Consider the following 63,626-nt stretch of genomic DNA (forward strand, 5'->3'; position numbering starts at 1 on the left):
GGCATACCTCTTGCACAGCGAGAGGTGGCCGGCGAGGAATACTTGCTGGCTTAAGTCGTTCCATGCTCAAGGCATTCATCAGAGCAACACCATGCGGGAAAAGAGGGGGGAACATTGCAGGACAAATTTCTATGCTGGAACAGGATTGTCTGCGAGACAGCTCTCCGCAGCGCTAGTATTTGGCCACGCTGAAATCAGCGCCACGGGAAACCAATCTGACAAGCGGAGTGCAACGAGCGCGGCGATATGGGGCCACTTGGCAGGTGGCCGAAGAAAGACGGCTGCCCCGCGAATGGGGTGCCGGAAGGCAAGTTTCAGCAGGGCGTTCCGGGCGAGCTTAATGTGTAGCCGCAGTTGTTCTAGGCGAGATTGTAGCCGAGAAGCTTTCCGTCTCCATTCACGAGACAAGAAAAGCAGAACGCAATGGTCTAGAGGGTTGAGAAGAAAAGTGCTCGTAGCGAGCTCGTTGCGGCAGAAGCGAAAGCCAGGAGCAGCGTGCTCGCTGCGAGAAGTAGACGGCGCTTCGCCTCCTTGGGAAGGAAATGGCGTCTGGGCACGAACGGCAGCCAGCGAAGCTTCAGAACAGCAGGCTGTTCTGCTCAGCGTACGAGCCTGAAGTGAGTGGCAAGGGCTAAGGGGACAGTTCCAAGGCATCTAGCTTTCCTGCTAGCAATGCCATTTCTACCCTGCTGTGGATAACATTGTCCTATGCCCTTATGCTCCGAGAGGCAGAGAGCACCTCGGCAGACGCAGTGCAGAGGGAAAGGACACAGTATCCGAGGGAGCGTGACGCCGCTTAGGCGGGCAAAGCAGAAAGGTGCCGCCCGGCACTGGCTTTGACTCCCTGAGCTTCCTTGCTAGGACAGCAGCTGCCGAAAGCTGGCAACTAGGCTGCCAGAGTGCAGAATGTCAGCGGTCTGGCACGCCTGCTTGCCGAAAGCCAGGATCAGCGAGACAGCGTGCTAGGCTCTGTTTCACAGCACCTTGGAGAACACGCCCTTGAAGAATGCCGTCTCTGTTCCGCAAAAGCTCTGCCACAGTGAAGGTGGAAGAAGCAGCCTGTGGCCACGGGCAGAGCTGGTCAACAGCTGCGCCTAACTTGCCCAAGCTGCGAGAGCATTCTCAGCCGAGTTCTGCTTTGACAGAGCTAGTGCTGAACTTTTGCAGTCCCGGAGGCTGCTGAAACCAAGGCTGTGTTCTGCCTCTTCATTCTTGCCTTCCTGTGCTCCAGCGAGAAGTGAAGCTCTGGCACGGCATTCAGCTTTGCCGCCTCTCTGCACGGAAAGCACTAGACAGAACTAGTGTGCTTCGTGCATGCTCTCTCCTCGCTTTTATGGTCACTGCTCTGCTTTTTGCTTGGCAGCGTTCAAAGGGTCCACGGCATACCTCTTGCACAGCGAGAGGTGGCCGGCGAGGAATACTTGCTGGCTTAAGTCGTTCCATGCTCAAGGCATTCATCAGAGCAACACAATGCGGGAAAAGAGGGGGGAACATTGCAGGACAAATTTCTATGCTGGAACAGGATTGTCTGCGAGACAGCTCTCCGCAGCGCTAGTATTTGGCCACGCTGAAATCAGCGCCACGGGAAGCCAATCTGACAAGCGGAGTGCAACGAGCGCGGCGATATGGGGCCACTTGGCAGGTGGCCGAAGAAAGACGGCTGCCCCGCGAATGGGGTGCCAGAAGGCAAGTTTCAGCAGGGCGTTCCGGGCGAGCTTAATGTGTAGCCGCAGTTGTTCTAGGCGAGATTGTAGCCGAGAAGCTTTCCGTCTCCATTCACGAGACAAGAAAAGCAGAACGCAATGGTTGCGGCAGAAGCGAAAGCCAGGAGCAGCGTGCTCGCTGCGAGCAGTAGACGGCGCTTCGCCTCCTTGGGAAGGAAATGGCGTCTGGGCACGAACGGCAGCCAGCGAAGCTTCAGAACAGCAGGCTGTTCTGCTCAGCGTACGAGCCTGAAGTGAGTGGCAAGGGCTAAGGGGACAGTTCCAAGGCATCTAGCTTTCCTGCTAGCAATGCCGTTTCTACCCTGCTGTGGAAAACATTGTCCTTTGCCCTTATGCTCCGAGAGACAGAGAGCACCTCGGCAGACGCAGTGCAGAGGGAAAGGACAGTATCCGAGGGAGCGTGGCGCCGCTTAGGCGGGCAAAGCAGAAAGGTGCCGCCCGGCACTGGCTTTGACTCCCTGAGCTTCCTTGCTAGGACAGCAGCTGCCGAAAGCTGGCAACTAGGCTGCCAGAGTGCAGAATGTCAGCGGTCTGGCACGCCTGCTTGCCGAAAGCCAGGATCAGCGAGACAGCGTGCTAGGCTCTGTTTCACAGCACCTTGGAGAACACGCCCTTGAAGAATGCCCTCTCTGTTCCGCAAAAGCTCTGCCACAGTGAAGGTGGAAGAAGCAGCCTGTGGCCACGGGCAGAGCTGGTCAACAGCTGCGCCTAACTTTCCCAAGCTGCGAGAGCATTCTCAGCCGAGTTCTGCTTTGACAGAGCTATTGCTGAACTTTTGCAATCCCGGAGGCTGCTGAAACCAAGGCTGTGTTCTGCCTCTTCATTCTTGCCTTCCTGTGCTCCAGCGAGAAGTGAAGCTCTGGCACGGCATTCAGCTTTGCCGCCTCTCTGCACGGAAAGCACTAGACAGAACTAGTGTGCTTCGTGCATGCTCTCTCCTCGCTTTTATGGTCACTGCTCTGCTTTTTGCTTGGCAGCGTTCAAAGGGTCCACGGCATACCTCTTGCACAGCGAGAGGTGGCCGGCGAGGAATACTTGCTGGCTTAAGTCGTTCCATGCTCAAGGCATTCATCAGAGCAACACAATGCGGGAAAAGAGGGGGGAACATTGCAGGACAAATTTCTATGCTGGAACAGGATTGTCTGCGAGACAGCTCTCCGCAGCGCTAGTATTTGGCCACGCTGAAATCAGCGCCACGGGAAGCCAATCTGACAAGCAGAGTGCAACGAGCGCGGCGATATGGGGCCACTTGGCAGGTGGCCGAAGAAAGACGGCTGCCCCGCGAATGGGGTGCCGGAAGGCAAGTTTCAGCAGGGCGTTCCGGGCGAGCTTAATGTGTAGCCGCAGTTGTTCTAGGCGAGATTGTAGCCGAGAAGCTTTCCGTCTCCATTCACGAGACAAGAAAAGCAGAACGCAATGGTTGCGGCAGAAGCGAAAGCCAGGAGCAGCGTGCTCGCTGCGAGCAGTAGACGGCGCTTCGCCTCCTTGGGAAGGAAATGGCGTCTGGGCACGAACGGCAGCCAGCGAAGCTTCAGAACAGCAGGCTGTTCTGCTCAGCGTACGAGCCTGAAGTGAGTGGCAAGGGCTAAGGGGACAGTTCCAAGGCATCTAGCTTTCCTGCTAGCAATGCCGTTTCTACCCTGCTGTGGAAAACATTGTCCTTTGCCCTTATGCTCCGAGAGACAGAGAGCACCTCGGCAGACGCAGTGCAGAGGGAAAGGACAGTATCCGAGGGAGCGTGGCGCCGCTTAGGCGGGCAAAGCAGAAAGGTGCCGCCCGGCACTGGCTTTGACTCCCTGAGCTTCCTTGCTAGGACAGCAGCTGCCGAAAGCTGGCAACTAGGCTGCCAGAGTGCAGAATGTCAGCGGTCTGGCACGCCTGCTTGCCGAAAGCCAGGATCAGCGAGACAGCGTGCTAGGCTCTGTTTCACAGCACCTTGGAGAACACGCCCTTGAAGAATGCCCTCTCTGTTCCGCAAAAGCTCTGCCACAGTGAAGGTGGAAGAAGCAGCCTGTGGCCACGGGCAGAGCTGGTCAACAGCTGCGCCTAACTTTCCCAAGCTGCGAGAGCATTCTCAGCCGAGTTCTGCTTTGACAGAGCTATTGCTGAACTTTTGCAATCCCGGAGGCTGCTGAAACCAAGGCTGTGTTCTGCCTCTTCATTCTTGCCTTCCTGTGCTCCAGCGAGAAGTGAAGCTCTGGCACGGCATTCAGCTTTGCCGCCTCTCTGCACGGAAAGCACTAGACAGAACTAGTGTGCTTCGTGCATGCTCTCTCCTCGCTTTTATGGTCACTGCTCTGCTTTTTGCTTGGCAGCGTTCAAAGGGTCCACGGCATACCTCTTGCACAGCGAGAGGTGGCCGGCGAGGAATACTTGCTGGCTTAAGTCGTTCCATGCTCAAGGCATTCATCAGAGCAACACAATGCGGGAAAAGAGGGGGGAACATTGCAGGACAAATTTCTATGCTGGAACAGGATTGTCTGCGAGACAGCTCTCCGCAGCGCTAGTATTTGGCCACGCTGAAATCAGCGCCACGGGAAGCCAATCTGACAAGCGGAGAGCTACGAGCGCGGCGATATGGGGCCACTTGGCAGGTGGCCGAAGAAAGACGGCTGCCCCGCGAATGGGGTGCCAGAAGGCAAGTTTCAGCAGGGCGTTGCGGGCGAGCTTAATGTGTAGCCGCAGTTGTTCTAGGCGAGATTGTAGCCGAGAAGCTTTCCGTCTCCATTCACGAGACAAGAAAAGCAGAACGCAATGGTTGCGGCAGAAGCGAAAGCCAGGAGCAGCGTGCTCGCTGCGAGCAGTAGACGGCGCTTCGCCTCCTTGGGAAGGAAATGGCGTCTGGGCACGAACGGCAGCCAGCGAAGCTTCAGAACAGCAGGCTGTTCTGCTCAGCGTACGAGCCTGAAGTGAGTGGCAAGGGCTAAGGGGAGAGTTCCAAGGCATCTAGCTTTCCTGCTAGCAATGCCGTTTCTACCCTGCTGTGGAAAACATTGTCCTTTGCCCTTCTGCTCCGAGAGGCACAGAGCACCTCGGCAGACGCAGTGCAGAGGGAAAGGACACAGTATCCGAGGGAGCGTGACGCCGCTTAGGCGGGCAAAGCAGAAAGGTGCCGCCCGGCACTGGCTTTGACTCCCTGAGCTTCCTTGCTAGGACAGCAGCTGCCGAAAGCTGGCAACTAGGCTGCCAGAGTGCAGAATGTCAGCGGTCTGGCACGCCTGCTTGCCGAAAGCCAGGATCAGCGAGACAGCGTGCTAGGCTCTGTTTCACAGCACCTTGGAGAACACGCCCTTGAAGAATGCCGTCTCTGCTCCGCAAAAGCTCTGCCACAGTGAAGGTGGAAGAAGCAGCCTGTGGCCACGGGCAGAGCTGGTCAACAGCTGCGCCTAACTTTCCCAAGCTGCGAGAGCATTCTCAGCCGAGTTCTGCTTTGACAGAGCTATTGCTGAACTTTTGCAGTGCCGGAGGCTGCTGAAACCAAGGCTGTGTTCTGCCTCTTCATTCTTGCCTTCCTGTGCTCCAGCGAGAAGTGAAGCTCTGGCACGGCATTCAGCTTTGCCGCCTCTCTGCACGGAAAGCACTAGACAGAACTAGTGTGCTTCGTGCATGCTCTCTCCTCGCTTTTATGGTCACTGCTCTGCTTTTTGCTTGGCAGCGTTCAAAGGGTCCACGGCATACCTCTTGCACAGCGAGAGGTGGCCGGCGAGGAATACTTGCTGGCTTAAGTCGTTCCATGCTCAAGGCATTCATCAGAGCAACACAATGCGGGAAAAGAGGGGGGAACATTGCAGGACAAATTTCTATGCTGGAACAGGATTGTCTGCGAGACAGCTCTCCGCAGCGCTAGTATTTGGCCACGCTGAAATCAGCGCCACGGGAAACCAATCTGACAAGCGGAGTGCAACGAGCGCGGCGATATGGGGCCACATGGCAGGTGGCCAAAGAAAGACGGCTGCCCCGCGAATGTGGTGCCAGAAGGCAAGTTTCAGCAGGGCGTTCCGGGCGAGCTTAATGTGTAGCCGCAGTTGTTCTAGGCGAGATTGTAGCCGAGAAGCTTTCCGTCTCCATTCACGAGACAAGAAAAGCAGAACGCAATGGTCTAGAGGGTTGAGAAGAAAAGTGCTCGTAGCGAGCTCGTTGCGGCAGAAGCGAAAGCCAGGAGCAGCGTGCTCGGTGCGAGAAGTAGACGGCGCTTCGCCTCCTTGGGAAGGAAATGGCGTCTGGGCACGAACGGCAGCCAGCGAAGCTTCAGAACAGCAGGCTGTTCTGCTCAGCGTACGAGCCTGAAGTGAGTGGCAAGGGCTAAGGGGACAGTTCCAAGGCATCTAGCTTTCCTGTTAGCAATGCCATTTCTACCCTGCTGTGGATAACATTGTCCTATGCCCTTATGCTCCGAGAGACAGAGAGCACCTCGGCAGACGCAGTGCAGAGGGAAAGGACACAGTATCCGAGGGAGCGTGACGCCGCTTAGGCGGGCAAAGCAGAAAGGTGCCGCCCGGCACTGGCTTTGACTCCCTGAGCTTCCTTGCTAGGACAGCAGCTGCCGAAAGCTGGCAACTAGGCTGCCAGAGTGCAGAATGTCAGCGGTCTGGCACGCCTGCTTGCCGAAAGCCAGGATCAGCGAGACAGCGTGCTAGGCTCTGTTTCACAGCACCTTGGAGAACACGCCCTTGAAGAATGCCGTCTCTGCTCCGCAAAAGCTCTGCCACAGTGAAGGTGGAAGAAGCAGCCTGTGGCCACGGGCAGAGCTGGTCAACAGCTGCGCCTAACTTTCCCAAGCTGCGAGAGCATTCTCAGCCGAGTTCTGCTTTGACAGAGCTATTGCTGAACTTTTGCAGTCCCGGAGGCTGCTGAAACCAAGGCTGTGTTCTGCCTCTTCATTCTTGCCTTCCTGTGCTCCAGCGAGAAGTGAAGCTCTGGCACGGCACTCAGCTTTGCCGCCTCTCTGCACGGAAAGCACTAGACAGAACTAGTGTGCTTCGTGCATGCTCTCTCCTCGCTTTTATGGTCACTGCTCTGCTTTTTGCTTGGCAGCGTTCCAAGGGTCCACGGCATACCTCTTGCACAGCGAGAGGTGGCCGGCGAGGAATACTTGCTGGCTTAAGTCGTTCCATGCTCAAGGCATTCATCAGAGCAACACAATGCGGGAAAAGAGGTGGGAACATTGCAGGACAAATTTCTATGCTGGAACAGGATTGTCTGCGAGACAGCTCTCCGCAGCGCTAGTATTTGGCCAGGCTGAAATCAGCGCCACGGGAAACCAATCTGACAAGCGGAGTGCAACGAGCGCGGCGATATGGGGCCACTTGGCAGGTGGCCGAAGAAAGACGGCTGCCCCACGAATGTGGTGCCAGAAGGCAAGTTTCAGCAGGGCGTTCCGGGCGAGCTTAATGTGTAGCCGCACTTGTTCTAGGCGAGATTGTAGCCGAGAAGCTTTCCGTCTCCATTCACGAGACAAGAAAAGCAGAACGCAATGGTTGCGGCAGAAGCGAAAGCCAGGAGCATCGTGCTCGCTGCGAGCAGTAGACGGCGCTTCGCCTCCTTGGGAAGGAAATGGCGTCTGGGCACGAACGGCAGCCAGCGAAGCTTCAGAACAGCAGGCTGTTCTGCTCAGCGTACGAGCCTGAAGTGAGTGGCAAGGGCTAAGGGGACAGTTCCAAGGCATCTAGCTTTCCTGCTAGCAATGCCGTTTCTACCCTGCTGTGGAAAACATTGTCCTTTGCCCTTATGCTCCGAGAGACAGAGAGCACCTCGGCAGACGCAGTGCAGAGGGAAAGGACAGTATCCGAGGGAGCGTGGCGCCGCTTAGGCGGGCAAAGCAGAAAGGTGCCGCCCGGCACTGGCTTTGACTCCCTGAGCTTCCTTGCTAGGACAGCAGCTGCCGAAAGCTGGCAACTAGGCTGCCAGAGTGCAGAATGTCAGCGGTCTGGCACGCCTGCTTGCCGAAAGCCAGGATCAACGAGACAGCGTGCTAGGCTCTGTTTCACAGCACCTTGGAGAACACGCCCTTGAAGAATGCCCTCTCTGTTCCGCAAAAGCTCTGCCACAGTGAAGGTGGAAGAAGCAGCCTGTGGCCACGGGCAGAGCTGGTCAACAGCTGCGCCTAACTTTCCCAAGCTGCGAGAGCATTCTCAGCCGAGTTCTGCTTTGACAGAGCTATTGCTGAACTTTTGCGGTCCCGGAGGCTGCTGAAACCAAGGCTGTGTTCTGCCTCTTCATTCTTGCCTTCCTGTGCTCCAGCGAGAAGTGAAGCTCTGGCACGGCATTCAGCTTTGCCGCCTCTCTGCACGGAAAGCACTAGACAGAACTAGTGTGCTTCGTGCATGCTCTCTCCTCGCTTTTATGGTCACTGCTCTGCTTTTTGCTTGGCAGCGTTCAAAGGGTCCACGGCATACCTCTTGCACAGCGAGAGGTGGCCGGCGAGGAATACTTGCTGGCTTAAGTCGTTCCATGCTCAAGGCATTCATCAGAGCAACACAATGCGGGAAAAGAGGGGGGAACATTGCAGGACAAATTTCTATGCTGGAACAGGATTGTCTGCGAGACAGCTCTCCGCAGCGCTAGTATTTGGCCACGCTGAAATCAGCGCCACGGGAAGCCAATCTGACAAGCGGAGTGCAACGAGCGCGGCGATATGGGGCCACTTGGCAGGTGGCCGAAGAAAGACGGCTGCCCCGCGAATGGGGTGCCAGAAGGCAAGTTTCAGCAGGGCGTTGCGGGCGAGCTTAATGTGTAGCACAGTTGTTCTAGGCGAGATTGTAGCCGAGAAGCTTTCCGTCTCCATTCACGAGACAAGAAAAGCAGAACGCAATGGTCTAGAGGGTTGAGAAGAAAAGTGCTCGTAGCGAGCTCGTTGCGGCAGAAGCGAAAGCCAGGAGCAGCGTGCTCGGTGCGAGAAGTAGACGGCGCTTCGCCTCCTTGGGAAGGAAATGGCGTCTGGGCACGAACGGCAGCCAGCGAAGCTTCAGAACAGCAGGCTGTTCTGCTCAGCGTACGAGCCTGAAGTGAGTGGCAAGGGCTAAGGGGAGAGTTCCAAGGCATCTAGCTTTCCTGCTAGCAATGCCGTTTCTACCCTGCTGTGGAAAACATTGTCCTTTGCCCTTCTGCTCCGAGAGGCACAGAGCACCTCGGCAGACGCAGTGCAGAGGGAAAGGACACAGTATCCGAGGGAGCGTGACGCCGCTTAGGCGGGCAAAGCAGAAAGGTGCCGCCCGGCACTGGCTTTGACTCCCTGAGCTTCCTTGCTAGGACAGCAGCTGCCGAAAGCTGGCAACTAGGCTGCCAGAGTGCAGAATGTCAGCGGTCTGGCACGCCTGCTTGCCGAAAGCCAGGATCAGCGAGACAGCGTGCTAGGCTCTGTTTCACAGCACCTTGGAGAACACGCCCTTGAAGAATGCCGTCTCTGCTCCGCAAAAGCTCTGCCACAGTGAAGGTGGAAGAAGCAGCCTGTGGCCACGGGCAGAGCTGGTCAACAGCTGCGCCTAACTTTCCCAAGCTGCGAGAGCATTCTCAGCCGAGTTCTGCTTTGACAGAGCTATTGCTGAACTTTTGCAGTCCCGGAGGCTGCTGAAACCAAGGCTGTGTTCTGCCTCTTCATTCTTGCCTTCCTGTGCTCCAGCGAGAAGTGAAGCTCTGGCACGGCATTCAGCTTTGCCGCCTCTCTGCACGGAAAGCACTAGACAGAACTAGTGTGCTTCGTGCATGCTCTCTCCTCGCTTTTATGGTCACTGCTCTGCTTTTTGCTTGGCAGCGTTCCAAGGGTCCACGGCATACCTCTTGCACAGCGAGAGGTGGCCGGCGAGGAATACTTGCTGGCTTAAGTCGTTCCATGCTCAAGGCATTCATCAGAGCAACACAATGCGGGAAAAGAGGGGGGAACATTGCAGGACAAATTTCTATGCTGGAACAGGATTGTCTGCGAGACAGCTCTCCGCAGCGCTAGTATTTGGCCACGCTGAAATCAGCGCCACGGGAAACCAATCTGACAAGCGGAGTGCAACGAGCGCGGCGATATGGGGCCACATGGCAGGTGGCCAAAGAAAGACGGCTGCCCCGCGAATGTGGTGCCAGAAGGCAAGTTTCAGCAGGGCGTTCCGGGCGAGCTTAATGTGTAGCCGCAGTTGTTCTAGGCGAGATTGTAGCCGAGAAGCTTTCCGTCTCCATTCACGAGACAAGAAAAGCAGAACGCAATGGTCTAGAGGGTTGAGAAGAAAAGTGCTCGTAGCGAGCTCGTTGCGGCAGAAGCGAAAGCCAGGAGCAGCGTGCTCGGTGCGAGAAGTAGACGGCGCTTCGCCTCCTTGGGAAGGAAATGGCGTCTGGGCACGAACGGCAGCCAGCGAAGCTTCAGAACAGCAGGCTGTTCTGCTCAGCGTACGAGCCTGAAGTGAGTGGCAAGGGCTAAGGGGACAGTTCCAAGGCATCTAGCTTTCCTGCTAGCAATGCCATTTCTACCCTGCTGTGGATAACATTGTCCTATGCCCTTATGCTCCGAGAGACAGAGAGCACCTCGGCAGACGCAGTGCAGAGGGAAAGGACACAGTATCCGAGGGAGCGTGACGCCGCTTAGGCGGGCAAAGCAGAAAGGTGCCGCCCGGCACTGGCTTTGACTCCCTGAGCTTCCTTGCTAGGACAGCAGCTGCCGAAAGCTGGCAACTAGGCTGCCAGAGTGCAGAATGTCAGCGGTCTGGCACGCCTGCTTGCCGAAAGCCAGGATCAGCGAGACAGCGTGCTAGGCTCTGTTTCACAGCACCTTGGAGAACACGCCCTTGAAGAATGCCGTCTCTGCTCCGCAAAAGCTCTGCCACAGTGAAGGTGGAAGAAGCAGCCTGTGGCCACGGGCAGAGCTGGTCAACAGCTGCGCCTAACTTTCCCAAGCTGCGAGAGCATTCTCAGCCGAGTTCTGCTTTGACAGAGCTATTGCTGAACTTTTGCAGTCCCGGAGGCTGCTGAAACCAAGGCTGTGTTCTGCCTCTTCATTCTTGCCTTCCTGTGCTCCAGCGAGAAGTGAAGCTCTGGCACGGCACTCAGCTTTGCCGCCTCTCTGCACGGAAAGCACTAGACAGAACTAGTGTGCTTCGTGCATGCTCTCTCCTCGCTTTTATGGTCACTGCTCTGCTTTTTGCTTGGCAGCGTTCCAAGGGTCCACGGCATACCTCTTGCACAGCGAGAGGTGGCCGGCGAGGAATACTTGCTGGCTTAAGTCGTTCCATGCTCAAGGCATTCATCAGAGCAACACAATGCGGGAAAAGAGGTGGGAACATTGCAGGACAAATTTCTATGCTGGAACAGGATTGTCTGCGAGACAGCTCTCCGCAGCGCTAGTATTTGGCCAGGCTGAAATCAGCGCCACGGGAAACCAATCTGACAAGCGGAGTGCAACGAGCGCGGCGATATGGGGCCACTTGGCAGGTGGCCGAAGAAAGACGGCTGCCCCACGAATGTGGTGCCAGAAGGCAAGTTTCAGCAGGGCGTTCCGGGCGAGCTTAATGTGTAGCCGCACTTGTTCTAGGCGAGATTGTAGCCGAGAAGCTTTCCGTCTCCATTCACGAGACAAGAAAAGCAGAACGCAATGGTTGCGGCAGAAGCGAAAGCCAGGAGCATCGTGCTCGCTGCGAGCAGTAGACGGCGCTTCGCCTCCTTGGGAAGGAAATGGCGTCTGGGCACGAACGGCAGCCAGCGAAGCTTCAGAACAGCAGGCTGTTCTGCTCAGCGTACGAGCCTGAAGTGAGTGGCAAGGGCTAAGGGGACAGTTCCAAGGCATCTAGCTTTCCTGCTAGCAATGCCGTTTCTACCCTGCTGTGGAAAACATTGTCCTTTGCCCTTCTGCTCCGAGAGACAGAGAGCACCTCGGCAGACGCAGTGCAGAGGGAAAGGACACAGTATCCGAGGGAGCGTGGCGCCGCTTAGGCGGGCAAAGCAGAAAGGTGCCGCCCGGCACTGGCTTTGACTCCCTGAGCTTCCTTGCTAGGACAGCAGCTGCCGAAAGCTGGCAACTAGGCTGCCAGAGTGCAGAATGTCAGCGGTCTGGCACGCCTGCTTGCCGAAAGCCAGGATCAGCGAGACAGCGTGCTAGGCTCTGTTTCACAGCACCTTGGAGAACACGCCCTTGAAGAATGCCCTCTCTGTTCCGCAAAAGCTCTGCCACAGTGAAGGTGGAAGAAGCAGCCTGTGGCCACGGGCAGAGCTGGTCAACAGCTGCGCCTAACTTTCCCAAGCTGCGAGAGCATTCTCAGCCGAGTTCTGCTTTGACAGAGCTATTGCTGAACTTTTGCAATCCCGGAGGCTGCTGAAACCAAGGCTGTGTTCTGCCTCTTCATTCTTGCCTTCCTGTGCTCCAGCGAGAAGTGAAGCTCTGGCACGGCATTCAGCTTTGCCGCCTCTCTGCACGGAAAGCACTAGACAGAACTAGTGTGCTTCGTGCATGCTCTCTCCTCGCTTTTATGGTCACTGCTCTGCTTTTTGCTTGGCAGCGTTCAAAGGGTCCACGGCATACCTCTTGCACAGCGAGAGGTGGCCGGCGAGGAATACTTGCTGGCTTAAGTCGTTCCATGCTCAAGGCATTCATCAGAGCAACACAATGCGGGAAAAGAGGGGGGAACATTGCAGGACAAATTTCTATGCTGGAACAGGATTGTCTGCGAGACAGCTCTCCGCAGCGCTAGTATTTGGCCACGCTGAAATCAGCGCCACGGGAAGCCAATCTGACAAGCAGAGTGCAACGAGCGCGGCGATATGGGGCCACTTGGCAGGTGGCCGAAGAAAGACGGCTGCCCCGCGAATGGGGTGCCGGAAGGCAAGTTTCAGCAGGGCGTTCCGGGCGAGCTTAATGTGTAGCCGCAGTTGTTCTAGGCGAGATTGTAGCCGAGAAGCTTTCCGTCTCCATTCACGAGACAAGAAAAGCAGAACGCAATGGTTGCGGCAGAAGCGAAAGCCAGGAGCAGCGTGCTCGCTGCGAGCAGTAGACGGCGCTTCGCCTCCTTGGGAAGGAAATGGCGTCTGGGCACGAACGGCAGCCAGCGAAGCTTCAGAACAGCAGGCTGTTCTGCTCAGCGTACGAGCCTGAAGTGAGTGGCAAGGGCTAAGGGGACAGTTCCAAGGCATCTAGCTTTCCTGCTAGCAATGCCGTTTCTACCCTGCTGTGGAAAACATTGTCCTTTGCCCTTATGCTCCGAGAGACAGAGAGCACCTCGGCAGACGCAGTGCAGAGGGAAAGGACAGTATCCGAGGGAGCGTGGCGCCGCTTAGGCGGGCAAAGCAGAAAGGTGCCGCCCGGCACTGGCTTTGACTCCCTGAGCTTCCTTGCTAGGACAGCAGCTGCCGAAAGCTGGCAACTAGGCTGCCAGAGTGCAGAATGTCAGCGGTCTGGCACGCCTGCTTGCCGAAAGCCAGGATCAGCGAGACAGCGTGCTAGGCTCTGTTTCACAGCACCTTGGAGAACACGCCCTTGAAGAATGCCCTCTCTGTTCCGCAAAAGCTCTGCCACAGTGAAGGTGGAAGAAGCAGCCTGTGGCCACGGGCAGAGCTGGTCAACAGCTGCGCCTAACTTTCCCAAGCTGCGAGAGCATTCTCAGCCGAGTTCTGCTTTGACAGAGCTATTGCTGAACTTTTGCAATCCCGGAGGCTGCTGAAACCAAGGCTGTGTTCTGCCTCTTCATTCTTGCCTTCCTGTGCTCCAGCGAGAAGTGAAGCTCTGGCACGGCATTCAGCTTTGCCGCCTCTCTGCACGGAAAGCACTAGACAGAACTAGTGTGCTTCGTGCATGCTCTCTCCTCGCTTTTATGGTCACTGCTCTGCTTTTTGCTTGGCAGCGTTCAAAGGGTCCACGGCATACCTCTTGCACAGCGAGAGGTGGCCGGCGAGGAATACTTGCTGGCTTAAGTCGTTCCATGCTCAAGGCATTCATCAGAGCAACACAATGCGGGAAAAGAGGGGGGAACATTGCAGGACAAATTTCTATGCTGGAACAGGATTGTCTGCGAGACAGCTCTCCGCAGCGCTAGTATTTGGCCACGCTGAAATCAGCGCCACGGGAAGCCAATCTGACAAGCGGAGAGCTACGAGCGCGGCGATATGGGGCCACTTGGCAGGTGGCCGAAGAAAGACGGCTGCCCCGCGAATGGGGTGCCAGAAGGCAAGTTTCAGCAGGGCGTTGCGGGCGAGCTTAATGTGTAGCCGCAGTTGTTCTAGGCGAGATTGTAGCCGAGAAGCTTTCCGTCTCCATTCACGAGACAAGAAAAGCAGAACGCAATGGTTGCGGCAGAAGCGAAAGCCAGGAGCAGCGTGCTCGCTGCGAGCAGTAGACGGCGCTTCGCCTCCTTGGGAAGGAAATGGCGTCTGGGCACGAACGGCAGCCAGCGAAGCTTCAGAACAGCAGGCTGTTCTGCTCAGCGTACGAGCCTGAAGTGAGTGGCAAGGGCTAAGGGGAGAGTTCCAAGGCATCTAGCTTTCCTGCTAGCAATGCCGTTTCTACCCTGCTGTGGAAAACATTGTCCTTTGCCCTTCTGCTCCGAGAGGCACAGAGCACCTCGGCAGACGCAGTGCAGAGGGAAAGGACACAGTATCCGAGGGAGCGTGACGCCGCTTAGGCGGGCAAAGCAGAAAGGTGCCGCCCGGCACTGGCTTTGACTCCCTGAGCTTCCTTGCTAGGACAGCAGCTGCCGAAAGCTGGCAACTAGGCTGCCAGAGTGCAGAATGTCAGCGGTCTGGCACGCCTGCTTGCCGAAAGCCAGGATCAGCGAGACAGCGTGCTAGGCTCTGTTTCACAGCACCTTGGAGAACACGCCCTTGAAGAATGCCGTCTCTGCTCCGCAAAAGCTCTGCCACAGTGAAGGTGGAAGAAGCAGCCTGTGGCCACGGGCAGAGCTGGTCAACAGCTGCGCCTAACTTTCCCAAGCTGCGAGAGCATTCTCAGCCGAGTTCTGCTTTGACAGAGCTATTGCTGAACTTTTGCAGTGCCGGAGGCTGCTGAAACCAAGGCTGTGTTCTGCCTCTTCATTCTTGCCTTCCTGTGCTCCAGCGAGAAGTGAAGCTCTGGCACGGCATTCAGCTTTGCCGCCTCTCTGCACGGAAAGCACTAGACAGAACTAGTGTGCTTCGTGCATGCTCTCTCCTCGCTTTTATGGTCACTGCTCTGCTTTTTGCTTGGCAGCGTTCAAAGGGTCCACGGCATACCTCTTGCACAGCGAGAGGTGGCCGGCGAGGAATACTTGCTGGCTTAAGTCGTTCCATGCTCAAGGCATTCATCAGAGCAACACAATGCGGGAAAAGAGGGGGGAACATTGCAGGACAAATTTCTATGCTGGAACAGGATTGTCTGCGAGACAGCTCTCCGCAGCGCTAGTATTTGGCCACGCTGAAATCAGCGCCACGGGAAACCAATCTGACAAGCGGAGTGCAACGAGCGCGGCGATATGGGGCCACATGGCAGGTGGCCAAAGAAAGACGGCTGCCCCGCGAATGTGGTGCCAGAAGGCAAGTTTCAGCAGGGCGTTCCGGGCGAGCTTAATGTGTAGCCGCAGTTGTTCTAGGCGAGATTGTAGCCGAGAAGCTTTCCGTCTCCATTCACGAGACAAGAAAAGCAGAACGCAATGGTCTAGAGGGTTGAGAAGAAAAGTGCTCGTAGCGAGCTCGTTGCGGCAGAAGCGAAAGCCAGGAGCAGCGTGCTCGGTGCGAGAAGTAGACGGCGCTTCGCCTCCTTGGGAAGGAAATGGCGTCTGGGCACGAACGGCAGCCAGCGAAGCTTCAGAACAGCAGGCTGTTCTGCTCAGCGTACGAGCCTGAAGTGAGTGGCAAGGGCTAAGGGGACAGTTCCAAGGCATCTAGCTTTCCTGCTAGCAATGCCATTTCTACCCTGCTGTGGATAACATTGTCCTATGCCCTTATGCTCCGAGAGACAGAGAGCACCTCGGCAGACGCAGTGCAGAGGGAAAGGACACAGTATCCGAGGGAGCGTGACGCCGCTTAGGCGGGCAAAGCAGAAAGGTGCCGCCCGGCACTGGCTTTGACTCCCTGAGCTTCCTTGCTAGGACAGCAGCTGCCGAAAGCTGGCAACTAGGCTGCCAGAGTGCAGAATGTCAGCGGTCTGGCACGCCTGCTTGCCGAAAGCCAGGATCAGCGAGACAGCGTGCTAGGCTCTGTTTCACAGCACCTTGGAGAACACGCCCTTGAAGAATGCCGTCTCTGCTCCGCAAAAGCTCTGCCACAGTGAAGGTGGAAGAAGCAGCCTGTGGCCACGGGCAGAGCTGGTCAACAGCTGCGCCTAACTTTCCCAAGCTGCGAGAGCATTCTCAGCCGAGTTCTGCTTTGACAGAGCTATTGCTGAACTTTTGCAGTCCCGGAGGCTGCTGAAACCAAGGCTGTGTTCTGCCTCTTCATTCTTGCCTTCCTGTGCTCCAGCGAGAAGTGAAGCTCTGGCACGGCACTCAGCTTTGCCGCCTCTCTGCACGGAAAGCACTAGACAGAACTAGTGTGCTTCGTGCATGCTCTCTCCTCGCTTTTATGGTCACTGCTCTGCTTTTTGCTTGGCAGCGTTCCAAGGGTCCACGGCATACCTCTTGCACAGCGAGAGGTGGCCGGCGAGGAATACTTGCTGGCTTAAGTCGTTCCATGCTCAAGGCATTCATCAGAGCAACACAATGCGGGAAAAGAGGTGGGAACATTGCAGGACAAATTTCTATGCTGGAACAGGATTGTCTGCGAGACAGCTCTCCGCAGCGCTAGTATTTGGCCAGGCTGAAATCAGCGCCACGGGAAACCAATCTGACAAGCGGAGTGCAACGAGCGCGGCGATATGGGGCCACTTGGCAGGTGGCCGAAGAAAGACGGCTGCCCCACGAATGTGGTGCCAGAAGGCAAGTTTCAGCAGGGCGTTCCGGGCGAGCTTAATGTGTAGCCGCACTTGTTCTAGGCGAGATTGTAGCCGAGAAGCTTTCCGTCTCCATTCACGAGACAAGAAAAGCAGAACGCAATGGTTGCGGCAGAAGCGAAAGCCAGGAGCATCGTGCTCGCTGCGAGCAGTAGACGGCGCTTCGCCTCCTTGGGAAGGAAATGGCGTCTGGGCACGAACGGCAGCCAGCGAAGCTTCAGAACAGCAGGCTGTTCTGCTCAGCGTACGAGCCTGAAGTGAGTGGCAAGGGCTAAGGGGACAGTTCCAAGGCATCTAGCTTTCCTGCTAGCAATGCCGTTTCTACCCTGCTGTGGAAAACATTGTCCTTTGCCCTTATGCTCCGAGAGACAGAGAGCACCTCGGCAGACGCAGTGCAGAGGGAAAGGACAGTATCCGAGGGAGCGTGGCGCCGCTTAGGCGGGCAAAGCAGAAAGGTGCCGCCCGGCACTGGCTTTGACTCCCTGAGCTTCCTTGCTAGGACAGCAGCTGCCGAAAGCTGGCAACTAGGCTGCCAGAGTGCAGAATGTCAGCGGTCTGGCACGCCTGCTTGCCGAAAGCCAGGATCAACGAGACAGCGTGCTAGGCTCTGTTTCACAGCACCTTGGAGAACACGCCCTTGAAGAATGCCCTCTCTGTTCCGCAAAAGCTCTGCCACAGTGAAGGTGGAAGAAGCAGCCTGTGGCCACGGGCAGAGCTGGTCAACAGCTGCGCCTAACTTTCCCAAGCTGCGAGAGCATTCTCAGCCGAGTTCTGCTTTGACAGAGCTATTGCTGAACTTTTGCGGTCCCGGAGGCTGCTGAAACCAAGGCTGTGTTCTGCCTCTTCATTCTTGCCTTCCTGTGCTCCAGCGAGAAGTGAAGCTCTGGCACGGCATTCAGCTTTGCCGCCTCTCTGCACGGAAAGCACTAGACAGAACTAGTGTGCTTCGTGCATGCTCTCTCCTCGCTTTTATGGTCACTGCTCTGCTTTTTGCTTGGCAGCGTTCAAAGGGTCCACGGCATACCTCTTGCACAGCGAGAGGTGGCCGGCGAGGAATACTTGCTGGCTTAAGTCGTTCCATGCTCAAGGCATTCATCAGAGCAACACAATGCGGGAAAAGAGGGGGGAACATTGCAGGACAAATTTCTATGCTGGAACAGGATTGTCTGCGAGACAGCTCTCCGCAGCGCTAGTATTTGGCCACGCTGAAATCAGCGCCACGGGAAGCCAATCTGACAAGCGGAGTGCAACGAGCGCGGCGATATGGGGCCACTTGGCAGGTGGCCGAAGAAAGACGGCTGCCCCGCGAATGGGGTGCCAGAAGGCAAGTTTCAGCAGGGCGTTGCGGGCGAGCTTAATGTGTAGCACAGTTGTTCTAGGCGAGATTGTAGCCGAGAAGCTTTCCGTCTCCATTCACGAGACAAGAAAAGCAGAACGCAATGGTCTAGAGGGTTGAGAAGAAAAGTGCTCGTAGCGAGCTCGTTGCGGCAGAAGCGAAAGCCAGGAGCAGCGTGCTCGCTGCGAGAAGTAGACGGCGCTTCGCCTCCTTGGGAAGGAAATGGCGTCTGGGCACGAACGGCAGCCAGCGAAGCTTCAGAACAGCAGGCTGTTCTGCTCAGCGTACGAGCCTGAAGTGAGTGGCAAGGGCTAAGGGGAGAGTTCCAAGGCATCTAGCTTTCCTGCTAGCAATGCCGTTTCTACCCTGCTGTGGAAAACATTGTCCTTTGCCCTTCTGCTCCGAGAGGCACAGAGCACCTCGGCAGACGCAGTGCAGAGGGAAAGGACACAGTATCCGAGGGAGCGTGACGCCGCTTAGGCGGGCAAAGCAGAAAGGTGCCGCCCGGCACTGGCTTTGACTCCCTGAGCTTCCTTGCTAGGACAGCAGCTGCCGAAAGCTGGCAACTAGGCTGCCAGAGTGCAGAATGTCAGCGGTCTGGCACGCCTGCTTGCCGAAAGCCAGGATCAGCGAGACAGCGTGCTAGGCTCTGTTTCACAGCACCTTGGAGAACACGCCCTTGAAGAATGCCGTCTCTGCTCCGCAAAAGCTCTGCCACAGTGAAGGTGGAAGAAGCAGCCTGTGGCCACGGGCAGAGCTGGTCAACAGCTGCGCCTAACTTTCCCAAGCTGCGAGAGCATTCTCAGCCGAGTTCTGCTTTGACAGAGCTATTGCTGAACTTTTGCAGTCCCGGAGGCTGCTGAAACCAAGGCTGTGTTCTGCCTCTTCATTCTTGCCTTCCTGTGCTCCAGCGAGAAGTGAAGCTCTGGCACGGCATTCAGCTTTGCCGCCTCTCTGCACGGAAAGCACTAGACAGAACTAGTGTGCTTCGTGCATGCTCTCTCCTCGCTTTTATGGTCACTGCTCTGCTTTTTGCTTGGCAGCGTTCCAAGGGTCCACGGCATACCTCTTGCACAGCGAGAGGTGGCCGGCGAGGAATACTTGCTGGCTTAAGTCGTTCCATGCTCAAGGCATTCATCAGAGCAACACAATGCGGGAAAAGAGGGGGGAACATTGCAGGACAAATTTCTATGCTGGAACAGGATTGTCTGCGAGACAGCTCTCCGCAGCGCTAGTATTTGGCCACGCTGAAATCAGCGCCACGGGAAACCAATCTGACAAGCGGAGTGCAACGAGCGCGGCGATATGGGGCCACATGGCAGGTGGCCAAAGAAAGACGGCTGCCCCGCGAATGTGGTGCCAGAAGGCAAGTTTCAGCAGGGCGTTCCGGGCGAGCTTAATGTGTAGCCGCAGTTGTTCTAGGCGAGATTGTAGCCGAGAAGCTTTCCGTCTCCATTCACGAGACAAGAAAAGCAGAACGCAATGGTCTAGAGGGTTGAGAAGAAAAGTGCTCGTAGCGAGCTCGTTGCGGCAGAAGCGAAAGCCAGGAGCAGCGTGCTCGGTGCGAGAAGTAGACGGCGCTTCGCCTCCTTGGGAAGGAAATGGCGTCTGGGCACGAACGGCAGCCAGCGAAGCTTCAGAACAGCAGGCTGTTCTGCTCAGCGTACGAGCCTGAAGTGAGTGGCAAGGGCTAAGGGGACAGTTCCAAGGCATCTAGCTTTCCTGCTAGCAATGCCATTTCTACCCTGCTGTGGATAACATTGTCCTATGCCCTTATGCTCCGAGAGACAGAGAGCACCTCGGCAGACGCAGTGCAGAGGGAAAGGACACAGTATCCGAGGGAGCGTGACGCCGCTTAGGCGGGCAAAGCAGAAAGGTGCCGCCCGGCACTGGCTTTGACTCCCTGAGCTTCCTTGCTAGGACAGCAGCTGCCGAAAGCTGGCAACTAGGCTGCCAGAGTGCAGAATGTCAGCGGTCTGGCACGCCTGCTTGCCGAAAGCCAGGATCAGCGAGACAGCGTGCTAGGCTCTGTTTCACAGCACCTTGGAGAACACGCCCTTGAAGAATGCCGTCTCTGCTCCGCAAAAGCTCTGCCACAGTGAAGGTGGAAGAAGCAGCCTGTGGCCACGGGCAGAGCTGGTCAACAGCTGCGCCTAACTTTCCCAAGCTGCGAGAGCATTCTCAGCCGAGTTCTGCTTTGACAGAGCTATTGCTGAACTTTTGCAGTCCCGGAGGCTGCTGAAACCAAGGCTGTGTTCTGCCTCTTCATTCTTGCCTTCCTGTGCTCCAGCGAGAAGTGAAGCTCTGGCACGGCACTCAGCTTTGCCGCCTCTCTGCACGGAAAGCACTAGACAGAACTAGTGTGCTTCGTGCATGCTCTCTCCTCGCTTTTATGGTCACTGCTCTGCTTTTTGCTTGGCAGCGTTCCAAGGGTCCACGGCATACCTCTTGCACAGCGAGAGGTGGCCGGCGAGGAATACTTGCTGGCTTAAGTCGTTCCATGCTCAAGGCATTCATCAGAGCAACACAATGCGGGAAAAGAGGTGGGAACATTGCAGGACAAATTTCTATGCTGGAACAGGATTGTCTGCGAGACAGCTCTCCGCAGCGCTAGTATTTGGCCAGGCTGAAATCAGCGCCACGGGAAACCAATCTGACAAGCGGAGTGCAACGAGCGCGGCGATATGGGGCCACTTGGCAGGTGGCCGAAGAAAGACGGCTGCCCCACGAATGTGGTGCCAGAAGGCAAGTTTCAGCAGGGCGTTCCGGGCGAGCTTAATGTGTAGCCGCACTTGTTCTAGGCGAGATTGTAGCCGAGAAGCTTTCCGTCTCCATTCACGAGACAAGAAAAGCAGAACGCAATGGTTGCGGCAGAAGCGAAAGCCAGGAGCATCGTGCTCGCTGCGAGCAGTAGACGGCGCTTCGCCTCCTTGGGAAGGAAATGGCGTCTGGGCACGAACGGCAGCCAGCGAAGCTTCAGAACAGCAGGCTGTTCTGCTCAGCGTACGAGCCTGAAGTGAGTGGCAAGGGCTAAGGGGACAGTTCCAAGGCATCTAGCTTTCCTGCTAGCAATGCCGTTTCTACCCTGCTGTGGAAAACATTGTCCTTTGCCCTTCTGCTCCGAGAGACAGAGAGCACCTCGGCAGACGCAGTGCAGAGGGAAAGGACAGTATCCGAGGGAGCGTGGCGCCGCTTAGGCGGGCAAAGCAGAAAGGTGCCGCCCGGCACTGGCTTTGACTCCCTGAGCTTCCTTGCTAGGACAGCAGCTGCCGAAAGCTGGCAACTAGGCTGCCAGAGTGCAGAATGTCAGCGGTCTGGCACGCCTGCTTGCCGAAAGCCAGGATCAACGAGACAGCGTGCTAGGCTCTGTTTCACAGCACCTTGGAGAACACGCCCTTGAAGAATGCCCTCTCTGTTCCGCAAAAGCTCTGCCACAGTGAAGGTGGAAGAAGCAGCCTGTGGCCACGGGCAGAGCTGGTCAACAGCTGCGCCTAACTTTCCCAAGCTGCGAGAGCATTCTCAGCCGAGTTCTGCTTTGACAGAGCTATTGCTGAACTTTTGCGGTCCCGGAGGCTGCTGAAACCAAGGCTGTGTTCTGCCTCTTCATTCTTGCCTTCCTGTGCTCCAGCGAGAAGTGAAGCTCTGGCACGGCATTCAGCTTTGCCGCCTCTCTGCACGGAAAGCACTAGACAGAACTAGTGTGCTTCGTGCATGCTCTCTCCTCGCTTTTATGGTCACTGCTCTGCTTTTTGCTTGGCAGCGTTCAAAGGGTCCACGGCATACCTCTTGCACAGCGAGAGGTGGCCGGCGAGGAATACTTGCTGGCTTAAGTCGTTCCATGCTCAAGGCATTCATCAGAGCAACACAATGCGGGAAAAGAGGGGGGAACATTGCAGGACAAATTTCTATGCTGGAACAGGATTGTCTGCGAGACAGCTCTCCGCAGCGCTAGTATTTGGCCACGCTGAAATCAGCGCCACGGGAAGCCAATCTGACAAGCGGAGTGCAACGAGCGCGGCGATATGGGGCCACTTGGCAGGTGGCCGAAGAAAGACGGCTGCCCCGCGAATGGGGTGCCAGAAGGCAAGTTTCAGCAGGGCGTTGCGGGCGAGCTTAATGTGTAGCACAGTTGTTCTAGGCGAGATTGTAGCCGAGAAGCTTTCCGTCTCCATTCACGAGACAAGAAAAGCAGAACGCAATGGTCTAGAGGGTTGAGAAGAAAAGTGCTCGTAGCGAGCTCGTTGCGGCAGAAGCGAAAGCCAGGAGCAGCGTGCTCGCTGCGAGAAGTAGACGGCGCTTCGCCTCCTTGGGAAGGAAATGGCGTCTGGGCACGAACGGCAGCCAGCGAAGCTTCAGAACAGCAGGCTGTTCTGCTCAGCGTACGAGCCTGAAGTGAGTGGCAAGGGCTAAGGGGAGAGTTCCAAGGCATCTAGCTTTCCTGCTAGCAATGCCGTTTCTACCCTGCTGTGGAAAACATTGTCCTTTGCCCTTCTGCTCCGAGAGGCACAGAGCACCTCGGCAGACGCAGTGCAGAGGGAAAGGACACAGTATCCGAGGGAGCGTGACGCCGCTTAGGCGGGCAAAGCAGAAAGGTGCCGCCCGGCACTGGCTTTGACTCCCTGAGCTTCCTTGCTAGGACAGCAGCTGCCGAAAGCTGGCAACTAGGCTGCCAGAGTGCAGAATGTCAGCGGTCTGGCACGCCTGCTTGCCGAAAGCCAGGATCAGCGAGACAGCGTGCTAGGCTCTGTTTCACAGCACCTTGGAGAACACGCCCTTGAAGAATGCCGTCTCTGCTCCGCAAAAGCTCTGCCACAGTGAAGGTGGAAGAAGCAGCCTGTGGCCACGGGCAGAGCTGGTCAACAGCTGCGCCTAACTTTCCCAAGCTGCGAGAGCATTCTCAGCCGAGTTCTGCTTTGACAGAGCTATTGCTGAACTTTTGCAGTCCCGGAGGCTGCTGAAACCAAGGCTGTGTTCTGCCTCTTCATTCTTGCCTTCCTGTGCTCCAGCGAGAAGTGAAGCTCTGGCACGGCATTCAGCTTTGCCGCCTCTCTGCACGGAAAGCACTAGACAGAACTAGTGTGCTTCGTGCATGCTCTCTCCTCGCTTTTATGGTCACTGCTCTGCTTTTTGCTTGGCAGCGTTCAAAGGGTCCACGGCATACCTCTTGCACAGCGAGAGGTGGCCGGCGAGGAATACTTGCTGGCTTAAGTCGTTCCATGCTCAAGGCATTCATCAGAGCAACACAATGCGGGAAAAGAGGGGGGAACATTGCAGGACAAATTTCTATGCTGGAACAGGATTGTCTGCGAGACAGCTCTCCGCAGCGCTAGTATTTGGCCACGCTGAAATCAGCGCCACGGGAAACCAATCTGACAAGCGGAGTGCAACGAGCGCGGCGATATGGGGCCACATGGCAGGTGGCCAAAGAAAGACGGCTGCCCCGCGAATGTGGTGCCAGAAGGCAAGTTTCAGCAGGGCGTTCCGGGCGAGCTTAATGTGTAGCCGCAGTTGTTCTAGGCGAGATTGTAGCCGAGAAGCTTTCCGTCTCCATTCACGAGACAAGAAAAGCAGAACGCAATGGTCTAGAGGGTTGAGAAGAAAAGTGCTCGTAGCGAGCTCGTTGCGGCAGAAGCGAAAGCCAGGAGCAGCGTGCTCGGTGCGAGAAGTAGACGGCGCTTCGCCTCCTTGGGAAGGAAATGGCGTCTGGGCACGAACGGCAGCCAGCGAAGCTTCAGAACAGCAGGCTGTTCTGCTCAGCGTACGAGCCTGAAGTGAGTGGCAAGGGCTAAGGGGACAGTCCCAAGGCATCTAGCTTTCCTGCTAGCAATGCCATTTCTACCCTGCTGTGGATAACATTGTCCTATGCCCTTATGCTCCGAGAGACAGAGAGCACCTCGGCAGACGCAGTGCAGAGGGAAAGGACAGTATCCGAGGGAGCGTGACGCCGCTTAGGCGGGCAAAGCAGAAAGGTGCCGCCCGGCACTGGCTTTGACTCCCTGAGCTTCCTTGCTAGGACAGCAGCTGCCGAAAGCTGGCAACTAGGCTGCCAGAGTGCAGAATGTCAGCGGTCTGGCACGCCTGCTTGCCGAAAGCCAGGATCAGCGAGACAGCGTGCTAGGCTCTGTTTCACAGCACCTTGGAGAACACGCCCTTGAAGAATGCCGTCTCTGCTCCGCAAAAGCTCTGCCACAGTGAAGGTGGAAGAAGCAGCCTGTGGCCACGGGCAGAGCTGGTCAACAGCTGCGCCTAACTTTCCCAAGCTGCGAGAGCATTCTCAGCCGAGTTCTGCTTTGACAGAGCTATTGCTGAACTTTTGCAGTCCCGGAGGCTGCTGAAACCAAGGCTGTGTTCTGCCTCTTCATTCTTGCCTTCCTGTGCTCCAGCGAGAAGTGAAGCTCTGGCACGGCACTCAGCTTTGCCGCCTCTCTGCACGGAAAGCACTAGACAGAACTAGTGTGCTTCGTGCATGCTCTCTCCTCGCTTTTATGGTCACTGCTCTGCTTTTTGCTTGGCAGCGTTCCAAGGGTCCACGGCATACCTCTTGCACAGCGAGAGGTGGCCGGCGAGGAATACTTGCTGGCTTAAGTCGTTCCATGCTCAAGGCATTCATCAGAGCAACACAATGCGGGAAAAGAGGTGGGAACATTGCAGGACAAATTTCTATGCTGGAACAGGATTGTCTGCGAGACAGCTCTCCGCAGCGCTAGTATTTGGCCAGGCTGAAATCAGCGCCACGGGAAACCAATCTGACAAGCGGAGTGCAACGAGCGCGGCGATATGGGGCCACTTGGCAGGTGGCCGAAGAAAGACGGCTGCCCCACGAATGTGGTGCCAGAAGGCAAGTTTCAGCAGGGCGTTCCGGGCGAGCTTAATGTGTAGCCGCACTTGTTCTAGGCGAGATTGTAGCCGAGAAGCTTTCCGTCTCCATTCACGAGACAAGAAAAGCAGAACGCAATGGTTGCGGCAGAAGCGAAAGCCAGGAGCATCGTGCTCGCTGCGAGCAGTAGACGGCGCTTCGCCTCCTTGGGAAGGAAATGGCGTCTGGGCACGAACGGCAGCCAGCGAAGCTTCAGAACAGCAGGCTGTTCTGCTCAGCGTACGAGCCTGAAGTGAGTGGCAAGGGCTAAGGGGACAGTTCCAAGGCATCTAGCTTTCCTGCTAGCAATGCCGTTTCTACCCTGCTGTGGAAAACATTGTCCTTTGCCCTTATGCTCCGAGAGACAGAGAGCACCTCGGCAGACGCAGTGCAGAGGGAAAGGACAGTATCCGAGGGAGCGTGGCGCCGCTTAGGCGGGCAAAGCAGAAAGGTGCCGCCCGGCACTGGCTTTGACTCCCTGAGCTTCCTTGCTAGGACAGCAGCTGCCGAAAGCTGGCAACTAGGCTGCCAGAGTGCAGAATGTCAGCGGTCTGGCACGCCTGCTTGCCGAAAGCCAGGATCAACGAGACAGCGTGCTAGGCTCTGTTTCACAGCACCTTGGAGAACACGCCCTTGAAGAATGCCCTCTCTGTTCCGCAAAAGCTCTGCCACAGTGAAGGTGGAAGAAGCAGCCTGTGGCCACGGGCAGAGCTGGTCAACAGCTGCGCCTAACTTTCCCAAGCTGCGAGAGCATTCTCAGCCGAGTTCTGCTTTGACAGAGCTATTGCTGAACTTTTGCGGTCCCGGAGGCTGCTGAAACCAAGGCTGTGTTCTGCCTCTTCATTCTTGCCTTCCTGTGCTCCAGCGAGAAGTGAAGCTCTGGCACGGCATTCAGCTTTGCCGCCTCTCTGCACGGAAAGCACTAGACAGAACTAGTGTGCTTCGTGCATGCTCTCTCCTCGCTTTTATGGTCACTGCTCTGCTTTTTGCTTGGCAGCGTTCCAAGGGTCCACGGCATACCTCTTGCACAGCGAGAGGTGGCCGGCGAGGAATACTTGCTGGCTTAAGTCGTTCCATGCTCAAGGCATTCATCAGAGCAACACAATGCGGGAAAAGAGGTGGGAACATTGCAGGACAAATTTCTATGCTGGAACAGGATTGTCTGCGAGACAGCTCTCCGCAGCGCTAGTATTTGGCCACGCTGAAATCAGCGCCACGGGAAGCCAATCTGACAAGCAGAGTGCAACGAGCGCGGCGATATGGGGCCACTTGGCAGGTGGCCGAAGAAAGACGGCTGCCCCGCGAATGGGGTGCCGGAAGGCAAGTTTCAGCAGGGCGTTCCGGGCGAGCTTAATGTGTAGCCGCAGTTGTTCTAGGCGAGATTGTAGCCGAGAAGCTTTCCGTCTCCATTCACGAGACAAGAAAAGCAGAACGCAATGGTCTAGAGGGTTGAGAAGAAAAGTGCTCGTAGCGAGCTCGTTGCGGCAGAAGCGAAAGCCAGGAGCAGCGTGCTCGCTGCGAGAAGTAGACGGCGCTTCGCCTCCTTGGGAAGGAAATGGCGTCTGGGCACGAACGGCAGCCAGCGAAGCTTCAGAACAGCAGGCTGTTCTGCTCAGCGTACGAGCCTGAAGTGAGTGGCAAGGGCTAAGGGGACAGTTCCAAGGCATCTAGCTTTCCTGCTAGCAATGCCATTTCTACCCTGCTGTGGATAACATTGTCCTATGCCCTTATGCTCCGAGAGGCAGAGAGCACCTCGGCAGACGCAGTGCAGAGGGAAAGGACACAGTATCCGAGGGAGCGTGACGCCGCTTAGGCGGGCAAAGCAGAAAGGTGCCGCCCGGCACTGGCTTTGACTCCCTGAGCTTCCTTGCTGGGACAGCAGCTGCCGAAAGCTGGCAACTAGGCTGCCAGAGTGCAGAATGTCAGCGGACTGGCACGCCTGCTTGCCGAAAGCCAGGATCTGCGAGACAGCGTGCTAGGCTCTGTTTCACAGCACCTTGGAGAACACGCCCTTGAAGAATGCCCTCTCTGTTCCGCAAAAGCTCTGCCACAGTGAAGGTGGAAGAAGCAGCCTGTGGCCACGGGCAGAGCTGGTCAACAGCTGCGCCTAACTTTCCCAAGCTGCGAGAGCATTCTCAGCCGAGTTCTGCTTTGACAGAGCTAGTGCTGAACTTTTGCAGTCCCGGAGGCTGCTGAAACCAAGGCTGTGTTCTGCCTCTTCATTCTTGCCTTCCTGTGCTCCAGCGAGAAGTGAAGCTCTGGCACGGCATTCAGCTTTGCCGCCTCTCTGCACGGAAAGCACTAGACAGAACTAGTGTGCTTCGTGCATGCTCTCTCCTCGCTTTTATGGTCACTGCTCTGCTTTTTGCTTGGCAGCGTTCCAAGGGTCCACGGCATACCTCTTGCACAGCGAGAGGTGGCCGGCGAGGAATACTTGCTGGCTTAAGTCGTTCCATGCTCAAGGCATTCATCAGAGCAACACAATGCGGGAAAAGAGGGGGGAACATTGCAGGACAAATTTCTATGCTGGAACAGGATTGTCTGCGAGACAGCTCTCCGCAGCGCTAGTATTTGGCCACGCTGAAATCAGCGCCACGGGAAGCCAATCTGACAAGCGGAGTGCAACGAGCGCGGCGATATGGGGCCACTTGGCAGGTGGCCGAAGAAAGACGGCTGCCCCGCGAATGGGGTGCCAGAAGGCAAGTTTCAGCAGGGCGTTCCGGGCGAGCTTAATGTGTAGCCGCAGTTGTTCTAGGCGAGATTGTAGACGAGAAGCTTTCCGTCTCCATTCACGAGACAAGAAAAGCAGAACGCAATGGTTGCGGCAGAAGCGAAAGCCAGGAGCAGCGTGCTCGCTGCGAGCAGTAGACGGCGCTTCGCCTCCTTGGGAAGGAAATGGCGTCTGGGCACGAACGGCAGCCAGCGAAGCTTCAGAACAGCAGGCTGTTCTGCTCAGCGTACGAGCCTGAAGTGAGTGGCAAGGGCTAAGGGGACAGTTCCAAGGCATCTAGCTTTCCTGCTAGCAATGCCGTTTCTACCCTGCTGTGGAAAACATTGTCCTTTGCCCTTATGCTCCGAGAGGCAGAGAGCACCTCGGCAGACGCAGTGCAGAGGGAAAGGACAGTATCCGAGGGAGCGTGGCGCCGCTTAGGCGGGCAAAGCAGAAAGGTGCCGCCCGGCACTGGCTTTGACTCCCTGAGCTTCCTTGCTAGGACAGCAGCTGCCGAAAGCTGGCAACTAGGCTGCCAGAGTGCAGAATGTCAGCGGTCTGGCACGCCTGCTTGCCGAAAGCCAGGATCAGCGAGACAGCGTGCTAGGCTCTGTTTCACAGCACCTTGGAGAACACGCCCTTGAAGAATGCCCTCTCTGTTCCGCAAAAGCTCTGCCACAGTGAAGGTGGAAGAAGCAGCCTGTGGCCACGGGCAGAGCTGGTCAACAGCTGCGCCTAACTTTCCCAAGCTGCGAGAGCATTCTCAGCCGAGTTCTGCTTTGACAGAGCTATTGCTGAACTTTTGCGGTCCCGGAGGCTGCTGAAACCAAGGCTGTGTTCTGCCTCTTCATTCTTGCCTTCCTGTGCTCCAGCGAGAAGTGAAGCTCTGGCACGGCATTCAGCTTTGCCGCCTCTCTGCACGGAAAGCACTAGACAGAACTAGTGTGCTTCGTGCATGCTCTCTCCTCGCTTTTATGGTCACTGCTCTGCTTTTTGCTTGGCAGCGTTCAAAGGGTCCACGGCATACCTCTTGCACAGCGAGAGGTGGCCGGCGAGGAATACTTGCTGGCTTAAGTCGTTCCATGCTCAAGGCATTCATCAGAGCAACACAATGCGGGAAAAGAGGGGGGAACATTGCAGGACAAATTTCTATGCTGGAACAGGATTGTCTGCGAGACAGCTCTCCGCAGCGCTAGTATTTGGCCACGCTGAAATCAGCGCCACGGGAAGCCAATCTGACAAGCGGAGTGCAACGAGCGCGGCGATATGGGGCCACTTGGCAGGTGGCCGAAGAAAGACGGCTGCCCCGCGAATGGGGTGCCAGAAGGCAAGTTTCAGCAGGGCGTTGCGGGCGAGCTTAATGTGTAGCACAGTTGTTCTAGGCGAGATTGTAGCCGAGAAGCTTTCCGTCTCCATTCACGAGACAAGAAAAGCAGAACGCAATGGTCTAGAGGGTTGAGAAGAAAAGTGCTCGTAGCGAGCTCGTTGCGGCAGAAGCGAAAGCCAGGAGCAGCGTGCTCGCTGCGAGAAGTAGACGGCGCTTCGCCTCCTTGGGAAGGAAATGGCGTCTGGGCACGAACGGCAGCCAGCGAAGCTTCAGAACAGCAGGCTGTTCTGCTCAGCGTACGAGCCTGAAGTGAGTGGCAAGGGCTAAGGGGAGAGTTCCAAGGCATCTAGCTTTCCTGCTAGCAATGCCGTTTCTACCCTGCTGTGGAAAACATTGTCCTTTGCCCTTCTGCTCCGAGAGGCACAGAGCACCTCGGCAGACGCAGTGCAGAGGGAAAGGACACAGTATCCGAGGGAGCGTGGCGCCGCTTAGGCGGGCAAAGCAGAAAGGTGCCGCCCGGCACTGGCTTTGACTCCCTGAGCTTCCTTGCTAGGACAGCAGCTGCCGAAAGCTGGCAACTAGGCTGCCAGAGTGCAGAATGTCAGCGGTCTGGCACGCCTGCTTGCCGAAAGCCAGGATCAGCGAGACAGCGTGCTAGGCTCTGTTTCACAGCACCTTGGAGAACACGCCCTTGAAGAATGCCCTCTCTGTTCCGCAAAAGCTCTGCCACAGTGAAGGTGGAAGAAGCAGCCTGTGGCCACGGGCAGAGCTGGTCAACAGCTGCGCCTAACTTTCCCAAGCTGCGAGAGCATTCTCAGCCGAGTTCTGCTTTGACAGAGCTATTGCTGAACTTTTGCAATCCCGGAGGCTGCTGAAACCAAGGCTGTGTTCTGCCTCTTCATTCTTGCCTTCCTGTGCTCCAGCGAGAAGTGAAGCTCTGGCACGGCATTCAGCTTTGCCGCCTCTCTGCACGGAAAGCACTAGACAGAACTAGTGTGCTTCGTGCATGCTCTCTCCTCGCTTTTATGGTCACTGCTCTGCTTTTTGCTTGGCAGCGTTCAAAGGGTCCACGGCATACCTCTTGCACAGCGAGAGGTGGCCGGCGAGGAATACTTGCTGGCTTAAGTCGTTCCATGCTCAAGGCATTCATCAGAGCAACACAATGCGGGAAAAGAGGGGGGAACATTGCAGGACAAATTTCTATGCTGGAACAGGATTGTCTGCGAGACAGCTCTCCGCAGCGCTAGTATTTGGCCACGCTGAAATCAGCGCCACGGGAAGCCAATCTGACAAGCGGAGTGCAACGAGCGCGGCGATATGGGGCCACTTGGCAGGTGGCCGAAGAAAGACGGCTGCCCCGCGAATGGGGTGCCAGAAGGCAAGTTTCAGCAGGGCGTTGCGGGCGAGCTTAATGTGTAGCACAGTTGTTCTAGGCGAGATTGTAGCCGAGAAGCTTTCCGTCTCCATTCACGAGACAAGAAAAGCAGAACGCAATGGTCTAGAGGGTTGAGAAGAAAAGTGCTCGTAGCGAGCTCGTTGCGGCAGAAGCGAAAGCCAGGAGCAGCGTGCTCGCTGCGAGAAGTAGACGGCGCTTCGCCTCCTTGGGAAGGAAATGGCGTCTGGGCACGAACGGCAGCCAGCGAAGCTTCAGAACAGCAGGCTGTTCTGCTCAGCGTACGAGCCTGAAGTGAGTGGCAAGGGCTAAGGGGAGAGTTCCAAGGCATCTAGCTTTCCTGCTAGCAATGCCGTTTCTACCCTGCTGTGGAAAACATTGTCCTTTGCCCTTCTGCTCCGAGAGGCACAGAGCACCTCGGCAGACGCAGTGCAGAGGGAAAGGACACAGTATCCGAGGGAGCGTGACGCCGCTTAGGCGGGCAAAGCAGAAAGGTGCCGCCCGGCACTGGCTTTGACTCCCTGAGCTTCCTTGCTAGGACAGCAGCTGCCGAAAGCTGGCAACTAGGCTGCCAGAGTGCAGAATGTCAGCGGTCTGGCACGCCTGCTTGCCGAAAGCCAGGATCAGCGAGACAGCGTGCTAGGCTCTGTTTCACAGCACCTTGGAGAACACGCCCTTGAAGAATGCCGTCTCTGCTCCGCAAAAGCTCTGCCACAGTGAAGGTGGAAGAAGCAGCCTGTGGCCACGGGCAGAGCTGGTCAACAGCTGCGCCTAACTTTCCCAAGCTGCGAGAGCATTCTCAGCCGAGTTCTGCTTTGACAGAGCTATTGCTGAACTTTTGCAGTCCCGGAGGCTGCTGAAACCAAGGCTGTGTTCTGCCTCTTCATTCTTGCCTTCCTGTGCTCCAGCGAGAAGTGAAGCTCTGGCACGGCATTCAGCTTTGCCGCCTCTCTGCACGGAAAGCACTAGACAGAACTAGTGTGCTTCGTGCATGCTCTCTCCTCGCTTTTATGGTCACTGCTCTGCTTTTTGCTTGGCAGCGTTCAAAGGGTCCACGGCATACCTCTTGCACAGCGAGAGGTGGCCGGCGAGGAATACTTGCTGGCTTAAGTCGTTCCATGCTCAAGGCATTCATCAGAGCAACACAATGCGGGAAAAGAGGGGGGAACATTGCAGGACAAATTTCTATGCTGGAACAGGATTGTCTGCGAGACAGCTCTCCGCAGCGCTAGTATTTGGCCACGCTGAAATCAGCGCCACGGGAAACCAATCTGACAAGCGGAGTGCAACGAGCGCGGCGATATGGGGCCACATGGCAGGTGGCCAAAGAAAGACGGCTGCCCCGCGAATGTGGTGCCAGAAGGCAAGTTTCAGCAGGGCGTTCCGGGCGAGCTTAATGTGTAGCCGCAGTTGTTCTAGGCGAGATTGTAGCCGAGAAGCTTTCCGTCTCCATTCACGAGACAAGAAAAGCAGAACGCAATGGTCTAGAGGGTTGAGAAGAAAAGTGCTCGTAGCGAGCTCGTTGCGGCAGAAGCGAAAGCCAGGAGCAGCGTGCTCGCTGCGAGAAGTAGACGGCGCTTCGCCTCCTTGGGAAGGAAATCGCGTCTGGGCACGAACGGCAGCCAGCGAAGCTTCAGAACAGCAGGCTGTTCTGCTCAGCGTACGAGCCTGAAGTGAGTGGCAAGGGCTAAGGGGACAGTTCCAAGGCATCTAGCTTTCCTGCTAGCAATGCCATTTCTACCCTGCTGTGGATAACATTGTCCTATGCCCTTATGCTCCGAGAGGCAGAGAGCACCTCGGCAGACGCAGTGCAGAGGGAAAGGACACAGTATCCGAGGGAGCGTGACGCCGCTTAGGCGGGCAAAGCAGAAAGGTGCCGCCCGGCACTGGCTTTGACTCCCTGAGCTTCCTTGCTAGGACAGCAGCTGCCGAAAGCTGGCAACTAGGCTGCCAGAGTGCAGAATGTCAGCGGTCTGGCACGCCTGCTTGCCGAAAGCCAGGATCAGCGAGACAGCGTGCTAGGCTCTGTTTCACAGCACCTTGGAGAACACGCCCTTGAAGAATGCCCTCTCTGTTCCGCAAAAGCTCTGCCACAGTGAAGGTGGAAGAAGCAGCCTGTGGCCACGGGCAGAGCTGGTCAACAGCTGCGCCTAACTTTCCCAAGCTGCGAGAGCATTCTCAGCCGAGTTCTGCTTTGACAGAGCTAGTGCTGAACTTTTGCAGTCCCGGAGGCTGCTGAAACCAAGGCTGTGTTCTGCCTCTTCATTCTTGCCTTCCTGTGCTCCAGCGAGAAGTGAAGCTCTGGCACGGCATTCAGCTTTGCCGCCTCTCTGCACGGAAAGCACTAGACAGAACTAGTGTGCTTCGTGCATGCTCTCTCCTCGCTTTTATGGTCACTGCTCTGCTTTTTGCTTGGCAGCGTTCAAAGGGTCCACGGCATACCTCTTGCACAGCGAGAGGTGGCCGGCGAGGAATACTTGCTGGCTTAAGTCGTTCCATGCTCAAGGCATTCATCAGAGCAACACAATGCGGGAAAAGAGGGGGGAACATTGCAGGACAAATTTCTATGCTGGAACAGGATTGTCTGCGAGACAGCTCTCCGCAGCGCTAGTATTTGGCCACGCTGAAATCAGCGCCACGGGAAGCCAATCTGACAAGCGGAGTGCAACGAGCGCGGCGATATGGGGCCACTTGGCAGGTGGCCGAAGAAAGACGGCTGCCCCGCGAATGGGGTGCCAGAAGGCAAGTTTCAGCAGGGCGTTCCGGGCGAGCTTAATGTGTAGCCGCAGTTGTTCTAGGCGAGATTGTAGCCGAGAAGCTTTCCGTCTCCATTCACGAGACAAGAAAAGCAGAACGCAATGGTTGCGGCAGAAGCGAAAGCCAGGAGCAGCGTGCTCGCTGCGAGCAGTAGACGGCGCTTCGCCTCCTTGGGAAGGAAATCGCGTCTGGGCACGAACGGCAGCCAGCGAAGCTTCAGAACAGCAGGCTGTTCTGCTCAGCGTACGAGCCTGAAGTGAGTGGCAAGGGCTAAGGGGACAGTTCCAAGGCATCTAGCTTTCCTGCTAGCAATGCCGTTTCTACCCTGCTGTGGAAAACATTGTCCTTTGCCCTTATGCTCCGAGAGGCAGAGAGCACCTCGGCAGACGCAGTGCAGAGGGAAAGGACACAGTATCCGAGGGAGCGTGACGCCGCTTAGGCGGGCAAAGCAGAAAGGTGCCGCCCGGCACTGGCTTTGACTCCCTGAGCTTCCTTGCTAGGACAGCAGCTGCCGAAAGCTGGCAACTAGGCTGCCAGAGTGCAGAATGTCAGCGGTCTGGCACGCCTGCTTGCCGAAAGCCAGGATCAGCGAGACAGCGTGCTAGGCTCTGTTTCACAGCACCTTGGAGAACACGCCCTTGAAGAATGCCCTCTCTGTTCCGCAAAAGCTCTGCCACAGTGAAGGTGGAAGAAGCAGCCTGTGGCCACGGGCAGAGCTGGTCAACAGCTGCGCCTAACTTTCCCAAGCTGCGAGAGCATTCTCAGCCGAGTTCTGCTTTGACAGAGCTATTGCTGAACTTTTGCAGTCCCGGAGGCTGCTGAAACCAAGGCTGTGTTCTGCCTCTTCATTCTTGCCTTCCTGTGCTCCAGCGAGAAGTGAAGCTCTGGCACGGCATTCAGCTTTGCCGCCTCTCTGCACGGAAAGCACTAGACAGAACTAGTGTGCTTCGTGCATGCTCTCTCCTCGCTTTTATGGTCACTGCTCTGCTTTTTGCTTGGCAGCGTTCAAAGGGTCCACGGCATACCTCTTGCACAGCGAGAGGTGGCCGGCGAGGAATACTTGCTGGCTTAAGTCGTTCCATGCTCAAGGCATTCATCAGAGCAACACAATGCGGGAAAAGAGGGGGGAACATTGCAGGACAAATTTCTATGCTGGAACAGGATTGTCTGCGAGACAGCTCTCCGCAGCGCTAGTATTTGGCCACGCTGAAATCAGCGCCACGGGAAGCCAATCTGACAAGCGGAGTGCAACGAGCGCGGCGATATGGGGCCACTTGGCAGGTGGCCGAAGAAAGACGGCTGCCCCGCGAATGGGGTGCCAGAAGGCAAGTTTCAGCAGGGCGTTCCGGGCGAGCTTAATGTGTAGCCGCAGTTGTTCTAGGCGAGATTGTAGCCGAGAAGCTTTCCGTCTCCATTCACGAGACAAGAAAAGCAGAACGCAATGGTTGCGGCAGAAGCGAAAGCCAGGAGCAGCGTGCTCGCTGCGAGCAGTAGACGGCGCTTCGCCTCCTTGGGAAGGAAATGGCGTCTGGGCACGAACGGCAGCCAGCGAAGCTTCAGAACAGCAGGCTGTTCTGCTCAGCGTACGAGCCTGAAGTGAGTGGCAAGGGCTAAGGGGACAGTTCCAAGGCATCTAGCTTTCCTGCTAGCAATGCCGTTTCTACCCTGCTGTGGAAAACATTGTCCTTTGCCCTTATGCTCCGAGAGACAGAGAGCACCTCGGCAGACGCAGTGCAGAGGGAAAGGACAGTATCCGAGGGAGCGTGGCGCCGCTTAGGCGGGCAAAGCAGAAAGGTGCCGCCCGGCACTGGCTTTGACTCCCTGAGCTTCCTTGCTAGGACAGCAGCTGCCGAAAGCTGGCAACTAGGCTGCCAGAGTGCAGAATGTCAGCGGTCTGGCACGCCTGCTTGCCGAAAGCCAGGATCAGCGAGACAGCGTGCTAGGCTCTGTTTCACAGCACCTTGGAGAACACGCCCTTGAAGAATGCCCTCTCTGTTCCGCAAAAGCTCTGCCACAGTGAAGGTGGAAGAAGCAGCCTGTGGCCACGGGCAGAGCTGGTCAACAGCTGCGCCTAACTTTCCCAAGCTGCGAGAGCATTCTCAGCCGAGTTCTGCTTTGACAGAGCTATTGCTGAACTTTTGCAATCCCGGAGGCTGCTGAAACCAAGGCTGTGTTCTGCCTCTTCATTCTTGCCTTCCTGTGCTCCAGCGAGAAGTGAAGCTCTGGCACGGCATTCAGCTTTGCCGCCTCTCTGCACGGAAAGCACTAGACAGAACTAGTGTGCTTCGTGCATGCTCTCTCCTCGCTTTTATGGTCACTGCTCTGCTTTTTGCTTGGCAGCGTTCAAAGGGTCCACGGCATACCTCTTGCACAGCGAGAGGTGGCCGGCGAGGAATACTTGCTGGCTTAAGTCGTTCCATGCTCAAGGCATTCATCAGAGCAACACAATGCGGGAAAAGAGGGGGGAACATTGCAGGACAAATTTCTATGCTGGAACAGGATTGTCTGCGAGACAGCTCTCCGCAGCGCTAGTATTTGGCCACGCTGAAATCAGCGCCACGGGAAGCCAATCTGACAAGCGGAGTGCAACGAGCGCGGCGATATGGGGCCACTTGGCAGGTGGCCGAAGAAAGACGGCTGCCCCGCGAATGGGGTGCCAGAAGGCAAGTTTCAGCAGGGCGTTGCGGGCGAGCTTAATGTGTAGCACAGTTGTTCTAGGCGAGATTGTAGCCGAGAAGCTTTCCGTCTCCATTCACGAGACAAGAAAAGCAGAACGCAATGGTCTAGAGGGTTGAGAAGAAAAGTGCTCGTAGCGAGCTCGTTGCGGCAGAAGCGAAAGCCAGGAGCAGCGTGCTCGCTGCGAGAAGTAGACGGCGCTTCGCCTCCTTGGGAAGGAAATGGCGTCTGGGCACGAACGGCAGCCAGCGAAGCTTCAGAACAGCAGGCTGTTCTGCTCAGCGTACGAGCCTGAAGTGAGTGGCAAGGGCTAAGGGGACAGTTCCAAGGCATCTAGCTTTCCTGCTAGCAATGCCGTTTCTACCCTGCTGTGGAAAACATTGTCCTTTGCCCTTCTGCTCCGAGAGGCACAGAGCACCTCGGCAGACGCAGTGCAGAGGGAAAGGACACAGTATCCGAGGGAGCGTGACGCCGCTTAGGCGGGCAAAGCAGAAAGGTGCCGCCCGGCACTGGCTTTGACTCCCTGAGCTTCCTTGCTAGGACAGCAGCTGCCGAAAGCTGGCAACTAGGCTGCCAGAGTGCAGAATGTCAGCGGTCTGGCACGCCTGCTTGCCGAAAGCCAGGATCAGCGAGACAGCGTGCTAGGCTCTGTTTCACAGCACCTTGGAGAACACGCCCTTGAAGAATGCCGTCTCTGCTCCGCAAAAGCTCTGCCACAGTGAAGGTGGAAGAAGCAGCCTGTGGCCACGGGCAGAGCTGGTCAACAGCTGCGCCTAACTTTCCCAAGCTGCGAGAGCATTCTCAGCCGAGTTCTGCTTTGACAGAGCTATTGCTGAACTTTTGCAGTCCCGGAGGCTGCTGAAACCAAGGCTGTGTTCTGCCTCTTCATTCTTGCCTTCCTGTGCTCCAGCGAGAAGTGAAGCTCTGGCACGGCATTCAGCTTTGCCGCCTCTCTGCACGGAAAGCACTAGACAGAACTAGTGTGCTTCGTGCATGCTCTCTCCTCGCTTTTATGGTCACTGCTCTGCTTTTTGCTTGGCAGCGTTCAAAGGGTCCACGGCATACCTCTTGCACAGCGAGAGGTGGCCGGCGAGGAATACTTGCTGGCTTAAGTCGTTCCATGCTCAAGGCATTCATCAGAGCAACACAATGCGGGAAAAGAGGGGGGAACATTGCAGGACAAATTTCTATGCTGGAACAGGATTGTCTGCGAGACAGCTCTCCGCAGCGCTAGTATTTGGCCAGGCTGAAATCAGCGCCACGGGAAGCCAATCTGACAAGCGGAGTGCAACGAGCGCGGCGATATGGGGCCACTTGGCAGGTGGCCGAAGAAAGACGGCTGCCCCGCGAATGGGGTGCCAGAAGGCAAGTTTCAGCAGGGCGTTCCGGGCGAGCTTAATGTGTAGCCGCAGTTGTTCTAGGCGAGATTGTAGCCGAGAAGCTTTCCGTCTCCATTCACGAGACAAGAAAAGCAGAACGCAATGGTCTAGAGGGTTGAGAAGAAAAGTGCTCGTAGCGAGCTCGTTGCGGCAGAAGCGAAAGCCAGGAGCAGCGTGCTCGGTGCGAGAAGTAGACGGCGCTTCGCCTCCTTGGGAAGGAAATCGCGTCTGGGCACGAACGGCAGCCAGCGAAGCTTCAGAACAGCAGGCTGTTCTGCTCAGCGTACGAGCCTGAAGTGAGTGGCAAGGGCTAAGGGGACAGTTCCAAGGCATCTAGCTTTCCTGCTAGCAATGCCATTTCTACCCTGCTGTGGATAACATTGTCCTATGCCCTTATGCTCCGAGAGGCAGAGAGCACCTCGGCAGACGCAGTGCAGAGGGAAAGGACACAGTATCCGAGGGAGCGTGACGCCGCTTAGGCGGGCAAAGCAGAAAGGTGCCGCCCGGCACTGGCTTTGACTCCCTGAGCTTCCTTGCTAGGACAGCAGCTGCCGAAAGCTGGCAACTAGGCTGCCAGAGTGCAGAATGTCAGCGGTCTGGCACGCCTGCTTGCCGAAAGCCAGGATCAGCGAGACAGCGTGCTAGGCTCTGTTTCACAGCACCTTGGAGAACACGCCCTTGAAGAATGCCGTCTCTGTTCCGCAAAAGCTCTGCCACAGTGAAGGTGGAAGAAGCAGCCTGTGGCCACGGGCAGAGCTGGTCAACAGCTGCGCCTAACTTTCCCAAGCTGCGAGAGCATTCTCAGCCGAGTTCTGCTTTGACAGAGCTAGTGCTGAACTTTTGCAGTCCCGGAGGCTGCTGAAACCAAGGCTGTGTTCTGCCTCTTCATTCTTGCCTTCCTGTGCTCCAGCGAGAAGTGAAGCTCTGGCACGGCATTCAGCTTTGCCGCCTCTCTGCACGGAAAGCACTAGACAGAACTAGTGTGCTTCGTGCATGCTCTCTCCTCGCTTTTATGGTCACTGCTCTGCTTTTTGCTTGGCAGCGTTCAAAGGGTCCACGGCATACCTCTTGCACAGCGAGAGGTGGCCGGCGAGGAATACTTGCTGGCTTAAGTCGTTCCATGCTCAAGGCATTCATCAGAGCAACACAATGCGGGAAAAGAGGGGGGAACATTGCAGGACAAATTTCTATGCTGGAACAGGATTGTCTGCGAGACAGCTCTCCGCAGCGCTAGTATTTGGCCACGCTGAAATCAGCGCCACGGGAAGCCAATCTGACAAGCGGAGTGCAACGAGCGCGGCGATATGGGGCCACTTGGCAGGTGGCCGAAGAAAGACGGCTGCCCCGCGAATGGGGTGCCAGAAGGCAAGTTTCAGCAGGGCGTTCCGGGCGAGCTTAATGTGTAGCCGCAGTTGTTCTAGGCGAGATTGTAGCCGAGAAGCTTTCCGTCTCCATTCACGAGACAAGAAAAGCAGAACGCAATGGTTGCGGCAGAAGCGAAAGCCAGGAGCAGCGTGCTCGCTGCGAGCAGTAGACGGCGCTTCGCCTCCTTGGGAAGGAAATGGCGTCTGGGCACGAACGGCAGCCAGCGAAGCTTCAGAACAGCAGGCTGTTCTGCTCAGCGTACGAGCCTGAAGTGAGTGGCAAGGGCTAAGGGGACAGTTCCAAGGCATCTAGCTTTCCTGCTAGCAATGCCGTTTCTACCCTGCTGTGGAAAACATTGTCCTTTGCCCTTATGCTCCGAGAGGCAGAGAGCACCTCGGCAGACGCAGTGCAGAGGGAAAGGACACAGTATCCGAGGGAGCGTGACGCCGCTTAGGCGGGCAAAGCAGAAAGGTGCCGCCCGGCACTGGCTTTGACTCCCTGAGCTTCCTTGCTAGGACAGCAGCTGCCGAAAGCTGGCAACTAGGCTGCCAGAGTGCAGAATGTCAGCGGTCTGGCACGCCTGCTTGCCGAAAGCCAGGATCAGCGAGACAGCGTGCTAGGCTCTGTTTCACAGCACCTTGGAGAACACGCCCTTGAAGAATGCCCTCTCTGTTCCGCAAAAGCTCTGCCACAGTGAAGGTGGAAGAAGCAGCCTGTGGCCACGGGCAGAGCTGGTCAACAGCTGCGCCTAACTTTCCCAAGCTGCGAGAGCATTCTCAGCCGAGTTCTGCTTTGACAGAGCTATTGCTGAACTTTTGCAGTCCCGGAGGCTGCTGAAACCAAGGCTGTGTTCTGCCTCTTCATTCTTGCCTTCCTGTGCTCCAGCGAGAAGTGAAGCTCTGGCACGGCATTCAGCTTTGCCGCCTCTCTGCACGGAAAGCACTAGACAGAACTAGTGTGCTTCGTGCATGCTCTCTCCTCGCTTTTATGGTCACTGCTCTGCTTTTTGCTTGGCAGCGTTCAAAGGGTCCACGGCATACCTCTTGCACAGCGAGAGGTGGCCGGCGAGGAATACTTGCTGGCTTAAGTCGTTCCATGCTCAAGGCATTCATCAGAGCAACACAATGCGGGAAAAGAGGGGGGAACATTGCAGGACAAATTTCTATGCTGGAACAGGATTGTCTGCGAGACAGCTCTCCGCAGCGCTAGTATTTGGCCACGCTGAAATCAGCGCCACGGGAAGCCAATCTGACAAGCGGAGTGCAACGAGCGCGGCGATATGGGGCCACTTGGCAGGTGGCCGAAGAAAGACGGCTGCCCCGCGAATGGGGTGCCAGAAGGCAAGTTTCAGCAGGGCGTTGCGGGCGAGCTTAATGTGTAGCACAGTTGTTCTAGGCGAGATTGTAGCCGAGAAGCTTTCCGTCTCCATTCACGAGACAAGAAAAGCAGAACGCAATGGTCTAGAGGGTTGAGAAGAAAAGTGCTCGTAGCGAGCTCGTTGCGGCAGAAGCGAAAGCCAGGAGCAGCGTGCTCGCTGCGAGAAGTAGACGGCGCTTCGCCTCCTTGGGAAGGAAATGGCGTCTGGGCACGAACGGCAGCCAGCGAAGCTTCAGAACAGCAGGCTGTTCTGCTCAGCGTACGAGCCTGAAGTGAGTGGCAAGGGCTAAGGGGAGAGTTCCAAGGCATCTAGCTTTCCTGCTAGCAATGCCGTTTCTACCCTGCTGTGGAAAACATTGTCCTTTGCCCTTCTGCTCCGAGAGGCACAGAGCACCTCGGCAGACGCAGTGCAGAGGGAAAGGACACAGTATCCGAGGGAGCGTGACGCCGCTTAGGCGGGCAAAGCAGAAAGGTGCCGCCCGGCACTGGCTTTGACTCCCTGAGCTTCCTTGCTAGGACAGCAGCTGCCGAAAGCTGGCAACTAGGCTGCCAGAGTGCAGAATGTAGGCGGTGCTGCACGTCTGCTGGGAGAAAGCCTATAAGGGAGAGGTAGCGTGCTTGTTTTTGTTTCAGACCTCTTCAACAGTGAATGGGTAGGGAGTCGCTTATCGCTGCGGGCATATCTTGTCAACAGCTGCACCTTACTTTGCCAAGCTGCAAAAGCATTCTCGCTTGAGTACTGCTTTGATAGAAATATTGCTGCAGTTTTGCAGTTCCGGAGGCTGCTGAAACCATCTGTGTTTTCTGACGCTTCATTCTTGGCTTTCTGTGAAACATCGATAAGTGAAGCTCGGGCAGGGCATTTAGCTTTTCCGCGTTTCAGCACGGAGGGCACTATACAGGAATACCGCGAGTCGTGCATGCTTTCTCCTGCCTTTAGCTCCACTGCTGTGTTTTCTAATTGGCACTGTTCCCGTAGGCCACGTAACTGCCGACCAGCGAGAAGTGGCCGGTGAGGAGTACTTGCTGGATTACTCGTTTCCATGGCCAAGGCAATCACCACAACAACAGCATGTGGGAAACGAGGAGGAAACATAGCAGGGCAAGTTTCTCCGCTGGAACATTTTTCTCTGGGAGACATCTCTGAGCCTTACGTGGAAGCGCTTTGCCATTAGGTTTCGAAATGCAAAGAACTCCTCGGCAGATGCAGTGAATAAGGAAAAGACACAATAACCTGGTGGGTGTGATGCGACTTACGCGGGCCAAGCAGGAAGGTGTTGCCCTTCACCGTCTTTGATTTCTTGTCCCTGCCTTTTACTTCCAGGTTCTAATAACTAACTTCCGTGCTAGTTTGCTGTGGTGTCACTCCATTCTGTCCAAGGAATGGAGAGAATTTCAGGAATTGGGCAACTATCTCATGTAAAGCCCGCTCTAGGACAGCTTCTCTTGCTAAGCTCTGACAGAACATAACCGTCACCCTAACCCCTAACCCGTACCCGAACCCTAACCCTAACCATAACCCCAACTCTATCCCTATCCCTATCCCTATCCCTATCCCTCTCCCTAAACTAAACCTAACCCATACCTGTACCCGAACACTAACCCCAACACCAACGCTAACCCTAACACTAAACCCAACACTAACCCTAAGAGTAATATTAACACTAATCCTAACCCTGACCCTAAACCTCATCCCTAAACCTAACCCCGCACCCTAACTCTAACGCTAAGCCTAAGCTTAATAATAACATTAACCTAAACTTAACCTGAAACCTAGAGCTAGACATAGGTGGCACTTTCCCCCAGGAAGCCAAACTCAAGAGCCCACAATGCTGATGTCTTTTTGTAGGGTACGTTTGGCCCTCCGTTTGTACACAGGGCCTGGGCTCAGCACACACCTGTGAGTCAGTTGAATAAATCCCGGTTTACATTTCAAGGGTTCTCCTTCTGGCACTGCATGCTTGCCTATCTGGACTGGCATGTTCATCTCCCCTCATGGACACATTCACGAACAACTGACCAGATCTGGCAGAGAACAGCCAATAAAACTCACAGTCCGGGAGCAGAAAATCTCTTGGGGTTTAGTTCCATCTCTCACCTGTTCCAAATGCAGGGAAGATGGGCTTTTGTCACACATCACAACAGCAGTGATGGATCAGGGCTTTTGTTAAATTTAATGAAAGGGTATTAAAAATAAACTAAGTGTGATATGTCTTTTAAGGCCATTAAAGCTTTTTAAAACCCAAGGAGATCATCACAATGCCCGAGTTCAGTCTCCTATTCGTACTGGTTTTGATAGCATGAAATACATAGGGTTCTTTTAAGAAATGGTAATTTGTAGCATCTAAACCTCTGGCTCCTCTTGATTTGCACTTACAGCCCCTTGCAGGAAGCTCTGCAGCCTTTTTTTCCATCCTACATTGGAGAGAGGATGCGTATGAGTGACACACATATGCACAAACTGTCTTTCTGGCTCTTCAAAAAGTTAAAAACGCCTGTAAGAAAAATGATATAAAGCAATAATGTGTCTCAGACTGTTCAATAAAAAGGAAAACGGAGCTTTAATGTCCCTTTAATGAGAGGTGTTGAATAAAATCTTCTCCCTGAGTTTGCACACAGTAATAGCATTTTTTTTAACAAAAAAAACTAAGATTTTTTTTTTGGACCAAATAAGTTAGGTCTGTATGAGAACAGCTCAGGGGGCTTTCAGGGCTCACAGCGATGATGGCAGAGCACAGAACATTAAAAATGAAGTGTTAGTTCCCTGACTTAATGCCCGGATGGAGCCAAACCATTTTGCAGAGAGACAAAAGAGCTTCTTCTCCTTGTTTCCGAGCTCCCAAGTCAGCCTGTAGTTCATCTCCTGCAGCAGTGCAGACCAATCTGACGTGGGTAAGTAACAGATCCGGCTCCCGAGCTCCAAGCCACACGGCCCCGACGCGAACGCAAGTCAGGAGTACAAAAACAGCTGTGCAAGAAAGATGAGAGAAAAATCAGAAGAGATATTCTCCTATTTCTACACAGCAATACCGAGCCAAGCTCTCTACGTCCAGGACCAGGTTTTCAAACAGTTCCCTAACTCTTTACCTAGATGGAAAAGGTCAAGTGGCTTGGCCCATGCCAAGCCAATGACCCTATTCATGAGAAGGAACAAACCAGCTCCCTGTCAAATCAAACCATTTGAAATCTGACCTGTCAGATGCTCTCATGGACCAGCAATAGGGATCAGCATCCAGGCCTACGTGGATTTGTTTCTTGCAGACCATTTTCCCTCTTGGAATTACATTTCTTTTATAGCTTTTGTTCCATTTTAGTCCTTGAGAAGCAAGTTCTGGGTGAATACCATGCAGAGGTCCAGAATGGTAGTGCTGCTTTATTTTTCCCATCAGTTCCTAGCTTGGTGTGCTGACAGACTATCCCGGAATTCAGAGGTCAAGCAGGGTTGGCTTTGCATTGCCTGTACCTCTGGTCCCACTTTTTGCAAACACAACTTGTGCCAAGGTCACTGAACTCATCACCTCAGCTTTTCCCTCCAGAAGATCCCCTCCTTATTTCCCTGTAGGTGAACTCAGATCCACTCTTCACCTCCACTGGTCATCCAAGTGTCCATTCTGTTCCCCCAGTGACCCCAGCAAGGTCCCTTTGCCTTTCTCCTGCCCCTCTCCAGCCCCAGGCCGCTCCTCTGCTTGCTCTCTCCCACGGGCCTCATCCTACACGGAGCCTCTCCTCCCTTTCTCGCCGGCTGCGGCCAGGGAAGGAAGACACAGAGTCCCGAGGGCTGAGCCCTGCCTGCTAGCCCTGGAGAGTCCTGGCTGCGCTCCCCATGGGCCTCGGAGAAATTTCCCTGAGGAACCGCCTGCCGGGCTCCCTTCAACTACCTCAGCAATCCCCTCAAAAATGCCTCCTCACTCCCCTGGACATCCCCTCGCATTTTCCTACACAAACACTTCTTGTCTCCCCTCTAAATGACACCGGGGCTTTCAGCTAAATCAATGGCATGACCCGTGCCGCCTACTGCTCATGGGTCACCCAACCACAATCAAGAGCAAATGCTGGTTGGCCTTTAAGAACCTGAAATAACTTTGAAGCAAAAGAAATAATCTTTTTTCTTCTTTCACATGCTGGACTTGCCTCTGGGGATATGTGCTGAGCTCTCGCTGCAGGGGACTGTCAGGCCCGAATGGCTGGGAGTTCATCTTCTTCTCCCTTGGTCGTCAGAAATTGTCATTAATTACACCACAGAAATGCTTTCTGAAACCTTTCCCCTTTCCTGTCCTTTGCTGGTACATCTTCTCTCTCTGCCTTTGAATTTACAGCTGTTCTTAGGCGGGACCAAGGTGAAATTTTTAGCTGGATTTTTCTAAAATTTCTAATTATACTGAAATTATTTCCAATTCCCCAATGAGAAGAGCACAGACTCACAGCCATTCAGGGCTGGCAGCCACCGAGGGAAATCTGAGACAGTATTAATACAAGTGACCTTTCCTGTGAGTAGCCATCACTCCAGTCCTCCAGCCTCAGCAAGTTTCTGCCGTGAATGGACCCAACTTCTAATGCAAACCTAAATTTCCGTCAGCTTTTGTTAGAAAGATCCCGGACAGTAAATCATACTACAGAATTTAAAATTTGCACAAAGAATAACAGACCCAGGCCAAACCCAACCACCCCATCACTGCTCCACCCCACTTTTGGCAGAAACAGTCATATTGTTTACAAATCTTCTCCTTCCCTGCTGCTTAGTTCTTCACTGCACATCCCCAGAGAGGATTTACTACACCTTTCGTTCACCACAGCACCTCTCTCCTCAGCACAAATCCCACTTGGCACAGATAAAACGGAGCAGACCTAAGGCAATGGATCCAGCAGCAGCTGCAATTCCAAGCTCCCCGTTCCCTGGATTGCCCACCCAAGCGCTCCTGGCAACCTCACCTCAGCCCGGACTCTCTGTCCTCAGAGGGAAACACAGCCTGATGGGACACGGCTCTGGCACTCCACTTCCTCTTGCTCCTGCTGACCTGGAAAGCCACAGGTAAACCCAGTCCCCCGGACTTCGAATCCCTGGACACCAGCAGAGCTGGAGTTTCACCCAGATTCCAGATTCCCAAGGCACTTCATCCCAGCAGGGAGGAAAAGGGGAACCCTGTATCCTCTGACTGACCTCACAGCACAGGCAGGACCGGGAGCCCTCCACTGGACTTTGCACAAAGGGACACCCAGGGTGCTGCATTGCAAGAAATCCCAAAGAGAAATGCCTCCAAAACCTGACAGAGAAAGGTTTCAAGTCACTCCAGAACACAGACGGCTGTTCATGCCTTCTCAGGCCACACCAACCCTGTCCTATCCACCTGAGCTGTGCAGGTGAGCTGTGCAAAGGCTCCCCTTCCTCCCAGGCAATTGCTGTCTGAAGCCACAGATGTCCGCCCTGGGCAGCACCTGTAAACAATGTGGGAAAGGCAAAATGAGAATGTTTTCTGTCAGAAAATGAATAATAATAATGATAATAATAATCAGAACTCCTGACAAATTTAGTAACATCACTTTCATATGATAAATACTGGCCATGCCCATCCTTCCGGCCCATGTGAAAACAGGAAGGAGAACTACAGGAAAAGCAGAGTCCCTTCTTTGGATGTCTAAAGACTCTTCTGCACTTTATGCTCTTTGTGCTCTTTAAATGAATGGATTGCTGCTAAAAGAACCTCAGGCCCGTATTTTCTCAGCCACAGGCAGGACAAGGTGACTTGAAGCTGGAGAGCAGGGAGATGCAGGACCTTGGCAAGCGAGGGATAAGAGCAGGGGAAGCAGGGGAGGTGGCGGGGGAGAGCTGGACACTTGAAGGAACAGGTATTTTCTTGTTTACATTCATCAGTGCTGGGAACTTGGAAAACACGTGGTGCTGCATGCATCGAGGACACAATGCCCATGCTGTGGTTGTCTTCCCTTTACTCATAAGCCTTGGCTTCACCCCCTTTCCAGGGTGTCAGATCTTCCCCCTGGTCTCTCTGACCTGCCTCGGCTAGCTCAGGGTCAGAGAGATGGGGGATTTTTTATCTGACATGGAAAAGGTAAAAGATGAGAGGACGCTCTCTTTCCTGGGATGATCCAAGTTTATTGTCCTGAAGGGTTCCAGGGAGAAGAGAGATAGCATGGGAAACACGGGGTATTTTCAATCCCAACTCAGGGGCGGAGGAATCCCGTATCACAGCCACTCAGGGCTGGCCAGGGGAAAGGGAGGGGTTAAGGGAAGGGGACAACCACGATACAAACCGAGAGTGAAACAGAACGAACCATCCTCAGTGCAACACAAAAACATAAATGTGCATTAAAACACCAGGGGAGCAGAGAAGTCCTCCGGGATAAAGGTGAATCTGGTCCCACTCCAGGGATGTATCCACTAAAGGAGGGGAGTTGTTTATGGGAACTGACCACAAAAATCAAACCCAACAAACACTGAAAGGGACTCTGTCGAGCTGCACCACCGAGTGTTGGCAGCAGGCAGAGGCACGAGGTGCACGCATGACCGAGAAGTACCACTTCACTTGGTTTTTCTGCTTATGTGGATTTCAGTTCTGCTTCACTTCACAGCTGCTATTCTGTCAAGGTCACTTCCATTTTCACAAGCCTGTGTCACGTGTGGTCAAGGCTGGAAATCCTCCCTTAGGATTTCCATGTCTCATCTGGATTTGCCAGGAAGCACGTGCACACAGAGATGCCCGTTTCCGTGACAGGTCACTCAGAAATCATGTAAGCCAGCAACTTGCTCCTCACTGGATCACTTGGAAATACATAAAAGAGCCAGAAGAAAAATAACCAATCAACAACCCACATTTGTTGACATAGCTTAGTGCAGCTTCATCCTAATATTCTGCCCAGTGATGGAGAGAAAGAAGGAGGAAAGCTGTTCTCCCACTTCTCCCAGTTCTGCACCAAGCAGCTGGAAACAGCCAGCACTGCCCTCACCTGCAGCTGTGGCAGCTTCCCTCCTTCCTTCAGCCTCGCCCTGACTTCTGAGGGGCCAGAGGCACCACACCACCCAAAAGCATCAGCGCTCACACCCAGTGCCAGTACGGATGTCTTCATGGTCCATCTTTGGCCAAACAAACCTCGGGCATGGTTTTGCTTTCCTGACAGACTTGGGCAATCTCATTCCCATTTATCAAGGCAACGCACCCCCCCCCCCTCCCTCCCCCCCCCCCCGCGTATGGCTCTGGAGTAAGAGCCCCTCTGGAACAAGAACTCGAGAGAAGACTGCAGGGAAGAATCCAAGAGCAAAATGAAATCCCACATATTCAATGCAGGCCGGCTTCTGGCAGGTTCCTTGTGGCTTTTGGGGCACAAGAAAAGCTTTTACACCATAAAAACATATGTGAAAACCCCACACCGAGCACTTGGTTTTAAAGCTGTTATTGCACTTCATGTTACAGATAACAGAATTGCTTTGGGATTTGGCATTTCCTGCACCCACACAAACACATTAAAATAATTAAGTGCTGAGTCCTGAAGCTCAGTTCTTCCAATCTTATTTTGGTGGTGTCACTTGACATACCAAAATCCAAAGCAATACTTCCAAAAATGAAAAGCAACTCCCTCCCCTCCCCATTCAGTTTTCCAGTGGAGGGATCCTTTTAAGAACAAGTTAAAGAAAAGAAGAAAAGCCCAAGACCTACTATCAGCTAGTGTACCAACCCCCTGTTTTCCATAGATTCTCATTATGCCTGATGGCTTCTCTAAGAAAATCAATTTGTACACGTAAAAACCTGTCAAGTAGGGGCAGGGGTTTCTGAGCCCCCACCTCGCAGGTGAAGGATCTGAGGAAGAGTGGCACAGAGGGATCCCAAAGTGCCCAAGAGAGGTTCAAGTTCACTGTGTTTGGGCAGCATTATTTGAAACCAAAGTGCTCTGCAGCTGCCCCAAGCCTGGAGTTCACAGAAACAAAATGAGCTCCCCCTCCTGCCTCGTTTTCTGACTTCTCTCATCAAGGGACAATCACATCATGCAAAAAATAAGAGAGAAGATGCTAACACCAGTCCAGTGCCCCCCAACAGCTGGCACCAGGATTCATTCCCTCCCCTGGCTGATGGAACTTAAACCCAGCTGTTCTGGGATTTAAGGAGCAAAGCCCAGCTTTGCCACTTGCTGTTCCACTCCTTCCCGCATCTGCAGAGCACAGAGATTGCTGGGTTCCATATTACATCTCAAAGCAGCAGCCCTGGGAGTGCTGCTGGAACCCAGAACACCCCCCCCCCCCCCCCCCCCCCCCCTCCCCCCCCCCCCCCATTCCCAGACACCAACCGGACTGGTCAGCCTCATACTCCTCAGGGACAAAAAAACCAAAAACCAGTAAAAAAAATGGTTATTTTACACCAAACAGGACCCATTTCAGAGGACAAATATCCCACACTGCCACCCCGAGCATGCCCAAGGCTTTGTGACAGAAAAGCAAAACTTCACATGTGAAGCACCATTTCCCTTGGAACAACACCCTCCATAAAAATTGCCACATAAAAGCCCAGGTGTTTGCAACATCCTCGGTAAAACATTGCACATAAAGGATCAGGTCCCTGGGTGTCCTTTTTTGAAAGACAGGTGTTTGCTAAGGAAAGCAGAAGCTTCCCTTTGGACTGAAAAATGTGATGCTTCCTTCCTTCCGATTATAATGATTTTGAAATTAAGGGAGCTCTCAGCCAAAGATATGGGGGTAGGAATAACAGTTCTTTACTAGTATACCTAACAAGACAAACAAGAACAACAGCTATGAAATTACCCACAAACAAAACAGTAACTCAGTCCCAGTCCTTTCTGAGCTGCAGTTCCCGGTGCTGGGGGCGGGCAGGTCCTGCAGAGCCGCAGGAGGGCTGGGGGTGATGGCAGCGTTGTCCCAGGGGGAGAGAGAGATGGAGAGAGCCCTCCGCTCACGGTGTCGGTCCTGGTGCTCGGCAGAGTGCTGGATGGTGGTAGTTTACAGCAAGAAGACAGCAGGGCAAGGTCCGACAGCAGTGAGGATGGTTCCCGACGCTGGGATGGCGGTGATGGGAAAGAGGCAGCGATTGTCCTTCTCCTCTGAACTCCGAGGGGAGAATGGGCCGAGGCCCCGCCTTCCGCTTCCTCTTCTGGATGTTTGAATCTCGGGGGGTTTCCCTCTTCTCTCCCCTCCCCCTTGCCACCAGGGCCTAGTCAACAGATATCTTAGCATGACAATGGGGAAAATTCCACAGAGGGAAAAAGGAAAGAACCAACCCCCAACAGGTGATCATCCTTATCTCTGTAGGAAGTATCTTCTGTTAATGGGCCATTGAGTCCTACTTTATAACTGATGAGATTACATCATCCTATTGGGAGATACTCCAGCCAGGAGGACTAGCCAAGCCTTTCCTACCTAGATAAAAAACTGAGGCTTAGAACGCCAAAGGCAACCTTTTTCCACTGGATTCCAGAGGAAGAACCAGGCTTTTTTTCCACATCATTACTGGACCTGCTGCCCGATCCCAAAGAGTAAAACACAAATCAACAAAGTTGTTTTGTGCGGTGCTTTATTCAGGGCCCGGGGACCTGAGGACTAGCGTCCAAAGTCAAAGTCCCAACCCCTTAGTGAATCTTACACAGTTTTATACCCTTTTACAAATCTTGCTTCACCATGGCTACATGCTATGGTCCACATACTTCACATCAAAGGCAGCAGTCATTTTCGAGATAACATTTCTAAAGGTTATAACTCTTGCACGCCTGCCTAAGTTAAGACAATAAGATACCTTTCTAACGGTTATAAATCCTACATGCTTGTCTAAACTAGAACTATAGATTAATCCCACACCTGTTTATTGTACTTCATCAGTAAATTCCCTACTGTTCCTATAAATAACCAGTTGGTCCTTCTTCGCCCCACTGGCCCTTAACTCATTATTCTGTAGCTCAGCACATTCCCTGGCTTAGTTCCCAGGGCCTACCTTGCACTAGCTACAAACTGCAGCCTTAGCATTACTACCACTAACTATTAAATGTATATGTATATGCTAACAGACCCTTTGGAGGAAAACTGCACCAGCACCCTGACTGACAGGGTATCAGGTTGTATTCTGACTCTGTTAGTGGTTGTATTTTTTTTTTAATTGCATGTATTTTGTTTTTCCTTTTTCTCTTCCCTATTAAAAATTGTATTACTGACTTGAAGTCTCACTGGTTTTGCTTTTGATCCAGTACAGGTGGGTTGGACTGTGAGGGTACACAGAGACCCACTGGGACATACTGGGACATACTGGGAATGATACTGGGCAATAATGTAGCAAACTGAGGATACTGTGAGTGATACGAGGTATAGTGGGACCAACTGGGGACACAGGGAACAGTGTCTCATCCGCCACAGCCTCACAGCCCCTCATAATACAGTTCGGCACCAAAAACACCTGCAAAGTTCGGTGCCCAAAAAGCCTGGTTAGAGCCCCCCAAGCTTCCCCCAAGTGCTCCAGAACCACATGCGTTCTGCCCTGGGGACCTCAAGTCACGGCTCGGACTCAAAAGTGTCCCCCAGGTGCTTTCCCGGACCCCAAATGCTTCGTCCGAGCCACTTCCGGGACTACAGCTCCCATCATGCTCCGCAGTCCCGTTAGAGTGCTATTCCAGCCGTGACTACATCTCCCATCAGGCACCGCGACCCACAAAGAGACAATGCGGATGCGCCCTCCTGTGATGCTCCGCGGCTGTATTCAATCGTATTATGCCCGTGCCTACAATTCCCATCATCCCCCGCGCCCCAGAGAGCCCCGTTCTAGCCCCCCAGGTGCCCGCCCGGACCCCGAAGCGCTCCACATTCCCCTCCCTGACCTCCAAGTTTTCGCCCTGGACCCCCAAGAGCTCTCCCAGCCTCCGAGGTGTCCGTCAGAATCCCTCAGTGCCCTGCCCAGTGCCCACCCGGCCCATTGAAGTGTCCTACATACCCTCAAGTTCTAAATTCCCTGTGTAGACCCAAGACTGCCCCAAATGTACCCCAGAAATGTCTCCCTTGACTCCAGAGTGGCCCCTTTTACCCTGTCTGAGAAAATGATAACAAGGATTAGAGAAGGACTGAAAAAAGTCTACTTATCATACAGAAGGAGAAAGCAATAGCCAGTAGTTTTCAATTAATTAATGAAGGGAATTGTGTTACTTAGAACCAATCACCAAGAATTTTTATGATTGCTAAAACCGTATCGATTTTTTAACACATAAATGAAAAATTAGGTAATAAAAATATTATTTTTATTATTAAAAGAAAAACATCTTTGTAATTTTATTATTTTATTAATATATAATTATAATAATAAACATGCAGGGATTTTTTTTATGTTTTAGGATGTCAGTCCCAGGTGGGCAATGTCTGACATGGTGAGGTTGGAGGTGAGAAGCAGGTTGTCCAAATAGGGTCAACCCTGAAAGGGATCATTCTTCTCTGTGCCCAGACCTTCTAAGGTGACATTCATCATCAAGATCACCTGGGGAATGCTTCGGTCACCTCTTCTCTGAATTGAAAAATTTAAAAAAATATTCACTTGATTAAAACCAAAAATCATGAGGTGCACTTTGAACTCTCTCTCCTTAACGCTGACACTGACACTGACACTGACACTGGGGATCCAAGAGCATTGTGACTGAGGAACCTCATGGAACCAAGAGTCCATTGCTACACTGTGCAGCCTGTGGAACCAAGGGGAGCACAGTGACATTGCGGGGCCTCATGGAACATTGGAGACTATTCTGACACTCTGGGACCCACTGGAACAAGGGACTGTTACAGCTTGGCAGGGCCTCATGGAATCAAGGGCACGGCAGTGAACACTGTGGGTCTGCACAGGATGAAGGGTTCATTCTGACACCGTGGAACCCAGGATACCATTGTAACACTATGGGGCACCATGGAAACAAAGGTGCATTGTGACAGAGCAGGACCTCACGAAACCATCGAGGCCATTTTTACACATTGAGGCCTTGTGAAACCAAAGGGCCATGGTGGCACTTCAGAGCCTTGTGGAGCAAACAGGACCCTAGTGACACTGTTGGACTCAGTGGAACCAAGGGGCCATTGTGACACTTTGGGTGTCATGGAATCAATGGTCTGTTTTGACACTGCAGGCCTTAACGAATCACAGAGACTATTGTGGCACTGCAGGTGATGTCTTGGAGTGGCTACCTAGAACACAGGCTAGACAAGGTTAAGGGAATAAAGTCGGTGCTTATTAAAGGCCTTCAACAGATACACCTTGGACAGTGAAAAGCTTCCCAGAGGCTACACCCAAGGTGGATGGTGGTCATGACTTTTTCAGACAGATATAAGTTTGGTCTGTTTGCATATAAGGGGTTAATCCTCCAATTACAGCTTCCGCTAATGAAGTCATATTCCCTCAGTTTGCTCCCCCCTCCCAATTCACTTTTGTTTATTGTATTTGGAACCTGAGGCTGTAGGGTGTCCTTGAGTTTCAGAGGAATCTTTTTGTCTGACCAAAATGTGAAGATAGTTAACTAATACTTTCTATGGAGTTTAGAGTTATGCATTGATGCATAACAGGATTTCAAAAATATAAAGGCTAAAATCTTATGCCATGACAGGCCTCACTGAACCAAGGGGCCACTGTGACACTTTGTGGCCCCATGGAACCAAGGAGTCCATTGTGACGCTACAAGGCCTCATGGAAGCAAGGAACCATTGTGACACTCTGGGGTCTTGTTGTGCTAAGGGGTGATTGTGTCACTGTGTGACACCATTGAATTAAGGAGTCCATGGTGACACTGCAGGGCCCCATGGAACTAAGGATTCATGGAACAGTGCGGACCCCATGGAACCAAAGATCCACTGTGACACAGCAGGGCCTCATGGAATTCTGGAGACCATGATGACACTTTGAGGCCACGTTGAATCAAGGGGCTCTGCAGGGCCTCGTGGAACCAAGGAGACCATTCTGCCATTGTGAGTCCCCACAGAACCAAGGGTCCATTGTGACACTGCATCACCAAGGAGACCCCTGTGACACTGCAAGGCCTCATGGGAACAAGGGACCTTGCAGTCCCTTGTATATCTGCAGAGGGATTTGTCTCCTCTACAACGCATGTGGGGGAGACACCTGGCTGAGGGCTCCACATCCTCCTGCCTTAATTTTCTTTGCATTTCTCATTGTTCTTTCAAAATACCCAAACCCAGGGTGAAGATGTTGAGCTAAGACAACGATGGCAACATGGGGGGGGATCTTCCAGGGGATGTGGGGGGTGCTGTGTTCAAGAGGGTTGAGGGTTCCTGGGAGGGATTTGGGGGTCGCTCAGGGTCTTGGATATTCTAGGCTGAGCAGTTCTAATTGCTTTGGGAAACTCTGGCAGAGGTTCTGGGGCAGTTGATCAAGGATCCCCTGCCCAGGAACTGTCCACATATCCCCTGTACCAGTTTTGGGTTTCTCCTGTCCTGGATCCCCCTCTCCTCGCTGTCATTCTCCTTGCCCCCTGCTCATTCTCATGTTACCTCGCTCCTGGTCCCACCCTGCTCCCATCCCAGTCTGGATCCCACTCTTGGTCTCATTCCCTGTCCCGTATTCTCTGTCTGGTTGTCATTCTCATAATCCCGGTCCCATATTCCCTGTCCTGTTCCCGTTCTCATATTCCCAGTCCTCATGCTGGTCCCGCATTTCCATTTCCATATTTCCTGTCCCATTTCCGTATTTCCATTCCCAGCCCTATTTCTAATCCCGGTCCCATCTTTCTAATCCCTATCCCATATTCTCTCTCCAGTTGCTGTATCTGTATTCCCTGTCCTGTTCCCACATTTCCATTCCCAGTTCGTGTCCTGTATTCCCCGTCCCAGTCCTGTATTCTTGTTTCTGTTCCTGGTTCCCGTTCCCATTCCCTGTCCCCATTCCCTGTTCCCTCTCACCACGCCCCGCCGCCATCGCTCCGGCCCCCCCGCGGCCCACACGTGACCAGGGAGAACCCCGCGCTGCTTCCGCCCACCAATCACAGCGCGCGATCGCTCCTGGATTTGCATAACCACGCTTTCGGTCCTGACCCCGCCCACCGCCGGCTGAAGCCGCGTCCGGGCGCTGTTTATTCCCAGTTCCGTCCCAGTGCTCCCAGTAAGAGCGGTCCTAGCACGGAAAGCGCTCCCAATTCCTTCCGGGTTCTCTCAGGATCGCTTCGAGTGCTCCCAGTATTGGTTCCAGCACTGTGCAGGGCACGGCCACTTTGGAACCCCCCAGGGCAGAGCACGGCTGCTTTTCAGTGTCGGCACCGACCTGGGCCGGGCTGGGAGCGGAGGAGGGGGAGGAAGGAAAGAGGAGCGGGAAGAACAAGAAGGGGAAAGTCAGGAACATGAGGAAGAGGAGCTGCAAGAGAAAGAGCAGCAGCAGAACCACTCGGCTCCCCCGCCCGCCCGCTCAGGCTGCAGTTCCCCCAACTCTGGCAGCATCACCCTGCCCCCCCGGAACCCACAGGTGAGCAGGAAGGGGAACCTCGCCCCAAAACCAGCGGGGGCGTCTCTGGAAGGTTTTCTTTTTGAGGGGCCAGGGTACGTTTGGATCTTGAAGGACCCCGAAGCTCAGCCGGAAATGCCCCGGGAGGGATCTTGGCAGGTCCCACGTGGTGATCACCCAGTACTGGTGGGCAGAGGGCCAGTATGGGGTTTGGGGATCCCCAGGAGAGCCGTGGGGGAATGCGGGAGCCCCGGAGAGGGGAGAGCGCAGAGGGGCATTCCCAGAGCCAGGGAACCCCCGGCAGCCTGGAGGAGTGCAAGAGGTTGGTGATGAGCAGCCCCAGGCTCTCTGAGGTTGAAAGGGGTGATGACATCTCCAGCTACCCTTGGCCCGCAGGAACATCAAAACCAATGTGCTCAGCCCTTGTTTTTCCCCAAAACCAGGATTTCCCATTCCCAAATCATGGTCAGATGGAGGAGGAGGCCGTGAGGAAGATGGCCCAGAAGCCCTATGCAGGTGAGGGGGAAGTCCCTGCCCCCTTCCCCCTCTGTCCTGCTCCATCTCCCAGCCCAGCACGGCCCCCGGCTGCAGGACAACCCCGCTGCCGACGCCGTCCTGCCGGGGACATGCTGGGGGGATCTCCTTCCCCCTCCCTCTGGAACAGAGGCAAATCCCATCCTCTCCTTGTCCTTCCTCCCCCAGACAAGGAGCTGAGGATGGAGACCAGGGAGGACAAATCCCCACAGCTGAACCTTATGGAAAAGGCATTTTAAACCAGCTCCATGGTGCAGGAATCCAAGGAGGAGGAAAAGCCCCAGAGATCCCTCATGAGGGGTTACAAATGCAGATCACGGTGATCCAAAGCAGAAAGACCCACTCCGGGCCAGGGAGGTGGCCAGAGATGCTGCTGGAGCTTAGAGCTGAGAGTCCATGAGCAGCTTCATGATGGGGAGAAGCCCCACAAGTGCTCAGAATGTGGGAAGAGCTTCAGCAAGTGATCCTACCTGATCCAACACTGGAGAATCCACATGAGGGAACAGCCCTATGAGTGTGGGGAGTGTGGGAAGGGCTTCAAGACAAGCTCTGACCTGACTGCCCACCAGATGAGCCACACAAAGCAGAGGCGTGCCGATTGTGAGGAATGCAGGAAGACATTTAAGACTAGCTCCAGTCTCCTCAGGCATCAGCAGATTCAGAGGAGAGGCCCTTCCACTGACCCAACAATGGGAATGGCTTCAACCAAAACTCCACTGTCGTCACCCACCAGCGCATATATACTAGGACGAGGCCCTACGAGTGTCCCAAATGTGTGAAGTCCTGTTCCAGAAGCTCTCACTTTACCCTACACCAATGAAGGCACCACTAAGGGAAGCCCTGCAAATCAAGTGCAGGAAGAGCTTCATGTGCTGCTCCAGCTCCATCCCCCGTGGCAGGATCTGTGCTGGATGTTCCTGTGGCCCCCAGTGGGCAGAGCATTGCTGGTCCATGGTGCCCGTGATCTATGTTAGAAATACACCTGGCTGGGTGGCTCCACATCCTCCTGGCTCCCCATGGGCACCTGGACATATCCACAGATCAACATCAGAAATCCATTGTGAAGAGCACGTTTGTCGACTTCTGACCCGAGAAAAATCTCACTCTTTGCATCTTCTGGTGGTATCAAGCAACACTGAATGGCCTTGGAGGTCTTCTCCAATAGAAATCCATCATTTTAATCCTTTCTGGCTCATGGGCATCTTCCACAGCCAAATGGGAACATACTGGGGCAAACCCCACAATTTTGGAGATGGTGGGGTGGAAACCCCTTCAAAAAGGGTTCTTCCCACCCAGCCAAGCATGTGGATGCTTTGCCAGCAGGGACACATAAATTCTTTTGTTTTGGCCTTGAAACGGTTTCTGTTCATTCCTTTGAAAGCCCTGTAACTGGGGTTAAAAATAACGACAAGGAACTAAGACATGGGTGGGGCCATGGGGGGAGATGGATGAGGATGTGAGGAACATGGATGGGGACATTGCGAAGTGCTGTCCAATGCAGGTACTGCCACCACATCCCCACTATCACCACCACAGTGCACCAGCCAGATGTCATCACCCAGCAGGGCAGGAGGTGGAACTTGTTCGGCTGTTGACAAGTGGCCCGGAGGTGAGTGACAGTCACCAGGGCGTCCTAGGGACTCCACGCTCAGAGGACCCCAATGGCCCAAGGTACAGCACAAGGGTCAGTGCCACCCACAGTGTCATGTGGCCCCATGCTACATGTCACCAGGGGTGTCCTGGTGACATTGTCCCCCTGCTATCTGTCCTGGTGGCATCATGTCCTTTCCCCTCTGTATGTCCAAATTCTCTACCATATCTTCCTCTCGCCTTCCATGTGTCCCCTGCCCCCAGTGGGGCCAAAAACCATGAGGTCCTGGGCTGTCTGAGGGGACCCATCCTGTAGTGTCCCTGTGTCCCTCAATGTGTGCCCATGTCCCTCAGGATGTCCCCATGGCTGCTTCTGGCACGGAGCATCTGCACTCACCCTGGCACAGGTAGGAAAACACTGTAACACCCCATGACATCCTTGTCCTCTGATTTTAGGTCCTTCTCCCCTCCATTTTCAGTCCTTTTCCCCTTTTTTGGGTTCAGTGCCCCCTATTTTGAGTCTTTTCTGTGCTTGTTTGGATTCTTTCCATCCTTTACCCCAATTTTATGCACCCTCGCCTTCACTTTGGCACATTTTTGGGTGCATCCCTCCCTTCCAACCCCCTCCGCACCTTTTAGGCGCCCCTCACTCCCCTACACCCCAACTCCCTTCCCCACAGACATCTCCCCAGCTGTGTCCCCAACTGTCCCCCTATGCCACATGGACTCAGTGCTCACCATCCTGGATACCCTTGAGTCCCCGGCCTGGGACTGTGGATTTCCTCTTCCAAGAGATTCAGAGCTGGACCGGCTGCCAGGGGATGCCGATGGCACCAGAGCTCAGGGTGGGTGGCCTGGTGAGGTTGGTGGGAGGGGGTTTGGGGTCATCTTGGGACTGACCAGGGGCTTGTCCACTCTGCAGTGAGAAGCAGCCCTGGCCAGGGAGTCTGGGATGGATGGGGGCAGGAGAGATTGGACACTGGTGGACACTTGATGGACACCTGAGTCATGGATCCCAGCTTGACACTTGTCTGGATAGCTCTTGGCCCTGCAGCCCCCCAGCCTAGGCAGCTCCGAGCCCAGATAACCACCAGCCTTGATACACACCTTGGGTGTGTATCACCTAACTGGCCCACCAGCCCATCCCAGTAGCCCCAACCCCAAAACCCCCCAAAACAAACCCAATTCCAGAACATCAATTCTGGATGCTCCCTGCAGAGTGAGGGGGAAACTGAGGCACGGGATGAGGTGATGGGAGGAGACTTTGAGACTCACCCTGGAGACCCCAAAACGAGCACCCACCCCCCAAATTGTCACTGCAGCATCTCAGGCCCCCCAGCTGTCACACTGGGGCGACTCCAGGAGCCACTGCAACCCCAGGCCCCTCGAGGGGTGACCTGTGGTGTCCCTCTGGTGTCACTGGCGAGTCCCCAGCAGAAGCAACATCACCTCCTCAGCAGGAGGAAGACGAGAAGGAGGTGAGGATGTGACTGAAACTCCTGCCCGTTCACATGGGGAGGTCGCCACACGAACGGGGGCCAAGCACAGGTGGAGCAGCGGAGGTACCATGGGGACTGGGGGGGGACATGGGGACAGTCCCCAAGGTCCCCTCAGGGGATGCTGTGGTGGGGGCGGGGGGGAGGGGGTGCAGGGTGGAGCAGCATCTTCAGGGGGATGTGGGGAGATGGAAATGGCTGGGAGTGACCCCAGAAATATTTTCACCACCTCCTCCTGTAACATGTGGGCCGCCCCCTTCTTTGGGGTGCTGGTAACAAATTGGCAGATGGCGGTGACAAAAAGCGCAGGTGCCACCTCGGGGATTGCACAGAGAGAGGGTCCTGCAGCATGACCAAGACCCCCCTGACTGAGGGGCACCCCAGGGTGACAAAGGGGGGGGGGGTCAGGGGTGTCCCCAAGGTGTGAGGGGAGCAGGTTTTATGGGGAAGTGTGGTTGGGGCGCAACAGAAATGCGTCCAGTCCTGCCGGTGTCCGGAGCACGAGGGGGACATGGCACCTGTTACCCTGTCACTGTGTCCCCCTGTCTCCCATCATCCACTGTACCCCACTGTCCCTTTTGCTGGGCAGCAAGGGGTGGTGGCACTCCTGGATGGGTGTCCAGGTGGATCTGCACTCACCTGCTATGGACAGAGTTGTCAAACGTGATGTGGGGACACTGGGTTGCACTGTCATTGGCATTTCACTGTCATTGTCACCATCACTGTCAGTGCCACTGCCATTTGTCACTGTTATTGTCACTGTCACTGTCCTTAGCACTGTCACTGTCACCATCACCATCACTGTCATAGCACTCACTGGCTGCTCCCCAGGGTCCGCAGAGGTACTGGGGAACAGCCAGGGGACAGATGGATAGATGTGGGACAGAAGGACATGAGTGAGACACCAGGAGAGACATAAGGCACACAAAAGGGACATGAGAAGATACCAGAAGGACACTCAGGGGACACTGGGACACTTGCGGACACTCACAATATCACTGAAGGTGTAGCAGTCGGGGATTTTCTGTTTTAGTAGCGTTTGGATGTTGATGGCCTTGAGCTGGAACTCCATGATGACACTGATCAGCCTGAGGGGACAAAAAACACTACAAGAGGCCTCAAAATCACTAAAAAATAAAATAGGAAAAAATCCACCTCAAAATCCCAAAGAAACCAATGCAAAAGGGAAAACTCCGCCGCAAAAAATCCCCAAAAAAGAGAACAAATCTGCCCATAAATCCCCAAAAAACCCTGTGAGTTCCCCAAGTTCAAAAAAAAACCTGGAAAAGGAAAAATTTGACCCCAAAAATCCCCCAGAAATTAAAATTCCACCCCAAAATCCTAAAAAAAAAAAAAGGAAAATTTCCACCCCAAAATCTCAAAAAATCCAATGCTAATGGAAAATTCCACCTGAAATCCCCAAAAACCTCAGGAGTTCCCAAAATAACAAAAAAAAAAAAAAACATTCTAGAAAAGGAAAAATTCTGCACCAAAATCCCCCAGAAAACATCAGGAAAGGGAAAACTTGGCCACAAAATCCCCAAAAATTACCCTGGGAAAGGGAAAATTTCATCCCATAATCCCACACAGGAATTCGGAAAAAGGGGTCGCAAATCCAACACTTGGATTTTAGGGATGGGAAACTTCCCTGGGTGGGACTTGTGGGATTTACCTGTGGAATTGGAGGGTGAAATTGCTGTCAGTGCAATCCAGCACCAGCAGCTGGGGGTCTCCAGGGTACACCCCCAGGCACTCTGTGGGCTTGGGACTGGGGTCAGGGAATGCTGAGAGCCCAGAAACCCTGGGACTTCCCAAATCCTGAATCACATATACTCCAGGACCATCCCAAACCTTGCACCTCAAACCCAAACCCCAAACCCCAAACCAAAACCCTACTCCTAAACCTCTTGGGACCATCCCAAATGCCTTTAGAGTATCCCAAATCTCAAATCCCAACCCTAACTCTAAAACCCAAACCCCAAGTGTCCCCACCAGTGATGACGCTGGAGGCAATGTCGAAGGTGTCATTACCAGGGTCAATGTCCCCTGTGCGGAAGAAGTGCTGTGCCTGGTGCCATCTCTGGTGACACCTGCAGTGCCAGCATAGGGGTAGTGGCCCAGGGTCTTGTTGAGGACAGCCAGGTACTGTGGGGACAGGGAAACAGTGCTGGGGATAGCACTGGGGCACCTCAGCGTCCTCAAATCACACCAGTGTCCCAAATCACCTCCATAGGCTGAGGTCCTTCATGTCCCCAGATGACCACTGTGTCCCCAACTCTTCTAACCCCTTTCGGTGTCCGTGTGCCACCTTCTTGAGGACAAAGGCATGGGGTGGGAGGTGCTGGCCTGGCACAGCCCTCGGGGTGCCCAGTCCCCCTTGTCACTCCCACACCTGTGCATGTCCCTGTGCCAGGGCTGGCATTAACGGTAGCACCGGGCCAGGCACTGGCACAGACACCAACCAAAACGGCTTGCAACCAGCAGGGCCACCCATGGGGTGGGCACGGAGCCACCCCAGCCTGGCCCCACGCCTGGCCTGTCACTGCCATGCCCACCAGCATTGCCACACCATAGACTAATGTGTCCCCTGGCACTGCCGTGCTCGTGGTGGCATCTCCACGGGCATTCCAGCACCTGCGGCGGCACTTCCATGGCCATGTGTGCCTTGGTATCACCACACCCCTGGTGGCACCTCTATGACCACCTCATCCTGACACCCCTGATCACCACCCCCTGTGGATGACAGGGACACTGTGAGCACCTGCACCCTGTTCTGTCCCTTCAGTTACCCCCTTGTAGACATCTCTGCTGCCAGTGGCACAGGTGCCACCTGATGCCACCGTGTGGGACTTGTCCCAGTTATCGCCGATGGATAGACACCTGGTGCCACTGGGCAGGGATGATGTCCCCAGGGCTTGTGGCAGAGCAGGACCCACACTGGGAAGGCCACATCTGAGGCCACCAAACTGTACCCAGCAGGCAGGAGGGACACCGGTGAGAACATGGTGGTGCCGCAGGGGGGGTGGCAGGTGACGTGTGGGGCACATGTGGGCACAGGAACTCATGCATCACGGGCTGGGGCAGGTACCATGCTCCAAAATCATGTCCCCTGTCCCTGTGTCCTGTTCCATGTCCTGTGCCATGCTCAAGGTCATGTCCTGTGTCCTATACCACACCCTGCACCCTGTGTCATGTCCTATATGCCCCATGTCCCATGTTTCATGTCTTTAGTCCCATGTCCCATGTCTTTAGTCCCATGTCCCATGAAACCCTTCACGCTGTGCCCCAGTCATGCCCAGGGCCCTACACCAAGCCCAATCTTGGCATCATGGCCCTGGGAACTGGGACTGGCACTGGGGCTGGAAGCCACCTGGGACAATGCCTGGCATCATGACACAGCAGCTGGAAACGTGGTGGGGACTGGGACTAGACCAATGGACACCGGGTCTGGGGCTGGGCACTGGAACTGGACACCAAACCAGGATCTATCTTAAGCCCCCATACTGGTCTGGCAGCACTGAGGTTACTGGGGATACTGGGAGCTACTGGAGGGGTACTGTGGGTGCTGACTGCTTCCCCCCCAGAACACGACGAGAGGAACCCCCGGGGGGGGGGGGGGGGGGGGGGGGAGGTGGGGGGCAGGAGCCCCGAAAATGAGACACACGAGCTCCCAGTTCAACAAGGTCACGGTGCGACAGCCCAGTCCCTGGCTCCTCCCCTGTCCCTGTCCCCTCCTCGGTCCCCAGGGCATGACACGGGGCTGTCCCTATCCCAGTCCCTGTCCCCATTCCCGGTCCTGTACTCCCGGTCCCTGTCCCCATTCCCTGTTTCCATTCTCGGTCCCTGTCCCCATTCCAGTCCCCATTCCAGTCCCCGTTCCCACTCCCGTTCCCGCTCCCGCTCCCATTCCCGTTCCCTCTCACCGCACGCCGCCGCCATCGCTCTGCCCACCGCTCCCGCCCTCACGTGACCAGGGAGAACCCCGCGCTGCTTCCGCACACCAATCACAGCGCGCGATCGCTCCTAGATTTGCATAACCACGCCCTCTGCTCCGACACCGCCCACCACCGGCTGTAGCCGGGTCTAGGCGCAGTTTGCTCCCAGTTCCCTCCCAGTGCTCCCAGTAAGAGCGGTACTGGCAGGGAGAGCGCTCCCAGTTGCTTCTAGGTGCTGTCAGGATCGTTACCAGTGCTCCCAGTATCACTTCCCAGTGCCGCGCGGGGCGCAACCGCTTTGCAATCCCCCAGGGCGGAGCGCGGCTGCTTTTGCGCGTCGGCACCGGGCCGGGCCGGGCTGGGGGAGGAGGAGCGGAAGGAAGAAGAGTAGTGGAAGGAAGAGCAGCAGCAGAACCGAGCGGCTCACTCGCTCGCCCGCTCTAGGCCGCAGCTTCCCCGACTTCCCCGGCATCACCCCTCCCCCCGGAAGCCGCAGGTGAGCTGGGAGGGGGAGCTCGCCCCAAATCCATCGTGGGGAGGTCTCCTGGAGGTTTCTTTGTGGGGCAGGAGATGTTTGGATCTTGCAGGACCCCGAAGCTCAGCCGGAAATGCCCCGGGAGGGATCTTGGCGGGTCCCACATTGCGATCGCTCGTTCTGGCGGAGAGGGGGCGAGATCGGTTCTGGGGATATCCGGGAGAGCCGTGGGGGAATACGGGAACCCCGGAGCGGGGAGAGCGCAGAGGGGCGATCCCGGAGCCGGGGGACCCCCGGCAGCCTGGAGGGGTGTGGGAGGTTGGTGATAAGCGGCCCCAGGCTCTCTGAGGCTGAAAGGGGCACTGGCTTGTCCAGCTGAACTTGGCCCGCAGGAACATAAACCCAACGCGCTCAACCCTTCTTTTCCCCCAAAAATGGATTTCCCATTCCTAAACCTTGGCCCGATGGAGGATGAGGCCGTGAGGAAGAAGAACATGACCCCGGAGCCCCAGACAGGTGAGGAGGAAGTCCCTGCCCCTTTCACCCTCTGTCCTGCTCCATCTCCCAGCCCAGCACGGCCCCCGGCTGCAGGACAGCCCCGCTGCCGACGCCGTCCTGCCAGGGACGTGCTGGGGGGATCTCCTTCCCCCTCCCTCTGGAACAGAGGCAAATCCCATCTTCTCCTTGTCCTTCCCCCTCTAGACAAGGAGCTGAGGATGGAGACCAGGGAGGACAAATCCCTGCAGCAGAACCTTGTGGAAGAGGCTGTTTGGAGCAGCTCCATTGCACAGGAAACCAGCGAGGAGGAAAAGCCCGGGAGATCCCACATGAGGATGGGCTGCAAACACAGTTCTTGGGTATCCGAGGAGGAGAACCAGGGCCAAAGAACCGGACAGAGCTGCAGCCAGAGCTCAGAGCTGGGGTTCCATGAGCATCTTCATGATGCGGATAAGCCCCACAAGTGTTCAAATTGTGGGAAGAGCTTCAGCAAGAGATCCTCCCTGATCTGGCACTGGAGAATCCACATGGGGGAACGGCCCTATGAGTGTGGGGAGTGTGGAAAGAGCTTCAGTACGAGATTCAAACTGATCCGCCACCAGATGATCCACACTGGGGAGAGGCCCTATGAATGTGACATACGCAGGAAGAGGTTTCAGACCAGCTCCAATCTCGTCATGCATCAGCGGATTCACACAGAAGAGAGGCCCTTCCGCTGCCCTGACTGTGGGAAGGGCTTCAAATACAACTCCCGCCTTGTCTCCCACAGGCGCATCCACACTGGGGAGATGCCCTATGAGTGTGGGCAGTGTGGGAAGTGCTTCAGGACAAGCTCTGAACTGATTGTCCACCAAAGGATCCACACAGGGGAACAGCCCTATGAGTGTGATAAATGCAGCAAGAGGTTTCTGACCA

General features: G+C 55.0%; 2 long non-coding RNA genes across 2 annotated transcripts; one reads left to right on the plus strand and one right to left on the minus strand.

Annotated features, from left to right (window-relative positions):
* Window positions 1-51,072: 51,072 nt before the first annotated feature.
* LOC134057652 (uncharacterized) lies at window positions 51,073-60,633 on the minus strand. Its single transcript, XR_009934360.1, has 3 exons — window positions 58,795-60,633; window positions 57,046-57,161; window positions 51,073-51,255 (listed from the first exon to the last, which is right to left on the minus strand). It is a non-coding gene; the product is annotated as an uncharacterized LOC134057652 (long non-coding RNA).
* LOC134057653 (uncharacterized) lies at window positions 53,814-56,514 on the plus strand. The gene is made up of 3 exons (XR_009934361.1): window positions 53,814-54,204; window positions 54,627-54,699; window positions 54,886-56,514. It is a non-coding gene; the product is annotated as an uncharacterized LOC134057653 (long non-coding RNA).
* Window positions 60,634-63,626: the final 2,993 nt, after the last annotated feature.

Source organism: Cinclus cinclus, unplaced genomic scaffold (assembly GCF_963662255.1).
Source record: "Cinclus cinclus unplaced genomic scaffold, bCinCin1.1 SCAFFOLD_224, whole genome shotgun sequence".
In the NCBI taxonomy this organism is placed as follows: domain Eukaryota; kingdom Metazoa; phylum Chordata; class Aves; order Passeriformes; family Cinclidae; genus Cinclus; species Cinclus cinclus.